This window comes from Leptodactylus fuscus, unplaced genomic scaffold, assembly GCF_031893055.1.
Source record: "Leptodactylus fuscus isolate aLepFus1 unplaced genomic scaffold, aLepFus1.hap2 HAP2_SCAFFOLD_166, whole genome shotgun sequence".
Lineage (NCBI taxonomy): Eukaryota > Metazoa > Chordata > Amphibia > Anura > Leptodactylidae > Leptodactylus > Leptodactylus fuscus.
Window position 1 is genome coordinate 28,889 of NW_027440188.1, and position 71,637 is coordinate 100,525.

The 71,637-nt window shown below is 46.2% G+C and overlaps 12 non-coding genes across 12 annotated transcripts; 4 read left to right on the forward strand and 8 right to left on the reverse strand.

Annotated features, from left to right (window-relative positions):
* Positions 1 to 27,813: 27,813 nt before the first annotated feature.
* On the reverse strand, positions 27,814 to 27,885 carry TRNAA-UGC (transfer RNA alanine (anticodon UGC)). Its single transcript has one exon. It is a non-coding gene; the product is annotated as a tRNA-Ala (tRNA).
* A 337-nt stretch (positions 27,886 to 28,222) lies between these two features.
* Positions 28,223 to 28,294, forward strand: TRNAA-UGC (transfer RNA alanine (anticodon UGC)). Its single transcript has one exon. It is a non-coding gene; the product is annotated as a tRNA-Ala (tRNA).
* Positions 28,295 to 28,744: 450 nt separating this feature from the next.
* TRNAA-CGC (transfer RNA alanine (anticodon CGC)) lies at positions 28,745 to 28,816 on the reverse strand. Its single transcript has one exon. It is a non-coding gene; the product is annotated as a tRNA-Ala (tRNA).
* Positions 28,817 to 29,382: 566 nt separating this feature from the next.
* On the reverse strand, positions 29,383 to 29,454 carry TRNAA-UGC (transfer RNA alanine (anticodon UGC)). The gene has a single exon. It is a non-coding gene; the product is annotated as a tRNA-Ala (tRNA).
* Positions 29,455 to 29,789: 335 nt separating this feature from the next.
* On the forward strand, positions 29,790 to 29,861 carry TRNAA-UGC (transfer RNA alanine (anticodon UGC)). The gene has a single exon. It is a non-coding gene; the product is annotated as a tRNA-Ala (tRNA).
* A 567-nt stretch (positions 29,862 to 30,428) lies between these two features.
* Positions 30,429 to 30,500, reverse strand: TRNAA-CGC (transfer RNA alanine (anticodon CGC)). Its single transcript has one exon. It is a non-coding gene; the product is annotated as a tRNA-Ala (tRNA).
* A 4,569-nt stretch (positions 30,501 to 35,069) lies between these two features.
* On the reverse strand, positions 35,070 to 35,141 carry TRNAA-CGC (transfer RNA alanine (anticodon CGC)). The gene has a single exon. It is a non-coding gene; the product is annotated as a tRNA-Ala (tRNA).
* Positions 35,142 to 40,592: 5,451 nt separating this feature from the next.
* TRNAA-UGC (transfer RNA alanine (anticodon UGC)) lies at positions 40,593 to 40,664 on the forward strand. The gene has a single exon. It is a non-coding gene; the product is annotated as a tRNA-Ala (tRNA).
* Positions 40,665 to 42,273: 1,609 nt separating this feature from the next.
* On the reverse strand, positions 42,274 to 42,345 carry TRNAA-UGC (transfer RNA alanine (anticodon UGC)). Its single transcript has one exon. It is a non-coding gene; the product is annotated as a tRNA-Ala (tRNA).
* Positions 42,346 to 42,985: 640 nt separating this feature from the next.
* TRNAA-UGC (transfer RNA alanine (anticodon UGC)) lies at positions 42,986 to 43,057 on the forward strand. The gene has a single exon. It is a non-coding gene; the product is annotated as a tRNA-Ala (tRNA).
* A 23,837-nt stretch (positions 43,058 to 66,894) lies between these two features.
* TRNAA-UGC (transfer RNA alanine (anticodon UGC)) lies at positions 66,895 to 66,966 on the reverse strand. Its single transcript has one exon. It is a non-coding gene; the product is annotated as a tRNA-Ala (tRNA).
* A 263-nt stretch (positions 66,967 to 67,229) lies between these two features.
* TRNAA-CGC (transfer RNA alanine (anticodon CGC)) lies at positions 67,230 to 67,301 on the reverse strand. The gene has a single exon. It is a non-coding gene; the product is annotated as a tRNA-Ala (tRNA).
* Between the last annotated feature and the right edge of the window lie 4,336 nt (positions 67,302 to 71,637).

Consider the following 71,637-nt stretch of genomic DNA (forward strand, 5'->3'; position numbering starts at 1 on the left):
CTGCTTTCGCCCCTAAACATCACCCCAGTCTATGCCTCTGCTTCTAGCCACCTTTTTTTGTTGATTAGCTTGCCTCCACATCTACACTGCTTTCGCCCCTAGACATACATCACCCCAGTCTATGCCTCTTCTTCTAGCCACTTTTTTTGTTGATTAGCTAGCCTCCACATCTACACTGCTTTTGCCCCTAAACATCACCCCAGTCTATGCCTCTGCTTTTAGCCACCTTTTTTGTTGATTAGCTTGCCTCCACATCTACACTGCTTTCGCCCCTAGACATACATCACCCCAGTCTATGCCTCTTCTTCTAGCCACTTTTTTGTTGATTAGCTTGCCTCGACATCTACACTGCTTTACCCGCTAGACATCACCCCTGTCCATGTCGAGTCGGTGGCCTCGTTGTCCACCAACTCCTCTTACAATTGCTCAATGTCCCCTTACTGCAAACCGCACATAACCACAGCTCGGGCTTGGTCTGCGTTGTACCCTACACCCTGCTTAACGCAGCTGCCATATCCAGAGTTGTGATGAGCGCATGCTAATGTTTTGTGTCCAGTGGAAAGGATGGGAAAGGATTTCACATAAGTCTGCCACCCATGGAAACTCATGGTGCAGAAACTGGGGGAGCTGACTCTGAGGAACCTTTGGGTTTTGGACATGGTACTCCATCAAAGGTCTCTGCTGCTCACACACTCTATTCTGGCAGATGGAGGCGTTGCTGGAGGCTTTGGAGGCTAGCAGAAGCTCCTGTACACTTGCGAAAGTGGACGCACCAGCGCTGCACTTTCACCAGTAGCTCGTGTACATTTGGGTATGTTTTCAAAAAACGTTGCACCACTAAGTTAGACGTGGGCCAGGCATGGAACGTGTTGGAGGCTGGCAAGCTCCATAGCCGCTACCAGGTTCCTGCCGTTATCACACATGACAAACATGCCTGGCCCCAGGTGCAGCAGGGAAAAAGACATTTCCATCTCAGCCAGGATGGCATCCCTGACCTTGGAGGCAGTGTGCTGTCTGTCCCCCAAGCTGATGATCTTCAGCGCGGCCTGCTGACGTCTCCCCACGTCAGTAGCTGAGGTCGATTCAACGGCGGAGGAGGAGGAGAGTGGTGTTTCAGCAGTCCTGCCAGGAACATTGGGCGGGGAGACAAAGCAGGCTGCCAAAGAATCTTGTGTTTTGCTTGAAGAAGAGACCATCTTAGTCTGACTGCTGGTTGCTTTTGCTGCAGCATGTGGAGTTGTGTCTGTCAGCCTTGTGATATACTCCTCATTCTGGATCCCATTACTTTCAACAGTCTCTAAAGTCTTTGGACACTTTGAGTTTTGTTCAGTTCCAAAGGACTCTGTGTTTAGATTTGGCTCAGTTGCAGCTCCAGGACATGCCTTTGAAGGCAAGGGTTCGTTTAGTGGCTCCATCTCAGCAGGATGATGATGGTGAACTTACTCCCCCCTGGTGTCCACTTACCTCCAGAGATGGCTGGTCCGGTGCCTTCCTTGTTCCTTGCCTCGCTGCCGCTCCACGCTGCTCTTCTCCCTTCGCTGCCCCTCCCTGCCAGGTTAGGAGAGTGTGGGCGGGTTAGGAGAGTGTGGGCGGGTACTGGGAGGGGAGACGTCACGTCTCCCCGCCCTGTACCCGCCCACACTCTCCTAGGCCGCAAGACCCGCCTACCTAGCGCTTTAAACACTAACCTGGGAGGCGGGGCAGCGAGGCAAGAAGAAGGAGGGCACCGGAGCAGCCATCTCTAGAGGTAAGAAGCTGCTAGAAATGTTTAGTTTAGCCTCCCATTCGAATGAATGGAGGCAGCCGGCGCGCAGGGGGTTAAGGCTATGTGCCGGCTGCTTCCATTCATTCCTATGGAACTGTAGCGGAGCCTTCACACTGAGTATACAGCGGATACTCAGTGTGAAGGCTAAGCAAAGCATTGTCGGAAAAGATCACCGATCTCGATCCCACATAAATAGATCGTGTTCGGAATTCCAATGGTGAAATTTTCTCGATCGCCGATCGGAATCAGATCTTTCCGAACATGATCGCTCAACCCTACCTGTTAGCTAATTTGGAAGGGCTCATGTTAAGGGCTAGAAAAGTGAATTTTGAAAGGTCTTACCACATCTCACACACACACACACACACACACGGGTGAACCTGCTCCTTTCGCCGCCCGAGGCGAAGTACAGAAAGCCGCCCCCCCCCGCACCGGGAGGAGGGGCAGACCGGGGGCGTGGCTTAGCGGAGGGGGCGTGGTGTCTCGAAAGGGGTCAGGGCTTAGCGCCGTTCGCCGGCAGAGAGCAGGCCCGGAGACTTCCTGCGCTCTGCCTGAGCATGAGGGGAGGCTGCTGAAGCAGCGCTGCTCCAGTGGCCTCCCCAAACCACCGCTCTGTGCTAAGCCAGTCCAGGACAGCTTGTCCTGGACTGGCTTGGGTTAGCAAAAATGCCACCCTCCCTGAGGCCCTGGCATAGTGCCGCCTGAAGCGCTCGCTTCAGGTCGCCTCATGGGAGGTGCGACACTGCACACACACACATCCACAATGACAGTTGAGGGTGGGTACTGTTGGATTTCCCATTGCTTATTCCATCTGTGATTGTAATGGGCAATGTGATTTAAAGGGGTGCTTGTTAATGTTTTTTTAGCTTAAATTTGGGTTTGTGTCCATCCATTTGGGGAGTAAAGAAGGTTTCCAGATATTTTCCCACTTTGGTAGAGGTTTTTTTGAATGTGCAAAGTGTGTAGTTGTTAGGCTGTGATAGTGGGGTAATAGAGGGACATTGGTGTGTTAGATGTCCCCAGACATGCTTCCCCTGCTGTCCCAGTTGCATTGCAGACGTGTTGGCATCGAATGGTGGGATCCCCTGAAACGAAGCATTTTCTCCCATAGACTATAATGGGGTTCGATATTCGTTCGAATAGTCAAATATTGAGATGCTATTCGTAACGAATAACGAATAGAGATGAGCGAACAGTGTTCTATCGAACTCATGTTCGATCGGATATTAGGCTGTTCGGCATGTTCGAATCGAACAGCCACCTTCCCTGGCGCCTTTTTTGCTCCAATAACAGCGCAGGGTAGGTGGGACAGGAACTACGACACCGGTGACGTTGAAAAAAGTAAGAAAAACCCATTGGCTGCCGAAAACATGTGACCTCTAATTTAAAAGAACAGCGCCGCCCAGGTTCGCGTCATTCTGAGCTTGCAATTCACCGGGGACGGAGGTTTCCGTCCAGTTAGCTAGGGCTTAGATTCTGGGTAGGCAGGGACAGGCTAGGATAGGAAGGAGAAGACAACCAACAGCTCTTATAAGAGCTAAATTCCAGGGAGAAGCTTGTCAGTGTAACGTGGCACTGACGGGCTCAATCGCCGCAACCCAGCTTTCCGTGGATCCTGAATGGAATACACTGACAGTGTATTCCCGTATACCCGATATATACCCCCGATACCCGTTCCAACGGTGTGCCCCCCCACCTTCACCTCAGAAATACCCTGCAAGTCCCCTAGCAATAGAATTGGGGCTATATACACCCACAATTTTTGCTACTGGTATATAGTGCCATTGTCTGACTGGGAATTCAAAGAATATATTGGGGTTACGTGCACCCACAATTTTTGCTACTGGTATATAGTGCCATTTAGAGATGAGCGAACAGTGTTCTATCGAACTCATGTTCGATCGGATATTAGGCTGTTCGGCATGTTCGAATCGAATCGAACACCGCGTGGTAAAGTGCGCCATTACTCGATTCCCCTCCCACCTTCCCTGGCGCCTTTTTTGCTCCAATAACAGCGCAGGGTAGGTGGGACAGGAACTACGACACCGGTGACGTTGAGAAAAGTAGGCAAAACCCATTGGCTGCCGAAAACATGTGACCTCTAATTTAAAAGAACAGCGCCGCCCAGGTTCGCGTCATTCTGAGCTTGCAATTCACCGAGGACGGAGGTTTCCGTCCAGCTAGCTAGGGCTTAGATTCTGGGTAGGCAGGGACAGGCTAGGATAGGAAGGAGAAGACAACCACAACAGCTCTTGTAAGAGCTAAATTCCAGGGAGAAGCTTGTCAGTGTAACGTGGCACTGACGGGCTCAATCGCCGCAACCCAGCTTTCCCAGGATCCTGAATGGAATACACTGTCAGTGTATTCCCGTATACCCGATATATACCCCCGATACCCGTTCCAACGGTGTGCCCCCCCACCTTCACCCCAGAAATACCCTGCAAGTCCCCTAGCAATAGAATTGGGGCTATATACACCCACAATTTTTACTACTGGTATATAGTGCCATTGTCTCACTGGGAATTCAAAGAATATATTGGGAATACAAATACCCTCATTTCTTGCTACTGCCATATAGTGCCATTGTCTGACTGGGAATTCAAAGAATATATTGGGGTTACGTGCACCCACAATTTTTACTACTGGTATATAGTGCCATTGTCTGACTGGGAATTCAAAGAATATATTGGGGTTATAAATACCCTCATTTCTTGCTACTGGTATATAGTGCCATTGTCTGACTGGGAATTCAAAGAATATATTGGGGTTACGTGCACCCACAATTTTTACTACTGGTATACAGTGCCAGTTTCTGACTGGGAATTCAAAGAATATATTGGGGTTACAAATACCCTCATTTCTTGCTACTGCCATATAGTGCCAGTTTCTGACTGGTAATTCAAAGAATATATTGGGGTTACGTGCACCCACAATTTTTACTACTGGTATACAGTGCCATTGTCTGACTGGGAATTCAAAGAATATATTGGGGTTATAAATACCCTCATTTCTTGCTACTGGTATATAGTGCCATTGTCTGACTGGGAATTCAAAGAATATATTGGGGTTACGTGCACCCACAATTTTTACTACTGGTATACAGTGCCAGTTTCTGACTGGAAATTCAAAGAATATATTGGGGTTACAAATACCCTCATTTCTTGCTACTGGTATATAGTGCCATTGTCTGACTGGGAATTCAAAGAATATATTGGGGTTACGTGCACCCACAATTTTTACTACTGGTATATAGTGCCATTGTCTGACTGGGAATTCAAAGAATATATTGGGGTTATAAATACCCTCATTTCTTGCTACTGGTATATAGTGCCATTGTCTGACTGGGAATTCAAAGAATATATTGGGGTTACGTGCACCCACAATTTTTACTACTGGTATACAGTGCCAGTTTCTGACTGGAAATTCAAAGAATATATTGGGGTTACAAATACCCTCATTTCTTGCTACTGGTATATAGTGCCATTGTCTGACTGGGAATTCAAAGAATATATTGGGGTTACGTGCACCCACAATTTTTGCTACTGGTATATAGTGCCAATTTCTAACTGGGAATTCAAAATGCGCAAGGCTCCCGGAAAGGGACGTGGACGAGGCCGTGGGCGAGGTCGGGGGAATGGTTCTGGGGAGCAAGGTAGCAGTGAAGCCACAGGGCGTCCCGTGCCTACTCCTGTGGGGCAGCAAGCATTGCGCCACTCCACAGTGCCAGGGTTGCTTGCCACATTAACTAAACTGCAGGGTACAAACCTTAGTAGGCCCGAGAACCAGGAACAGGTCTTGCAATGGCTGTCAGAGAACGCTTACAGCACATTGTCCAGCAGCCAGTCAGACTCTGCCTCCTCTCCTCCTATTACCCAACAGTCTTGTCCTCCTTCCTTCCAAAATTCCCAAGCTTCACAGAACAATAACCCCAACTGTCCCTGCTCCCCAGAGCTGTTCTCCGCTCCTTTCATTGTCCCTCAACCTGCCTCTCCACGTCACGATTCCACGAACCTAACAGAGGAGCATCTGTGTCCAGATGCTCAAACACTAGAGTCTCCTCCATCTCCGTTCGATTTGGTGGTGGATGACCAGCAACCCACCCTCATCGACGATGATGTGACGCAGTTGCCGTCAGGGCATCCAGTTGACCGGCGCATTGTGCGGGAGGAGGAGATGAGACAGGAGTTGGAAGAGGAAGTGGTGGATGATGAGGACACTGACCCGACCTGGACAGGGGGGATGTCAAGCGGGGAAAGTAGTGTGGATGTTGAGGCAAGTGCAGCACCAAAAAGGGTAGCTAGAGGCAGAGGCAGAGGTCAGCAGCTTAGGCGAAGCCAGGCCACACCCGGAATCTCCCAAGATGTTCCAGTTCGTACCCAGCCCCGAAAAACTCCCACCTCGAGGGCACGTTTCTCGAAGGTGTGGAGTTTTTTCAAGGAATGCGCCGAGGACAGATATAGTGTTGTCTGCACAATTTGCCTCTCGAAATTGATTAGGGGCTCTGAGAAGAGCAACCTGTCCACCACTTCAATGCGCCGTCATTTGGAATCCAAGCACTGGAATCAGTGGCAGGCAGCAACGGCAGGACAAAGGCCGCCTGCCGTTCACGCCACTGCCACTGCCTCTGCCACTGCCTCTGCCTCTGCCACTGCCACTGCTGACTGTGCTGGCGATGCACTCCAGAGGACGAGCCAGGACACCACTTCATCTGCCTCCGCCACTTTGTTGACTTCTCCCTCATCCTCCCCTGTTCCTGTCTTATCTCCTTCTCCTGCACCATCAAAGGCACCATCAGGCGCTTCTTTACAACAACCCACCATCTCTCAGACATTGGAGCGGCGGCAGAAATACACTGCTAACCACCCACACGCGCAAGCCTTGAACACCAACATCGCTAAACTGCTGGCCCAGGAGATGTTGGCGTTCCGGCTTGTTGAAACTCCCGCCTTCCTGGACCTGATGGCAACTGCGGCACCTCGCTATGCCGTCCCTAGCCGTCACTACTTCTCCCGGTGTGCCGTCCCCGCCTTGCACCAGCACGTGTCACTCAACATCAGGCGGGCCCTTAGTTCCGCGCTTTGCACAAAGGTCCACTTGACCACCGACGCGTGGACAAGTGCATGCGGACAGGGACGCTACATTTCACTGACGGCACACTGGGTGAATGTAGTTGAGGCTGGGACTGCTTCCCAAACTGGCCCGGTGTACCTCGTCTCCCCGCCTAACATTCCTGGCAGGGACACGAGAAGAACACCCCCCTCCTCCTCCTCCTCTACCGCCTCCTCCTCCGCCACCGCCTCCTCCTCCGCCACCGCCTCCTCCTCCGCTGTTAGATTGACCCCAGCTACGAGTTGGAAACGTTGCAGCACTGGCGTTGGTAGACGTCAGCAGGATGTGCTGAAGCTGATCAGCTTGGGGGACAGACAGTACACTGCCTCCGAGGTGAGGGATGCCCTCCTCGATGAGACGGCAATATGGTTTGAGCCGCTGCACCTGGGCCCAGGCATGGTCGTTTGTGATAACGGCCGGAACCTGGTAGCAGCTCTGGAGCTTGCCGGACTCCAACATGTTCCATGCCTGGCCCACGTCTTCAACCTAGTGGTGCAACGTTTCCTAAAGAGCTACCCCAATGTTCCAGAGCTACTGGTGAAAGTGCGGCGCATGTGCGCCCACTTTCGCAAGTCGACAGTAGCCGCTGCTAGCTTAAAATCTCTCCAGCAACGCCTGCATGTGCCACAACACCGGCTTTTGTGCGACGTCCCCACACGCTGGAACTCAACGTTTCAGATGTTGAATAGAGTGGTTGAGCAGCAGAGACCTTTGATGGAATACCAGCTACAAAACCCTAGGGTGCCACAAAGTCAGCTGCCTCAGTTTCTCATCCATGAGTGGCCATGGATGAGAGACCTTTGTGACATCCTACGGGTGTTTGAGGAGTCCACAAGGAGGGTGAGCTCTGAGGATGCGATGGTGAGCCTTACAATCCCGCTCTTGTGTGTTCTGAGAGAATCCCTGATTGACATCAGGGATAACTCAGATCACACAGAGGAGTCAGGGATAGCATCCGATCCGTCACAGCTGGAGAGTAGGTCCACACATCTGTCCGCTTCATCGCGTTTAATGGAGGAGGAGGAGGAGGAGGAGGAAGAAGAGTTGTCCGATGATGTGATGGTGATACAGGAGGCTTCCGGGCAACTTCGAATCGTCCCATTGTTGCAGCGCGGATGGGTAGACATGGAGGATGAGGAGGAAATGGAGATTGAACTTTCCGGTGGGGCCAGAGGAGTCATGCCAACTAACACTGTGGCAGACATGGCTGAGTTCATGTTGGGGTGCTTTACAACCGACAAGCGTATTGTCAAAATCATGGAGGACAACCAGTACTGGATCTTTGCTATCCTTGACCCCCGATATAAAAACAACATCTCGTCTTTTATTCCGGTAGAGGGGAGGGCCAATCGCATCAATGCTTGCCACAGGCAATTGGTGCAGAATATGATGGAGATGTTTCCAGCATGTGACGTTGGCGTCAGGGAGGACAGTTCCTCCAGTAGGCGACCAAGTTCTCACCGGTCCACACAAACGAGGGGCACACTGTCTAAGGTCTGGGACACCTTGATGGCACCCCCTCGCCAAAGTGCCGCCACAGAGGGTCCTAGTGTCACCAGGCGTGAGAAGTATAGGCGCATGTTGCGGGAATACCTTTCCGACCACAGCCCTGTCCTCTCCGACCCCTCTGCGCCCTACACGTTTTGGGTGTCGAAGTTGGACCTGTGGCTTGAACTTGCCCTATATGCCTTGGAGGTGCTGTCCTGTCCTGCCGCCAGCGTCCTATCTGAGAGGGTGTTCAGTGCAGCCGGTGGCATCATCACTGACAAGCGCACCCGTCTGTCAGCTGAGAGTGCCGACCGGCTCACTTTGATAAAAATGAACCACCACTGGATAGAGCCTTCATTTTTGTGCCCACCTGTGTAAAGCACCCCAACATGAAACTCCATGTCTGTACTCAACCTCTCCAATTCCTCCGCATCCTCATACTCATCCACCATAAGCGTTGCACAATTCTGCTAATACTAGGCTCCCTCCAACATGATTTCCCCCAACTCTGCTGGTTAGAGGCTCCCTCCACCCTGCTTTCCCACAACTCTGCTGGTTAGAGGCTCCCTCCACCCTGATTTCCCCCAACTCTGCTGGTTAGAGGCTCCCTCCACCCTGATTTCCACCAACTCTGCTGGTTAGAGGCTCCCTCCACCCTGATTTCCCCCAACTCTGCTGGTTAGAGTCTCCGTCCACCCTGCTTTCCCACAACTCTGCTGGTTAGAGGCTCCCTCCACCCTGATTTCCCACAACTCTCCTGGTTAGAGGCTCCCTCCACCCTGATTTCCCCCAACTCTGCTGGTTAGAGGCTCCCTCCACCATGAATTGGTCCAAACTGGGGTTTTTAGAGGCTCCCTCCACCATGAATTGGTCCAAAATGGGTTTTTTAGAGGCTCCCTCCACCATGAATTTGCCCAAACTGGTGTTTTTAGAGGCTCCCTCCACCATGAATTTGCCCAAACTGGGCTGTTTAGAGGCTCCCTCCACCATGAATTGGTCCAAACTGGGGTTTTTAGAGGCTCCCTCCACCATGAATTGGTCCAAACTGGGGTTTTTAGAGGCTCCCTCCACCATGAATTGGTCCAAACTGGGCTGGTTAGAGGCTCCCTCCACCATAAATTGGTCCAAACTGGGTTTTTTAGAGGCTCCCTCCACCATGAATTGGTCCAAACTGGGCTGGTTAGAGGCTCCCTCCACCATGAATTAGTCCAAACTGGGGTTTTTAGAGGCTCCCTCCACCATGAATTGGTCCAAACTGGGGTTTTTAGAGGCTCCCTCCACCATGAATTGGTCCAAACTGGGTTTTTTAGAGGCTCCCTCCACCATGAATTGGTCCAAACTGGGCTGGTTAGAGGCTCCCTCCACCATGAATTGGTCCAACCTGGGGTTTTTAATGGCTCCATCCACCATGAATTGGTCCAAACTGGGCTGGTTAGAGGCTCCCTCCACCATGAATTGGTCCAAACTGGGTTTTTAGAGGCTCCCTCCACCATGAATTGGTCCAAACTGGGCTGGTTAGAGGCTCCCTCCACCATGAATTGGTCCAAACTGGGTTTTTTAGAGGCTCCCTCCACCATGAATTGGTCCAAACTGGGGTTTTTAGAGGCTCCCTCCACCATGAATTGGTCCAAACTGGGGTTTTTAGAGGCTCCCTCCACCATGAATTGGTCCAAACTGGGGTTTTTAGAGGCTCCCTCCACCATGAATTTGCCCAAACTGGGCTGTTTAGAGGCTCCCTCCACCATGAATTGATCCAAACTGGGGTTTTTAGAGGCTCCCTCCACCATGAATTGGTCCAAACTGGGGTTTTTAGAGGCTCCCTCCACCATGAATTGGTCCAAACTGGGCTGGTTAGAGGCTCCCTCCACCATAAATTGGTCCAAACTGGGTTTTTTAGAGGCTCCCTCCACCATGAATTGGTCCAAACTGGGGTTTTTAGAGGCTCCCTCCACCATGAATTGGTCCAAACTGGGTTTTTTAGAGGCTCCCTCCACCATGAATTGGTCCAAACTGGGCTGGTTAGCGGCTCCCTCCACCATGAATTTGCCCAAACTGGGCTGTTTAGAGGCTCCCTCCACCATGAATTGGTCCAAACTGGGGTTTTTAGAGGCTCCCTCCACCATGAATTGGTCCAAACTGGGGTTTTTAGAGGCTCCCTCCACCATGAATTGGTCCAAACTGGGCTGGTTAGAGGCTCCCTCCACCATGAATTGGTCCAAACTGGGTTTTTTAGAGGTTCCCTCCACCATGAATTGGTCCAAACTGGGCTGGTTAGAGGCTCCCTCCACCATGAATTGGTCCAAACTGGGTTTTTTAGAGGCTCCCTCCACCATGAATTGGTCCAAACTGGGGTTTTAGAGGCTCCCTCCACCATGAATTGGTCCAAACTGGGGTTTTTAGAGGCTCCCTCCACCATGAATTGGTCCAAACTGGGGTTTTTAGAGGCTCCCTCCACCATGAATTTGCCCAAACTTGGCTGTTTAGAGGCTCCCTCCACCATGAATTGGTCCAAACTGGGGTTTTTAGAGGCTCCCTCCACCATGAATTGGTCCAAACTGGGCTGGTTAGAGGCTCCCTCCACCATGAATTGGTCCAAACTGGGGTTTTTAGAGGCTCCCTCCACCATGAATTGGTCCAAACTGGGTTTTTTAGAGGCTCCCTCCACCATGAATTGGTCCAAACTGGGCTGGTTAGCGGCTCCCTCCACCATGAATTTGCCCAAACTGGGCTGGTTAGAGGCTCCCTCCACCATGAATTTGCCCAAACTGGGGTTTTTAGAGGCTCCCTCCACCATGAATTGGTCCAAACTGGGGGTTTTAGAGGCTCCCTCCACCATGAATTGGTCCAAACTGGGGTTTTTAGAGGCTCCCTCCACCATGAATTTGCCCAAACTGGGCTGTTTAGAGGCTCCCTCCACCATGAATTGGTCCAAACTGGGGTTTTTAGAGGCTCCCTCCACCATGAATTGGTCCAAACTGGGGTTTTTAGAGGCTCCCTCCACCATGAATTGGTCCAAACTGGGTTTTTTAGAGGCTCCCTCCACCATGAATTGGTCCAAACTGGGCTGGTTAGAGGCTCCCTCCACCATGAATTGGTCCAAACTGGGTTTTTTAGAGGCTCCCTCCACCATGAATTGGTCCAAACTGGGCTGGTTAGAGGCTCCCTCCACCATGAATTGGTCCAAACTGGGGTTTTAGAGGCTCCCTCCACCATGAATTGGTCCAAACTGGGGTTTTTAGAGGCTCCCTCCACCATAAATTGGTCCAAACTGGGGTTTTTAGAGGCTCCCTCCACCATGAATTGGTCCAAACTGGGGTTTTTAGAGGCTCCCTCCACCATGAATTGGTCCAAACTGGGGTTTTTAGAGGCTCCCTCCACCATGAATTTGCCCCAACTCTGCTGGTTAGAGGCTCAATCCACCCTGATTTTCAAAACAAATGTTGGTGCCAACCTCAACTTACTACAAGGGCCAAATTCACTGCTGGTGACAAGCTCTCCTCACTGCAAGTGCCAAATACACATGTTTCAAGGTGTTTTCCTACTGTCAGAGAGGTGGTATTGAGTGTGTAAAGTGTGTAGTTGTTAGGCTGTGATGTTGGGATAATAGAGGGTCTTTGGTGTGTTAGATGCCCCCAGACATGCTTCCCCTGCTGTCCCAGTGTCATTCCAGAGGTGTTGGCATCATTTCCTGGGGTGTCATAGTGGACTTGGTGACCCTCCAGACACGGATCTGGGTTTCCCCCTTAACGAGTATCTGTTCCCCATAGACTATAATGGGGTTCGAAACCCGTTCGAACACACGAACATTGAGCGGCTGTTCGAATCGAATTTCGAACCTCGAACATTTTAGTGTTCGCTCGTCTCTATTACATAATAATCACTAAAAAAAGATAGGAGTGCACCGTATGCCCTATATTTAATGCGGCCCTGTATTCCCTGCTCATATAATACCGCCAGACAGTTCACCTATACCACCGTATCATATCCAGGGGCCCCTCCCAGATGTTTTGAGAGAGTTGGAGAATAACAGAGGGGCCTTGAGCCTCCTTGTGCACTTAGGCCCATGTATATCTGCCCTCCCCGCAGCCCCTGGAGCTATGATCTCCTCATTACACAATATACACATTTACATATATCTGCCATATATTGGAGCATTTGTTGGTGCGGTCATGCATTTGGTGTAACTGCTACCTCTGTCTTACTTATCATTATAGGCTCCTAGATCACAAAATATTATTATATACAGTAAAAAAAAGAAAAACAATTTACACAATCTTTTTTTTTTTATTTACATTTTTTTTTTTTTTAGGAAGAATTTGCCATGGAATAAAGTATATGGCACCATCCGGGTCTGGAGCTGCCGTGTCCTGTAACGGATTGTAGTTCAGGCTGTTCTTTTTCCAGGCTTGGATATTCTTTCTGGATAGAAAAAGATAAAATGTTATTATTTCTATGTTACATGTCACATACATCTGATAGGGCGGAGGGAAAAGATGAAATATAGATGGCTTACCTTCCATTATTTTGGGATGTCTCTGTTCATAGCCCTTCATGGGGCTTCATTGGAAGCAGTGGTTACGGCACAGGGGGCACTGAGAGTGAGAGCGGAGCCAGGTCGAGATGCAACCCTGATGAAAGTTATGAGTACAGGGAAGCTCTGTGACTCGCTCTCCAATCTCATATTCAGTCATACAGATTACACATGACTGGGCCTCCTCCTGAGATATTACCTCTCTAGTGGGTAAGTTCTGAATCTGCAGAGTTCTTCTGCTGGGCGGACGCCGCCGTCTCTCCTGCCAGAGTAGATATTGTGCATGTGGTTCAAGTGGTTGCCCCTGTGGCATTGCCGGTGACGTTGGGGTCATCCCACCCATGTCCAGCAGCTGAATGAATCTACTGAATGCACGGGTTGCAGGGTAGGAGTATACAGGAGATCTGCTTGGAATTGGATCCTCAGGGGGTGGAACCGGATTTGGCCGTTGAAATTCAGTGGTGTCAGCTGTGGATCCACTTGCTGGACGGCTGCTATCACTGCTACTCTCTCCTATTATTCTGGAGGGCTCTGCAGGGGCGGGTCTTAATGGAGAGCGGCTTCTTTCCCTGCTCTCTTCTAGTCCTCTGTGCTGTGGAGGAGCTCTGTCGCGTCTCCCTGTCCTCGCAGTGATAGGATTCCTGCTTCTTTGATGTCCAGTAGAAGGTTCTCCATGATGTCCTAGGGATGACCTCAGTCTATGGACAATTGCTGCCTGACCTGTAAATATATAAAGGTAACACATTTAGCCCATAGGAATGGATCCTGTTATTGCTAAGGGTTTTGAGGAGAAGAGACCCCAGTATAGTTAAGTTCAACAGTAACCTGAATAAAGATATATATCATTCACTGGATGAAGGGACGCCATCAACTAATATTGGACAAACTGGGCCCCATAATCACAAAACAATAAGTCGTCTGAATTTTTTTTTTTATTCCCAATAAATAAATAAAAGAACTCCCAGCAATGTTAAATCTCCAATGCTAAGGGCTAGTTCACACGTAAAAACTGCCTGGCTTATTTTGGTCCCGAAAAAAAACGCTTCCTAATTAGGAAGCGGTTTTTTTTACCTTGAGGCGTTTTTTGGAGCGTTTTCTGGAGCAGTTTTTTCAGAAAATGACAGGTGGTTTTCCCCTCCCCTAAAGTGAATAATGAAAGCTAGCAGTCTCCATAGACCACCATTGTATGGAGGCAGGTTTTGAGGTGAAATCTGCTGTCAAAATCTGCCTCATTGCCCCCCGTGTGAACTAGCCCTAACGGTTCCGCTGCTCATAGTGTATAGTAATCATACAGGGACCAAAACAATAATAATCTAATGGGGATTTATAGAGATTAGAAGCCTAATCTAATGCCAAACAAAGATCTTTGGGAGATATAATTGCCCAACCTGATAATCGCGGGGATTAATGCATGTCCATAGCATATGCCATTAAGAACAACAGGGAGGCATAGAAGGCACTCTCCCCAGTAAACACTAACCCCAATGGGCTGTTAGTTCCCTAAATTAACTGGAAACACAAGCAACAGCCTCTCCCTGTCATAGACTTATATGTGCGCTGGCCACCAAGGATTAAAGCCCATAAGTTCCCTCTCCACACAGGTGAGCGCTAGCTTTCCCCCAACCAGGGCCGCACCTCTGAGGCGAGGTCACGCAGCCGCCTCAGGCAGCACTTTCAAAGGGGCGGTAATTTTACCAGTTTATTTTTTTCCTTATTTTTTCTCTTAACCAGCCCAAGACAGGATGCCCTGAAAACAGATCTGAGCAGTAATGTCCCAGAAGTCACGTGGGGATGTCACGTCTGGGACATTGCCATAAAGTCCTGAAGCCTGTGCTAGGAGTAACAATGGATCCCGGAGAGGTGAGTTACACTGTTTATTATGCTTCTTCACCTCCCCTGAGTCTCTGATTATTATACTCCAGGGTCTGAAAAGACCCCAGGGTATAATAATAGCGGCAGTTTCTCTCGGGGTTAGCCTTGTTTGTTCCGCTGCCCGTTCAAAGAGGGTAACCTCTCGCCAGAAATCTATTCAGCAAAATCTCACTTTGCTGATCATATTGATATGTGAATTCCATGGCTTGACCATTTATTCGGGCCTACACAGGAGTGGGTTGCCGCGATAGAAAGCTGATGCTGCATCGGCATTTCGTCGCGGAATGTTCAAATGGAATGTTCCGTGAAAAAGATATGAAGGTCACAGCTCTTAATATAGAAAAAATGATAATAATTTAGAAGTGCACTACTCACGTGTCAGAGCCGTCAGCGTTGTAGCAGGATTCCAAAAGATCGGTGCACGGATAATGGCTCTCTCGGCTAAGCCAAAATGCAGCAACAGGAAAAGGCAAAAGGATATATCCAGCACTCGGAATCCGGCCTAATAAAAATAAAACTTAACTTTTATTAAGAAATGGTCATTCTTCCATTAAAAAATTATGATCATACACGGGACATTAGCTTACCCCTCGTATGATCAAAAAAATTTTAATGGAAGAATGACCAATTCTTAATAAAAGTTAAGTTTATTTTTATTAGGCCGGATTCCGAGTGCTGGATATATCCTTTTGTCTTTTCCTGTTGCGGAATGTTCCGTGACCTTTTCCTCCGTGTGAACATACCCTTAGAGTGGGGGGTTTAACGTTGTTGGGATTTCTTTTATTGATTTATTGGGAATAACAGTTATGTTTTAGACGGGTTATTGTTTTGTGATTATGGGGCCCAGTTTGTCAAATTGCCTGAATAAAGAACTTCTGTTTTCTATCATGGGCAGGGGTGGAATTCGGAGGAAAGTAAAACCCACCCCAAACGACTAGGAATGGAAAATGTGCTGTTTACCCTGAAACATTGCTCAGCAGAGCCCAGGGATAACTCCTCCCAGGAAATCTCCTCTAGGGTGGGGGGAATATTGTCTCTCTCTTCCTGAACAATTCACTTACCTTGATTCTCCGGTCGGCGCAGCCATGTATCATTGTCAGCTATCAGCTGACGCAGCTCTCGGGCGCTCATGGCTTAGTTACCAAGGCGGATCTGATGAAATATTAGAGAACTAAGTTCTCAGGTGGCTCCGATATTACTGGGCCCTGATCAAAGATCAGTAAGAATGAATGGAAGTAATCACTAGATATGTAGTACAAACTAGTTCGCTCTTCCAGAACCAAAGTGAAGTGTCAGCAAAAGCATCAACTCAAGAAATGGCTGTGATGTCACAGCGCTCAGGGTTTATATCCCCTCAGGGTTCCGTTATGACATCATCATATGCAAATATGTGCATTATGACATCATCATATGCAAATATGTGCATTATGACATCATCATATGCAAATGTGAACAGAACCTCACATAATAGGTAAGCAGATCCTAGTTTTATGACATCACAGAAGTAAGGTCATGTGACTGTGTGTGTGTGTGCAAAAATAAAAAATAATAATAATAATAATAATAATAATAATAATAATAATAATAATAATAATTTGAATTAAAATCTGGATGTGGCTATTTCTAGGTACCGTACCTATGAACTCCTGGCTATTTTTAGGTACCATCCGTGTACCGTGCCTATAAACTTAAATGAACTGCAGATGTATCATATTTATCCCAGTAAATTTTCACTTTATTAAGACATTTATGTTACAATGGCTAATCTTCCTCGCACTGCGGACATCCATCCACTCTATAACAATCTTCATGTAGTGTGGAACAACAAGAAAAACAAGTTGTCAATTTTTTAGACTTTTTCCCCAAATCAAAGTGGCAAATCAGACATTTCTCTATTTCCTTGCAATTTTTTTGTGTTTTCGTTGTTTCCCTTTTTCTCCTCTTTGTGGATACCTTCAGCCTGAAAATGTACAACTACCTGCGGACGCGCAGATGAAGATTTGCAGCTTGTAGAAGGTGGTGTATTTCCATCAACTATATCCGGAACATTTGAAGTCTCAGCACCTGCAACATCTTGATGTACAGACTGGTTATATGACAAGCTGGGTTGTAATAACGAAGAACCTCATCTGGCATTGTTTTGGATAACCTTGATTTCTTCCAAGTAGTTTAGAAAGGTTGAAGTTCCGTGATTAGATAAAATATCCGCCAACTGAGTTAGGGATTGGAACGCCAGATTGTACTTAGCAGTACTACTGAGTGGTTCTTCGTCAATAGTCTCTTGTTCTTCCACAGCACAATATAAATCAAATTCTGTGTCTTCAAAACTAGGCTCAATTTGCAAATTTTCCCAGTATTTTTTGTGGAAGCAGTTCCTATCATACAAAGGGATTGATTCGGTTTCTCTCATTAACCACATGAGGACCGCCGTACGTAAATTTACAGCCTCATGTGCTGGGATCCGCCGACAATTGAAGGTGATGGGCATCCCCCGCGGCGAGATCGGGGGGTGCCGATGTCAGTAAAAGGTAGTCTGGGGTCTGGCCAGTGACCCCAGACTACCGGAGCCCCCACATACCTGGTGATCCTGCCAGGCGATGGAGGAAGTGAGCGATGTGTCTCACTTCCTCTGTAGCTTACAGGATACGAGCAGGCTCATGTCCTGCTCGTGTCCTGTCTGCTATTGTGCAGAATCAGTTGATGCTTTCATCAAAGCATCAACTGATTCAAGTGTCCTAAAGGGATACATGAAAAAGTAAAAAAAAAAGTAAAAAAACAAAAAAATAAAGTGTATGAAAAAAGTAATAAAGTTATAAAGACCAAAAATCTCTTTTTTTCTATACAAAATGAATTATATAAATAAGCACTAAAAATAAAAAAAGCAAAGCATATTTGGTATCGCCGCGTGCGTAACAACCTGTACAATAAAACTGAAATAATATTTAATGTACACAATGAACGTCGGGAAAAAAAACATGGAAAAAACTTTCCGGAAGTAATGATTTCTTGCCATCTCATCCTACAAAATATGCTATAAAAAGTGATCAAAAAGTCATAGGCACCCCACAACAGTGCCAATAAAAAGCGCACATTGTCCCGCAAAAAATAAGCCCTCAACCAGCACTGTCAATTGAAAAATAAAAATGTTACGCCTCTCAGAAGATGGCGATGCAAAAAACATTGATTTATGTCCCCAAATGTGTTTTTATTCTACAGAATTAGTATCGCATAAAAAAATAACATAAATGAGGTATCGCCGTAAACGTACCGACCCGCAGAATAAAGGTCACATGTCGCTTATACTGTACGCTGCATGACGCAAAATTTAAAATGTGAAACTCAATGCCAGGATTGATTTTTTTTTTTTTTTTTTTAATCCAGCAAGAAAGAGTTAATAAAATGTATTCAGTAAGTTGTAGGCACCCAAAGATGGTGTCATTACAAAATGCATCTCATCCCACAAACAACAAGCCCTTATATGGCCGTGTCACCAGAAAAATAAAGAAAATATAGCATCTAATAATGTGAAGACAAAAACCCGCAAAAATCGCCAAATCATTAGAACACGACTGGCTGCGGCAGGTAGGGAATATATAAGCTGTGCGAGCGAATATCAGGGGACACCCCAGATTTACAGCTTATGAGGGAAAAGACACCAGAAGTGACCCCCAAAGTGACCCCCAGAGCAACTCCCCCAATCATAGGAGCTACTGGGACATATTAGGGAATTTGGTGTCTGCAATGTCCTCCGCACCTCTTATATATTCCCTCTTCGCCATCCGCTGTGCAGTCACGTCCGGGATACTAATACTCACTACACCCCCTGAGAAATTCTTTGAGGGGTGCAGTTTTCAAAATTAGGTCACTCCTTTGGGGAATCCACTTTTCTGGTACCTTACAGGCTCTACAAACATGACATGGCGTTCAGATACCAAACATCTGAATCTGTGCTGCAAAAGCCGCATCGCGCTCCTTCCCTTCTGCGCCCTGCTGTGCGCCCAAACTGCAGTGTATGCCACATGTATGACACATGTATGACACTGCTGTACCCCGGATAACGTATGTAATGTCATTTGTGGGTATAAACTGATATTAGGGCACAGCTGGACACAGAAGGGAAGAAGGGTTATTGGGTTTTTGGAGCGCAGACGGTTTGGTTTTTGGATGCCATGACACTTTTGCAGAGCTGAAACACCAGTAAAGTGGAATCCCCTGATATGTGACCTTATTTTGGAAACTACACCCCTGAAGGATTTATCCAGGGGTACAGAGAGCATTTTTAACCCCCAAGTGTTGCTATAACTTATTATCCATAAATGAATATGAAGCGAGGTGAGAGGTGAAAATAACAATTTTTCCAGGAATCTGTCATTTCAGTGCCTAACATGTTGTGCCCGCCTTGTATCAGAGATGAACGCTCTAAAAGCTGTTGTGCCCGGGATACCCGCTTACCAGTTTTTGGAGTGTGTATCTCTGCTGACATAAGTTGGGCACAACATATCGGGCACTAAAATGGCGAATCTCTGGAAAAATTTCATTTTTAACTTCTCTATCAGTTGCGATTTCATTTCTGGAAACTAAATAAATGCAACACTCAAGGGTTAAAAATTCTCGCTACGCCACTTGATAGATCCCATCAGTGGGGTAGTGTCCAAAATAGGGTGACATGTCTGCGGATTCCACTTTATTGACAATTCAGGGGCTTTGCAAAAGTGGCATGATGTCCAAAAACCAAACTGTGCTCCAAAAACCAAAATAGCGCTCCTTCCCTTCTGTGTCCGGCTGTGCCCAAACAGCCATTTCTACCCACATATGGCATTAAGTCCGTTATCCGGGGTACACCAGTGTCATACATGTCGGCATACACCGCTATTTGGGTACCCAGCAGGGTGCAGATGTGAAGGAACGCTATGTGCTTTTGGAGTGCAGATTTAGATTCTTCGTTTTTGGACACCATGTCACATTTGCAGAGACCCTAAAATTGCCCCTACAAAATGGGGTCACTTCTTGGTGAATTCCAGTTTACTGGCACCTCCAGGGCTCTGCAAAAACAACATGGTGCCCAGAGGGTCCCTCTAAATATGTACCCCAAAAGCTAAAACACACAGTGGTCGTTCCCTTCTGAGCCCTACTGTGTGCCCAAGCAGCAGTTTACACCCACATATATAATTTTTTAACCCCCGGGATGGCCCCTTAATAGTTTTAGGAGTGCAGGTCTCTGACAACACAAAGTGGGTGCAACGTGTTGGGCACTGAAATGGCATATTTTAAAAAATTTCAATTTTCATTTTGTACATTAATTTTTGGGAAGCATTTTAGGCTCAAAATGATAATACCCCTTGATACATTCCTTGACAGGTGTAGTTTCTAAAATGGGGTCACTTTTGAGGGGTTTCCATTGTATTGGTACTTTAGGGGCTCAGCAAATGCGATATGGCACCAGAAAACTATTCCAGCAAAATCTGCCCTCCAAAATCCAAATAGCGCTCTTTCCATTCTGAGCCCCACCATGTACCCATACAGCAGATTATGGCCACATATGGGGTATTGCCGTGTTCAGAAAAAATTGTGTAACAAACTGTGGAAGGCTTTTAATTCTTAAACTACTTGCAAAATTAAAACTATGGCGCTAAATGGACGATTTATTGGGAAAAAAAAGTAATTTTTCATTTTCATGTCCCAATGTTAATAAAATCTGTGAAACACCTGTGAGGCCAAAATACTCACTCTACCCCTAGATAAATTCTATGAGGGGTGTAGTTTCCAAAATGGGGTCACTTTTAGGGGGTTTCCACTGTATTGGTACTTTAGGGGCTCTACAAATGCGACATGGGACCTGAAAACTATTCCAGCAAAATCTGCCCTTCAAAAGCCAAATAGCCCTCTTTCCATTCTGAGCCCCGCCATGTTCCCATACAGCAGATTATGGCCACATATGGGGTATTGCCGTGTTCAGGAGAAATTGTGTAACGAACTTTAGGGAGCTTTTTCTCCTTTATCCTCTTGTGAAAATTAAAAATTTGGGGCTAAATTGACAGTTTATTGGAAAAAAAGTAATTTTTCATTTTCATGGCCCAATGTTAATAAAATCTGTGAAACAGCTGTAGGGTCAAAATGCTCACTCTACCCTTTGATATGTTCTGTGGGGGGTGTAGTTTCCCAAATGGGGTCACTTTTAGGGGGTTTCCACTGTATTGGTTCTCTAGGGGCTCTGCTAATGCGACATGGCACCTAAAAATAATTCCAGCAAAATCTGCCATCCAAAAGCCAAATAGCGCTCCTTCCATTCTGAGTCCTGCCATGTACCCATACAGCATACTATGGCCACATATGGGGTATTTCCGTGTTCAGGAGAAATTGTTTAACAAACTGTGGGGGGCTTTTACTCCTTTAACCCCTTGTGAAAATGAAAACTTTGGAGATAAAGTGACATTTTAGTAATGTTTCATTTACACATCCCAATGGTAGTAAAATCTGTGAAACAACTGTAGGGTGAAAATGCTGACTATACCCCTTGATGAATTCTGTGAGGGGTGTGGATTCTAAAATGGGGTCACTTTTGGGGGTTTCCATTGTTTTGGTATTCTAGGGTCTCTGCAAATGAGGCATGGTGCCTGAAAATTATTCCAGCAAAATCTGCTGTTTAAACACCCAGTGTCGCTTCTTCCCTTCCATGCACTGCCGTGTGCCCAAAAATCAGTTTACACCCACATGTGGGGTATTTCTGTGTACGGGAGAAATTGCACAATAAACTGTCAGATGCATTTTCTCCTTTAACCCTTTTTGAATGTGTTAATTTTAGGTCTAAATGAATGTATTAATGAAAAAAAATGAAATGTCTAAATTTCACTGCCATATTATTTCTATTCTTATGAAATGCTTAAAGAGTTAAAAAAACATCCCAAATGCTGTTTTGAATAATTTGAGGGGTGCAGTTTTGAAAATGGGGTGATTTATGGGGGTTTCTATTATACAGGCCTTTATAATTACTTTCAGAACTGAAGTGGTCCCTAAAAAATTGGTTTGGAGAATTTTCTTGTAAATCTGGAAAATCGCTGTTACACTTGGAAGCCTTGTGACGTCCAAAATAAATTAAAAGACAATCAAAAGATGATGCCGATATAAACCAGAGATATGGGAGATAATATTTATTCATGTATTTGGATGGTATAACTATCTGCCTGAAAAGTAGAAAATTTCACATTTTGAAAATTGCAATTTTTTTCAAATTTCCATCAAATTTCCTAGTTTTTTTTATAAATAAATACAAAAATATTGATTAGTGTTTACAACTAACATGAAGTATAATGTGTTACGAAAAAAACAATCTCAAAATCACTTGTGTAAGTTAAAGCGTCTCAAAGTTATTGCCATTTAAAGTGATACATGTCAGTTTTGAAAAAAAAGGCCTGGTCTTTAACATACTTTTGGGCCCGGTCCTTAACCGGTTAAAAGCATGTGTCTGCATGGAACACAATATTGTAGCCGGAAACTGCAGTTACACAAGTTAACAGAACTGTCGTAAGCTTTTGAGTGATCGCCATTGCATGTTTCGATTACGGAATTCTACAAAATTTGCAAATTTGGCTTCATCGTTTGAAAACTCTTTAGAACTTTGCAAAAGAACCGTACACCAACTTCTGTAATTTCCTGCGATGCTGAATCAAGGTGAGTTTGCAATGGCGGATCGATTATTCTAAATGCTTTAAGCGACTGTTGAATCTGTTTATGCTGTAATCAGTTATCTATGAACGTTATGAGTTCTTTCATGCAAATAGTCACTGTTGGTAAGCTTCGAAACTTTTCCTGAAGATTAGAGATGAGCAAACGGCGTTCGATCGAATAAGTATTCAATCGAATATCATGGCGTTCGATGTATTCGTTCACAATCGAATACCAGGCCGCATACACAGTAAAAATTCGTATCCCCTCCCACTTTCCCTGGTGTGTTTTTTGCACCAATAACTGTGCAGGGGAGGTGGGACAGAAATTACGACAATGGAGGCAGTGAAAAAAATAGAAAAAAACCATTGTCTGCCGAAAACATGTGCCCTCCCATTCATAAGAACGGCCGCTGCCCTATTCGACATTTTTGCCGTCAGACATATGGAGAGAAACATATCTGCTGAGGGCTAGATAGAAATTAGCTTCATATAGGCAGGTAAGAAGTAATGAAGAAAGCCACCAGCTCTTCTCAGAGCTATACACTGTAGGGACATCAGTCCAGCTTTCCCCGGACGGTGGAAAACAGGGACACACAACAGATACAACTTCATATATAGCGGAGAAACAGCTTTCATTTTTAGCTGTCCGCACACAGAATAGCCGGAATCCATAGCAGTGACTAATTCATATAGAGATGAAAAAAGCCCTGAATTTATTTTTATTTATTTTTTTTATTTTTTTTTTTGGGGGGGGGGCTGAAAAATAGCAGCAATCCACAGAAATTACAAGTTCATAAAGCTGGAAAAAGCCTTGAATTTTGGGGGGCCTGAAACATAGCAGCAATCCACAGCAGTTACTTCTTGCTACATACGTGCTAAGCAGCTTTTCAGGCTGTGTAACCCCAAAACAAGGATACAGAGCAATTAGTTCAGGCTATGTACGCTCAATCCAGATATTCAGGGTGTGTACCCCCAAAACCTAGGTGGGAGACCCAGAAATTCAGTCACGCTATATCAGCTCAATCCAATTTTTAAGGGTCTACCCCCAAAAGCTAAGTGTGATACACAGCAATTCAGTCAGGCTGTATCAGCTCAATCCAATTTTTTTTTTCAATCCAATATTGTTTGCTCTCCATGATGTGAACTATGCCTTTGTCTCTTGAAAAGCAACCCAACATGAAGTCAGCCATGTGTGCCAGTGTGTTACTTGGCATGACTTTGCTACCCCCAACTGTAAGGGTCACTCTCCATTTCCTCCATTTTTCACTCCCCTTCACACCATCCATGCTGAAGCAATGGGATGCACTAAAATGCACTCTCAAGCCTCGTGTGGGACAGTGACATGAAATGCCACTTCATCCCCCTCATCTTCCTCCACCAGCCAACGGTGCGAAGATGTCAGGAGTGCGCTATGAATGTTTTCTGCCTAGTAGAGGCTACTTCTCACTTACGAAAATGGCCGCACTTTGACCAGTATATCAGGCACAATGGTGTAGGTTTCAAAGAACCTTTGCACCAACAAGTTGAAAATGTGGGCCATGTGTGGACCGTGTTTGAGTCTGGCAAGCTCCAGATCTGCTACAAGGTTCCGGCCATTATCACATATGCAAAAATGCCTGGCCCCAGGTGCAGCAGGGAAAAACACATTGCCATCTCAGCCAGGATGGCATCCCTGACCTCGGAGGCAGTGTGCTGTCTGTCCCCCAAGCTGATGAGCTTCAGCACGTCCTGCTGACATCTCCCCACGCCAGTGTTACAGCGTTTCCAGTTTGTAGCTGGGGTGGAGGTTGCAGCGCAGTAGGCTTTCAGATAACCCGTGGTATGAATTTTGGGCTGGGAGAGGAGATAGGCCACCCCAGTTTGCACACCCGGCCCAGACTCCCCTACATTCATCCTGCCTGTCATTAAAGATAAGCAGCATCCCTGACCACAGGCGCTTGTCCATGCGTCGGTGGTCAAGTGGACCTTGCAGCAAAGCGCGGAGCTCTGGGCCCGACTGATGTAATGGGACACGTGCAGGCGCAAGGCAGGGACAGCAATCCAAGAGAAGTGGTAACGGCTAGGCCCAGCATAGGGAGGTGCCCCAGCTGCCATCTGGTGACGGAAGGCCTGTGTATGCAGAAGCATAAACGTCAACATCTCCAGGGCCAGCAGTTTTTCGATGATGCAATTAAAGCCTTGGGCATGTGGGTGGCTTGCGCTGTACTTCTGCCTGCAATGAAACGCCTGGGAGATGGGGAGTGGCTGGGAAGAAGCGCATGATGGTGCAGGCCAAAAGGGTGGATCAGCGTGAAGTCCCCAATGTGTCAGAGACAAATGTGTAGGTGGCTGTGTATATGGGTCAATTGAAATGTATAAGTCTGTACTCTTATCCAAAGTTGTGGATAAAAAGTCCAGTCATGTACATTACAGCTTAGTAACTCAATGTGCCTCATATTAATAGCAGTTAACCCCATCATGTTCCGCACATTAACCCCTGTGTGCTTTACATAAGGGACACTGATATGTGAGAGACATGGAGGTAATAAGTGAACATCTTCATTATATAGGTCCCTTATTAGTACCTCCATATGTCTCACACATCAGTAACCCTTATGTGAGCCACATAGGGGTTAATGTGAGGGACATGATGGGGTTAACTGCTATTAATGTGAGCCACATGGAGTTACTAAAACTAAAGTAATAACCCCAAATGCCTGACATTAATAAGAATAGTTAGTAACACACGTACCTGGTGTTGTGTTTGCTTTCACTTTGCTCCCCGGAGCTTCCTCTCCTCCTCAGGGCTGCAGACGGCAGGAGCTCCTCCTCACGTGTAGCAGCAGGTCCAGGGAGCCCTTATCCTGTACAGTGAGAGGCTCACCTCTGATTGGTGGCAGGGAGAGAAGGGGGCGTGTCCTACACCTCAGCTCTAGCAGAGTACTGAAGGGACGCTCTCTCTTAAATTAGTGCATGAAGGTTGTGGGCTGGCTGGCGTGCCGACAAAATATGCCTCGTGTGCCAGGGGTTGCCGATCCCTGCTCTAGTGGGTAACTGCCACTATTTACTTACTGATCCCCGCCGTATCCACAGCCACCACCGTCTCCACTTCCACTTCAGCCCTCCAGGGGGCCTCCTCTGTCCCACATGATGTCGTCGCTGATGCTATTCACTAATGGGGGCAGAGACTGTGGTATTGGTGATGGGGAAGGAAATAGATTGACGGCCGTTACCTGCTGGAGTATTCCAGGAGGTAGTGGCCAAAAGTCACTATGGGTGGCCTTTACTTTCAGGGCACCTGTACATGGGGGCATATACTGTGTGGGGGGGTCAGTAACTGAGGCATTTACTATGTGGAGGGCAGTAAAGGAGGTAGAAAATTGTCCAATAACAAGGCAATATACCACTTGGGGGCCAGTAAATGGGGCGTTATAGTGTGTGGGGATATTAAAGGGAGAGTTATACTGTGTGGGAGTCACGAGACGGGCACTATACCCCATAGGTGCTGTTGGGGCCCAGGCAATTTTTGCTATGGAGCCCGTTCTTTGCTAATCGTTGCTAATCAGCAACCGCTAATAATAAACCTGAAATGTAGACAGAATTTTTTTTGTATTTGTAGATCTTGGATCTGTGTATGTAGATATATCTGAAGACGGATACTGAGTGTGACATCTATAAAATAATACCGCCAATATAATAGAATAAAAGAGCCGAAAGTTACAGGAGGAGACGTAACAAGTAGAGATGAGCGAACACTAAAATGTTCAAGGTTCGAAATTCGATTCGAACAGCCGCTCACTGTTCGAGTGGGTTTCGAACCCCATTATAGTCTATGGGGAACATATACTCGTTAAGGGGGAAACCCAAATCCGTGTCTGGAGGGTCACCAAGTCCACTATGACACCCCAGGAAATGATACCAACACCCTGGAATGACACTGGGACAGCAGGGGAAGCATGTCTGGGGGCATAAAAGTCACTTTATTTCATGGAAATCCCTGTCAGCTTTCGATTTTCGCAAGCTAACTTTTCCCCATAGGAATGCATTGGCCAGCACTGATTGGCCAGAGTACGGAATTCGACCAATCAGCGCTGGCTCTGCTGGAGGAGGCGGAGTCTAAGATCGCTGCACACCAGTCTCCATTCAGGTCCAACCTTAGACTCCGCCTCCTCCGGCAGAGCCAGCGCTGATTGGCCGAAGGCTGGCCAATGCATTCCTATTGGTAGCAGTGCTGAGCCAGTTCTGCTCAACTACACCGTGTGCCGGTCAGCCCATCTGATATAGCAGAGCCGAGTGTGCACTCCTATATCAGATGCATTCCTATATCAGATGGGCTGACCGGCACACTCGGCTCTGCTACATCTGATGTAGCAGAGCTGAGTGTACACACTCGGCTCTGCTATATCAGAGGGGCTGACCGGCACACGATGTAGTTGAGCAGAACTGGCTCAGCACTGCTACCAATAGGAATGCATTGACCAGCCTTCGGCCAATCAGCGCTGGCTCTGCCGGAGGAGGCAGAGTCTAAGGTCGGACCTGAATGGAGACTGGTGTGGAGCGATCTTAGACTCCGCCTCCTCCAGCAGAGCCAGCCCTGATTGGTCGAATTCTGTACTCTGGCCAATCAGCGCTGGCCAATACATACCTATGGGAAAATGTTTATGTCACAAAAATCACAATTACACACCCGATAGAGCCCCAAAAAGTTATTTTTAATAACATTCCTACCTAAATAAAGGTTATCCCTAGCTATCCCTGCCTGTACAGCTATCCCTGTCTCAGTCACAAAGTTCACATTCTCATATGACCCGTATTTGAAATCCACTATTCGTCTAAAATGGAGGTCACCTGATTTCGGCAGCCAATGACTTTTTCCGATTTTTTTCGATGTCTCCGGTGTCGTAGTTCCTGTCCCACCTCCCTTGCGTTGTTATTGGTGCAAAAAAAGCGCCAGGGAAGGTGGGAGGGGAATCAAATTTTTTTGGAGTTTGCCACGTGATGTTCGATTCGAATCGAACACATCGAACAGCCTGATATCCGATCGAACATGTGTTCGATAGAACACTGTTCGCTCATCTCTAGTAACAAGGAAATCCAGTATAAATTGTCATGTGCCCAACATCTTGCTCCTCCTGTCACTGTGGAGCTGAGCCCTGGTCTACAAGGATCCATATCCAATATGTCCTTAAAAGATGAAGTGCATACATGGATGTTTTTGTGTTTGAGTTGACTGCCCCCTACTGTCCGCCATGCGCTTATGTTTCCACATTATATGATGGTGAACGATACGATCTTTTTATTTTTAAGCTTATTTTTGACAGAATCCAGTTGTTTGAGGAACATCCAGACACCTGAGCTCTGAAATTTAGCATCTTTATTGTATTTAGATAAACCTGTACAAAACATGGAGATGCCGGGGATTGAACCCGGGGCCTCATACATGCAAAGCATGCGCTCTACCACTGAGCTACATCCCCTATATAAGAATTACATTAATGTTCTCAATTCTGAGATGAAACAACACGTTCCATTGAGCCCCTGTACTGAGGGGAAATAAGCCCAGCAGGTATTAGGCCCTATATAGTTACCGATCCCTGCCGCTGCCCCCAGCCACCTTTGCTTACATTTCAGTCCTCTAGGGGGCCCCATACGTCTCATATCATGTAGCTGAGGCTGAACAGTGTCAGGATGTTGTTGACAGCAACGTGATCCGCATCGTACAGGGCCCCCTGGAGGGCTGAAGTGTAAGCGAATGATAGCTATCAAGACTATTTTTCTCAGATGTGTTGGGGGCATTAGTATGGATAGCCTATAGGGGATGTAGCTCAGTGGTAGAGCGCATGCTTTGCATGTATGAGGCCCCGGGTTCAATCCCCGGCATCTCCAATTTTTGAGAAAAACAACTACAAAACATCAAAGGTCAGTAAAACTGATATACAGGCAGGAAGTCACACGAAATATGTTGGGGGATAATACAAAGACGGAATTTAATGTAAAAGAGCTTAACCTTTTGTCTGTAGAGAAAATGATGGACACTAGGGGGCAGTCTAGTCCACACAATACATGTACAGGAATACATTGCCGGTGACACAATGACATAGGATGGCGCTATAGAAATAAGGAGGACTATTTATTACATCACTGGCCATGTGTTTCTATACATGTATTGTGTTAGCTACACCGCCCCCTAGTGGTCACTATCGACATAGGATTCTAAAATGGTGAACAGATAATATTCAGCCTTTATAATACAGACGGGCAGATGTTTCCTGAATTCCTGCACATTTATCAGTTTTCTGGATCTTTGATGTTTTTGTAGTTGTTTGTCACATAACATGGAGATGCCGGGGATTGAACCCAGGGCCTCATACATGCGAAGCATGCGCTCTACCACTGAGCTACATCCCCTACAGAAAACCACTACAAATACTCCAATTCCTGAGACAATATACTACGTGTAGCCCTATTGTGCTGATACTACTGGATATCATTATGTGATTAGTAAAGTGGAAATATATAATAATAATACCGCTATATAGATAAAATGTCGCCATACAGCGCCCACATACAGTACACCTAAATAACACTGTCCTACAAATAAATACTAAAAACATAGAGTGCATATAAATGATACTGCCAGACTGTGCAAAACAATAATACCACCATATAGTGCACACGGATAATACTATATATACTATACACATTAGTAGTGCTACCACGCAGTACACGTAAAAAACCCCACTTTTGTGTTTCAACAATTTGAAGTGCGTACATGGATGTTTTTGTGTTTGAGTTGACTGCCCCCTACTGTCCACCATGCGCTTATGTTTCCACATTATATGATGGTGAACGATACAATCTTTTTTATTTTTAAGCTTATTTTTTGACTAAATCCAGTTGTTTGAGGATCATCCAGACACCTGAGCTCTGAAATTTGGCATCTTTATTGTATTTAGATAAACCTGTACAAAGCATGGAGATGCCGGGGATCGAACCCGGGGCCTCATACATGCAAAGCATGCGCTCTACCACTGAGCTACATCCCCTATATAACAATTCCTATAACTATTCCACTAACGTTCCCAATTCTGAGATGAAACAACACGTTCCATTGCGCCCCTGTACTGAGGGGAAATAACCCCAGCAGGTATTAGGCCCTATATAGTTACCGATCCCTGCCGCTGCCCACAGCCACCTTTGCTTACATTTCAGTCCTCTAGAGGGCCCCATGCGTCTCATATCATGTAGCTGAGGCTGAACAGTGTCAGGATGTTGTTAATAGCAATGTGGTATGCAACGCACAGGGCCCCCTGGAGGGCTGAAGTGTAAGCATGACTATTTTTCTCGGATGCATTGGAAGCATAAGTAGGAGCATTGTGTAGGGGATGTAGCTCAGTGGTAGAGCGCATGCTTTGCATGTATGAGGCCCCGGGTTCAATCCCCGGCATCTCCATCTTTTGAGACAAAGAACTACAAAACATCAAAGGTCAGTAAAACTGATATACAGGCAGGAAGTCACAGGAAATATGTTCGGGGATAATACGAAGACGGAATTTAATGTAAAAGAGCTTAACCTTTTGTCTGTAGAGAAAATGATAGACGCTAGAGGGCAGACTAGTCCACACAATACATGTACAGGAATACATTGCCGGTGATCCTGCAGCATCTGGTGACTTCACATCCTACCACCAACATGGTATGCCAGAAATCCAGTATAAATTATCATGTGCCCAACATCTTGCACCTCCTGTCATTGTGGAGCCAAGCCCTGGTCTACAAGGATCCGTATCCAATATGTCCTTACAAGTTGAAGTACGTACATGGATGTTTTTGTATTTGAGTTGACTGCCCCCTACTGTCCACCACGCGCTTATGTTTCCACATTATATGATGTGAACGATACAATCTTTTTATTTTTAAGCTTATTTTTTGACAAAATCCAGTCATTTGAGGAACATCCAGACGTCCGAGATCTGAAATTTGTCATCTTTATTGTACTTAGATAAACCTGTACAAGACATGGAGATGCCGGGGATTGAACCCGGGGCCTCATACATGCGAAGCATGCGCTCTACCACTGAGCTACATCTCCTATAGGAAACCTCTGAAAATACTCCAATTCCTGAGACAATATACTACATGCAGCCATATTGTGCTGATACTACTGGATATCATTATGTGATTAGTAAAGTGGAAATATATAATAATAATACCGCTATATAGATAAAATGTCGCCATACAGCGCCCACATACAGGTCATCAGATCGTTCCTATCTGCATAAAAACTGTCCTTACCTGTGTAAAGTGAGGAGCCCAGTGTCACTAAGCACTTCCACCACATTCACTTACACTAACAGAATAACATTTATACACGTACATACCCCTTTTTAAAATTCTAAGCACCTTACCCCTGTCCCTGATATACGACCCCACTCCCCTTCTATTATCCAAACCCCCTATTTCCTATAACGTCTTTAAGTTAAGGGATTCTTCTTTAAACTTAAGCAATTATAGACTGTTACAAGTTAGTATTGCTTAGTGCACAAAGAACTCAGCTCTGACACTTTTCTGTATATATAGTTCAAACTGTCTCAGAGATTTTATCTCAAAGCTGAACTTTTGTGTAATTTTTGCAAAAAATCAATGTTTGATAAAAAGTTGCATGAAGGTGGCTGTGAATATAATAAGCTAGATGGTATTTTTTTTTATCATCACCAGGGTGTCTGCTGTTTGGAAATATATTGGTTTATGGGGTTTAGTCATTGATTGTAATGTCTATGGCATGTTTTAGTCATGCTACTATTTTTTTCACATTTAAGGCCAAAATCAAGATTTTGAGGTGCACTTTTTTTGGGTCTTAAAGGGAGTTTAGTCACATATATGTAGTATTGATGAATTAAAGGCACCTTAGAATTTAGTATACTAAAGAAATTATGAAATAAATTTTTTGAGAGAAGTCCTCAGTAGATACCTTTTTTAATGGCTAACTTAAAAAGCTTTTTGACAGTGGCGGATCCAGGGTTTGCGGGGCCCTGGGCAATTGACTTTGTCGGGGCCCTACTTACTGGGGGTCTCGCACTTCTAACCTGTACTTCCCAACTGTTGAAGACTAGAAAGAGGGAACAAAACGTGTGGTAAATTTGGCCCTGCCCACTTTTATGTTGACTCCACCCATTCTCATTCTATTTTCATGTGATTCCACACAGTATAATCCTCCTACAGTCACCCGTAAATTATATCTCCCCCCATTTTCATATACACCCTTCATCTACCCCTAGTTTCATGTCACCCCCCCCCTCTATCTCTGTCCCCAGTTTCATGCCATTCTCCCCCTTTATCTGTCCACAGTTTCATTTCCCCCCGTCTCTACCCCAGTGTCATGCCGTTCTCCCCCCTTCATCTGCCCCAATGTCATGCCATTCCCCCCCTTCATCTGCCCTAGTGTCATGCCGTTCTCCCCCTCCATCTGCCCCAGTGTCATGCTGTTCTCCCCCCCTTCATCTGCCCCAGTATCATGCTGTTCTCCCCCCTCCATCTGCCCCAGTGTCATGCCATTCTCCCCCCTCCATCTGCCCCAGTGTCATGCCGTTCTCCCCCCTCCATCTGCCCCAGTGTCATGCTGTTCTCTCCCCCTCTATCTGCCCCAGTGTCATGCCTTTCTCCCCCCTCCATCTGCCCCAGTGTCATGCTGTTCTTCCCCCTCCATCTGCCCTATTGTCATTCTGTTCTTCCCCCTTCATCTGCCCCAGTGTCATGCCATTCTCCCCTCTCCATCTGCCCCAGTGTCATGCCATTCTCCCCCTCCATCTGCCCCAGTGTCATGCCATTCTCCCCCCTCCATCTGCCCCAGTGTCATGCTGTTCTTCCCCCCTTCATCTGCCCCAGTGCCATGCCATTCTCCCCCCTCCATCTGCCCCAGTGTCATTCTGTTCTTCCCCCCTTCATCTGCCCCAGTTCCATGCCATTCTCCCCCCTCCATCTGTCCCAGTGTCATGCCATTCTCCCCCCTCCATCTGCCCCAGTGTCATGCTGTTCTTCCCCCCTTCATCTGCCCCAGTGCCATGCCATTCTCCCCCCTTCATGTGCCCTAGTGTCATGCCTTTCTCCCCCTCCATCTGCCCCAGTGTCATGCCGTTCTCACGTTCTCTCACACACACACACACACTCACCATTCCTCGTTCCCTTGCAGCTCTCTCCCTCATACACATATTGTAGCCGCGATGTGATGACGTCATCACATCGCGGCTACAAATGCCGGAGCTCAGCGTTAAAGCAGGAGCTGAGCTGTGACAGCTCCGGCTTTAAACGCCTATGCATTCAGCTCATCGGCGTCCTACCGCCGATGAGCTGAAATACATAGGCGTTTAAAGCAGGAGCTGTGAGCTCAGCTCCTGCTTTAACGCTGAGCTCAGTTGGAGTCGGGACATGCCGACCGGGACCATTTTGTTAGGTCCCGGCCGCGCCGCGGGGCCCCAGGCGGTTGCCCGGCTCGCCCGGCCCTGGATCCGCCCCTGTTTTTTGATGACATATTTCGAGCTTTCGAGACTATAGAGGTCTCTTCATCAGGATGGTATAACACAATTTCTGAAGGTAGGCATATATATACACAGAGAAATGGATTGTTAGATGCAAAATAGATGGAGAACAGAACACAATGTAAATAAACAGTAAAAAACCATATATATCAGTTCACAGGAAAGTTCTCTGGGGTTGTAGCATCTTTGTAGCTGATCTAAGAAGCTACAAACCCAGAGATGAAACAACACGTTCCATTGAGCCCCTGTACTGAGGGGAAATAATCCCAGCAGGTATTAGGCCCTATATAGTTACCGGTCCCTGCCGCTGCCCACAGCCACCTTTGCTTACATCTCAGTCCTCTAGGGGGCCCCATGCGTCTCATATCATGTAGCTGAGGCTGAATAGTGTCAGGACGTTGTTGATCGCAACGTGGTATGCAATGCACAGGGCCCCCTGGAGGGCTGAAGTGTAAGCGAATGATAGATAGCACAACTATTTTTCTCAGATGAATTGGGAGCATTATTTGGAATGTTCTATAGGGGATGTAGCTCAGTGCTAAAGCGCATGCATTGCATGTATGAGGCCCCGGGTTCAATCCCCAGCATCTCCATCTTTTGAGACAAACAACTACAAAACATGGGCTCTACCCATCAACCAGAAGAAGACCAAAGTCATGGTATTTCAGAAGAAGGGCCACAATAAAGTCTCCACCCCACAATTCACACTGAATGGCTCCACACTGGAGAAAACCTACAGCTAGACCTACATGGGGCTGGAGCTCAGCCAATCAGGAAGCTTCAAAGCAGCAATAGAAACCCTGAAAGCAAAAGCCTGCAGAACCTTCTACGCCAGGGGTAGGGAACGTACAGCTCTCCAGCTGTTGCAAAACTACAACTCCCAGCATGCATACTGGCTCTGCTGTTCTGGGAACTCCCATGGAAGTGAATGGAGCATGCTGGGAGTTGTAGTTTCACAGCAGCTGGAGAGCCAAAGGTTCCCTACCCCTGTTCTACGCCATCAGAAGACAGCTGTACCACCTCAAACCACCGGTGAGGGTCTGGCTGAAGATATTTGACGCAGTCATCTCCCCGATCCTTCTCTATGGCAGCGAGGTTTGGGGCCCAGCCACCTACCCAGACCAGTCAAAGTGGGATTCCAGCCCAACAGAGACCTTCCACCTGGAGTTCTGCAAATACCTGCTCCATGTCCATCGCAACACCACCAACATGGCCTGCAGGGCTGAGCTAGGCAGACTCCCCCTATGGCTCACCATACAGAAGAGGGCGCTAGCTTTCCAGGCACACATCCAGGGGAGCAAGCCCGACTCCTACCACCACCAAGCATGGCTAAGCCACCTGAGCAAACCAGACACTCACCAACCAAACAACAGCCAACCACCAAACCAAAAACACCAACAGATGATAACCAAGGCCGAAATAAAGGCGACCACAGAGGCAAACAGAGAGCGGTACATTGAAGAATGGAGAAACAAAATAAATAACTCCAAGAAACTCACCGTGTATCCCCTCAGTGAATACCATCAGCGATGACATCATGTGGGACAGACGGGGCCCCCTGGAGGGCTGAAGCAGGGAAGAATAAAGAGCCAATAATGACACCTGTCAGCTTTCCGGCAGTATATAGAACTGCCTGTGGGCAAAATGGTGAAAGGTCCTCTTTAACACACAAAAAAACACTTATAATTACCATCCAACGCTCCCCCGCCGCGCTCTGCAGTTTCACTAATAGACCTGTAGGCGCGATGTGATGATGTGACGTCATCACATCGCGCCTATATGTCCACTAGCCGGAACGTAGCGGCTAGTGGATATAATCATCTCGCAATGTATTCAACTCGGATCCGGTGTCCCTAGGCTTGTGCGGGCCGTACAAAATTTTTCGGGGGGGGGGGGGGGCGCGAGTTTGAGACCCCTGATTTATTACATCACTGGCCATGTATTTCTATAGATGTATTGTGTTAGGTACACCGCCCCCTAGTGGTCACCATCGACTTAGGATTCTAAAATGGTGAACAGATGATATTCAGCCTTTATAATACAGACGGGCAGATGTTTCCTGAATTCCTGCACATTTATCAGTTTTCTGGATCTTTGATGTTTTTATAGTTGTTTATCACAAAACATGGAGATGCCGGGGATTGAACCCAGGGCCTCATACATGCGAAGCATGCGCTATACCACTGAGCTACATCCCCTATAGGAAACCTCTATAAAACCTCTGAAAATACTCCAATTCCTGAGACAATATACTACATGCAGCCATATTGTGCTGATACTACTGGATATCATTATGTGATTAGTAAAGTGGAAATATATAATAATAATAATACCGCTATATGGATATAATGTCGCCATACAGCGCCCACATACAGCACACCGACAGCGCCCACATACAGGTCATCAGATCATTCCTATCTGCATAGAAACTGTCCTTACCTGTGTAAAGTGAGGAGCCCAGTGTCACTAAGCACTTCCACCACATTCACTTACACTAACAGAATAACATTTATACACGTACATACCCCTTTTTAAAATTCTAAGCACCTTACCCCTGTCCCTGATATACGACCCCACTCCCCTTCTATTATCCAAACCCCCTATTTCCTATAACGTCTTTAAGTTAAGGGATTCTTCTTTAAACTTAAGCAATTATATACTGTTACAAGTTAGTATTGCTTAGTGCACAAAGAACTCAGCTCTGACACTTTTCTGTATATATAGTTCAAACTGTCTCAGAGATTTTGTCTCAAAGCTGAACTTTTGTGTAATTTTTGCAAAAAATCAATGTTTGATAAAAAGTTGCATGAAGGTGGCTGTGAGTATAATAAGCTAGATGGTATTTTTATGATCGTCAGGGTGTCTGCTGTTTGGAAATATATTGGTTTATGGGGTTTAGTCATTGATTGTAATGTCTATGCCATGTTTTATCCATGCTGCTATTTTTTTCACATTTAAGGCCAAAATCAAGATTTTGAGGTGCAGTTTTTTAGGGTCTTAAAGGACGTTTAGTCACATATATGTAGTATTGATGAATTAAAGGCACCTTAGACTTAGTATTCTAATGTGTAGTTGATTTGTAAACGTGTCATGTGCCACTGCTTCTGCCAATCACGACGCTTGTTACAAAAACCTCATTCAGTTAACTAACTGGCTGTTAATTACCTGTACACGACTTTGGTGAAACTCCTAGACACTAACAGAAGTTAGTTAGTTTTAACTTCGGTTAGCTAACTGGAAATTTAACATGCGTTGGTGAAACTGGCCATAAAGAAATTATGTCAGTACTAGCAGTTACCCGCGACTTCGTCTGCAGGTTGGCGGTGGCGCTGAACCGCTTATATTTTTTGTCCCCCATCTCTGCCCCCAGTTTCTTGTCCCCCCATCTCTGCCTCCAGTTTCTTGTCCTCCCCATCTCTGCCTCCAGTTTCTTGTCCCTCCATCTCTGCCCCAGTTTCTTGTCCCCCCATCTCTGCCCCCAGTTTCATGTCCCCCCTTCATCTGCCCCCACTTTCTTGTCCCCCCATCTCTGCCCCCAGTTTTTTGTCCCCCCCATCTCTGCCCCGTTTCTTGTGCCCCCCTTCATCTGCCCCCAGTTTCTTGTCCTCCCATCTCTGCCCCAGTTTCTTGTCCCCCATCTCTTCCCCCAGTTTCTTGTCCCCCCCTTCATCTGCCCCCAGATTCTTGTCTTCCCATCTCTGCCCCAGTTTCTTGTCTTCCATCTATGCCCCCAGTTTCTTGTCCCCCCTTCATCTGCCCCCAGTTTCTTGTCCCCCCATCTCTGCCCCCAGTTTCTTGTCCCCCCCATCTCTGCCCCCAGTTTCTTGTCCCTCCATCTCTGCCCCCAGTTTCTTGTCCCCCCATCTCTGCCCCCAGTTTCTTGTCCTCCATCTCTGCCCCCAGTTTCTTGTCCCCTCATCTCTGCCCCCAGTTTCTTGTCCCCCCATCTCTTCCCCCAGTTTCTTGTCCCCCCCATCTCTGCCCCCAGTTTCTTGTCTCTCCATCTTTGCCCCCAGTTTCTTGTCCCCCCATCTCTGCCCCCAGTTTCTTGTCCCCCCATCTCTGCCCCCAGTTTCTTGTCCCCCCATCTCTGCCCCCAGTTTCTTGTCTCTCCATCTCTGCCCCCAGTTTCTTGTCCCATCTCTGCCCCCAGTTTCTTGTCCCCCTATCTCTGCCCCCAGTTTCTTGTCCCTCCATCTCTGCCCCCAGTTTCTTGTCCCCCCATCTCTGCCCCCAGTTTCTTGTCCCTCCATCTCTGCCCCCAGTTTCTTGTCCCCCCATTTCTGCCCCCAGTTTCATGTCCCTCCATCTTTGCCCCCAGTTTCTTGTCCCCCCATCTCTGCCCCCAGTTTCTTGTCCCCCCATCTCTGCCACCAGTTTCTTGTCTCTCCATCTCTGCCCCCAGTTTCTTGTCCCTCCATCTCTGCCCCCAGTTTCTTGTCCCCCCATCTCTGCCCCCAGTTTCTTGTCTCTCCATCTCTGCCCCAGTTTCTTGTCCCCCCATCTCTGCCCCCAGTTTCTTGTCCCCCATCTCTGCCCCCAGTTTCTTGTCCCCTCATCTCTGCCCCAGTTTCTTGTCCCCCCATCTCTTCCCCCAGTTTCTTGTCCCCCCCATCTCCCCCCAGTTTCTTGCCCCCCATCTCTGCTCCCAGCTTCATGTCCCCCCCCCCTACATCGGCCCCAGTGTAGTTGGACTCACCTTGCCACGCTCCCCCGCCGCTCTCTCCGCTCGCTCACTGCACATAGTTGTCGGGCGTCTGGCTGCGTGTGGCATATATGAGGCAGAGCGGAGGCCGGCGTCAAGGTTGTATGGAAGTTTACATTGTCCATATCAGGTTCACAAGGACACTAACAGCTCAGTGACATGTACCGCAGTTCTGTTTTGCACATTTCCGGTCTGGATGAAACCACCGGGAGATCTCATGAGACAAATCTCGCCAGGTTCCCCCAACAAATGCTCTCAGTGCTGCCCCCTCCTGGACTCAGCAATCTGCCTCCTAAGGCCTGACAGCAGATGTAAACTGGGACTGTCCTGGATATCATTATGTGATTAGTAAAGTGGAAATATATAATAATAATACCGCTATATAGATATAATGTAGCCATACAGCGCCCACATACAGCACACCGAAATAACACTGTCGTACAAACAAATACTAAATACATAGAGTGAATATAAATGATACTGTCACACTGTGCAAAACAATAATACCACCATATAGTGCACACGGATAATACTCCCATACTATACACATTAGTAGTGCTACCTGAGCTACATCCCCTATAGAAGGTGCAGAAGTCTATATTGGGTTCACAAGGACACTAACAGCTCAGTGACATGTACCGCAGTTCCGTTTTGCACATTTCCGGTCTGGACGAAACCACCGGGAGATCTCATGAGACAAATCTCGCCAGGTTCCCCCAACAAATGCTCTCAGTGCTGCCCCCTCCTGGATTCAGCAAACTGCCTCACAGCAGATGCAAACTGGGACTGTCCTGGTGTCCCAAGAGGCCCCCGCTACCATAGGGCCCAGTAGGAGTGCACCATATGCCCTACTAACAGTTACCCGTGACTTCGTCTGCGGGTTGGCGGTGGCGCTGAACCGCTTATATTTCTTGTCCCCCCATCTCTGCCTCCAGTTTCTTGTTCCCCCATCTCTGCCCCCAGGATCTTGTTCCCCCCTTCATCTGCCCCCAGTTTCTTGTCCGCCCAGTTTCTTGTCCCCCCCATAGCTGCCCCCAGTTTCTTGTCCCCCCCTTCATGTGCCCCCAGTTTCTTGTCCCCCCATCTCTGCCTCCAGTTTCTTGTCCCCCCATCTCTGCTCCAAGCTTATGTTCCCCCCCCCTACATCGGCCCCAGTGTAGTTGGACTCACCTTGCCACGCTCCCCCGCCGCTCTCTCCGCTCGCTCACTGCACATAGTTGTCGGGCGGCTGGTTGCCTGTGGCATATATGAGGCAGAGCAGGGGCCTTGCGCTGCTTTCCTGGCTTGTCAGTCTTTCGCTTCACTGTGGAGCCGAGCCCTGGTCTACAAGGATCCGTATCCAATATGTCCTTACAAGTTGAAGTGGGTACATGAATGTTTTTGTGTTTGAGTTGATTACATCCTAGGCAGATAGACTGCAATAGAGGCGCCGGTATTATACAGTGCATTGCAGAATACCGGCGCCTCTATTGCAGCCTACCTGCCATACGCAGCCAGCCGCCCGACACCTATGTGCAGTGCGCAAGTGGAGAGAGCGGACGGGGAGCGTGGCAAGGTGAGACCACCTACACTGGGGCCGATGTGGGGGGGGGACATGAAGCTGGGGAATGTGGTTGATCCCAGGGGACAACGACCCAGGGACACCCCCCCGGGACAGCCCTTCTCCAACCCCCTGTACCCGCTGCACTGACCTGTTATGTGGTGTGTCGGGTGCAGCAGCCTCCTCCTTAGCTGTCCGCGAAGTGTGTAGGTTGCCTGGGATAGCTGCGGTGCCGGGACCATGTGGGCTGCCGCCATCTTGCCCACCTTCAGCCCCCAACCTATGGTGCCGCAGCCCTGGCTCCAGAGCTCGCCCACAGCCTGCCATGCACCAATGGGAGGAGCGTGCACAGACCAGTGCTGGCGGAGGGTCCTTTGGAGGGTCACGGAGGCGATTTCAGGTGAGCGACCCACATTTAAAGTAGCCTATTACCTTTTTCTGGGCAGTGTGTGTGTGTGTGTGTGTGTGTGTGTGTGTGTCTGTGTGTGTGTGTGTGTGTGTGAAATTACCCCAAAATCCATTCAGCCATTTGGCTGTGATTGAGGAACAAACATCCAAACTCACAAACATCCAAACTCACAAACTTTCACCTTTATAATATTAATAGGATATCCCTGCATGTGGTAGAGTTTAGGTCAGAAATTTGGAATTTTGGATTTTTTTATAATAAAATTTTTTAACTCAAATGTATACAAGTATAATGTAACATCCCACAATAGAACTGTTCAAGCTATATTCCCCTGGCTCCCTGCTTTCAGAAAATATATTGGTATGGGGGACTCTCACAAACATTTAATTTAGAAATATGCGTTTTATTTACATGTCAAAACTGTGAAAATTGCTCTGGTTACTGGAGATGCAAAATTTCCAGAGACCTTTGGCAGCGAAAAGGTTAAGCTTATTTTTTGACAGAATCCAGTTGTTTGAGGATCATCCAGACACCCGAGCTCTGAAATTTATCATATTTATTGTATTTAGATAAACCTGCACAAAACATGGAGATGCCGGGGATTGAACCCAGGGCCTCATACATGAAAGCATGCGCTCTACCACTGAGCTACATCCCCTATATAGCTATTCTATTAATGTTCCCAATTCTGAGATGAAACAACACGTTCCATTGAGCCCCTGTACTGAGGGGAAATAATCCCAGCAGGTATTAGGTCCTATTTAGTTACCGGTCCCTGCCGCTGCTCACAGCCACCTTTGCTTACATCTCAGTCCTCTAGGGGGCCCCATGCATCTCATATCATGTAGCTGAGGCTGAACAGTGTCAGTACGTGGTTGACAGCAATGTGATATGCAACGCACAGGGCCCCCTGGAGGGCTGAAGTGTAAGCGAATGATAGGTACCACGACTATTTTTCTCAGATGCATTGGGAGCATTAATAGAAACATGGTATAGGGGATGTAGCTCAGTGGTAGAGCGCATGCTTTGCATGTATGAGGCCCCGGGTTCAATCCCCGGCATCTCCAATTTTTGAGACAAAGAACTACAAAACATCAAAGGTCAGTAAAACTGATATACAGGCAGGAAGTCACACGAAATATGATCGGGGATAATACGAAGACGGAATTTAATGTAAAAGAGCTTAACCTTTTGTCTGTAGAGAAAATGATGGACACTAGGGGCAGGGCCGGCGTCAGCGCACGGCATAGTCGGGCAAGTGCCGGGGCCCACAGAGCCTCTGGGGGCCCCCCGGCACTTGCCTGTCACAATTTCAGCTCATCGGCGTCCGTCCGCCGATGAGCTGAATACATACGCGATGCAGGAGCTGCGAGATCAGCTCCTGCTTTAAAGCTCCGGCCCGGCTTGCGTGTGTAGGCGCGATGACGTCATCACATCACGCCTACACACGCAAGCCGGGCCGGAGCTAAGCAGGAGCTGATCTCACAGCTCCTGCATCGCGTATGTGATTGGAGGGAGAGAGAGAGGAGCGTCGGGGGAACGAGGGAAGGTGAGTGATAGAAGGTGAGTTAAGTGTTTGTTTTGTATTACATATTAAGGTGAAACATAATGAAGGGGGCCCATGAAACTGGGGGGCAAAGGGAGGGGGAGAACGGCATGACACTGGAGAACATGAAGGAAGTGGGGAGAGAACGGCATGAAACTGGGGACAGAGATGGAGGGGGCCCAAAGAAACTGGGGGGCAAATGAAGGGGAGGGGGGAACAGCATGACACTGGGGCAGATGGAGGGGGGGGGAGAACAGCATGACACTGGGGCAGATGGAGGGGGTGGGGAGAGAACGGCATGGAACTGGGGACAGAGATGGAGGGGGCCCAATGAAACTGAAGGGGCAAATGAAGGGGAGGGGGGGGGAACGGCATGACACTGGGGCAGAGACGGGGGACATGAAACTGTGGGCAGATGAAGGGGGAGAACGTGATGAAACTGGGGACAGAGATGGAGGGGGGACATGAAACTGGGGGCAGAGGAAGGGTGTATATGAAACTGGGGGAGAGATGGAGGGGGGCATATAATTTACAGGTGACTGTAGGAGGATTATACTGTGTGGGAGCACATAATGAATGAGTGGGTGGAATCAACATAAAAGTGGGTGGAGCTAAATTTGCAGCGGCGCGCAGAGCGCGCCGCACATTTTGCCCCTCTTTCTGCTCTTTAAAAGATTGGGAGGTATGGTGTTGGTGACGCCACACTCCTGCATGACGTCACTCGCTTCATCTGCAACGCACAGTGTCTCCACTCCCCCACCTCCTTTACAAGGGGGCCCACTGAGGCTCTGTCGCCCAAGGGCCCATAAAAACCTGGAGCCGGCCCTGACTAGGGGGCAGACTAGTCCACACAATACATGTACAGGAATACATTGCCGGTGACACAATGACATAGGATGGCGCTATAGAGATAAGGAGCACTATTTATTACATCACTGGCCATGTATTTCTATACACGAATTGTGTTAGTTAAACCGCCTCCTAGTGGTCACTATCGGCATAGGATTCTAAAATGGTGAACAGATAATATTCAGCCTTTATAATACAGACGGGCAGATGTTTCCTGAATTCCTGCACATTTATCAGTTTTCTGGATCTTTGATGTTTTTGTCGTTGTTTATCACAAAACATGGAGATGGCGGGGATTGAACCCGGGGCCTCATACATGCAAAGCATGTGCTCTACCACTGAGCTACATCCCCTATAGGAAACCTCTAAAAATCCTCCAATTCCTGAGACAATATACTACGTGTAGCCCTATTGTGCTGATACTACTGGATATCATTATGTGATTAGATATAATGTAGCCATACAGCGCCCACATACAGTACACCTAAATAACACTGTCCTACAAATAAATACTAAAAACATAGAGTGCATATAAATGATACTGTCACACTGTGCAATACAATAATACCACCATATAGTGCACACGGATAATACTCCCATACTATACACATTAGTAGTGCTACCACGCAGTACACGTAAAAAAACACTTTCATGTCATTTTTTCAGAGACTATAATATTGATGTTCTGTCCTAAGAAAAGATCATGAATATACAATGTTGTGGGGTCTGAGACCCTTTTTAGCCCCTTATATGTTCTATGTGCACTATACCCTGTAGGTGCTGTGGGGGCCCAGTCAGTGTTTACTATGGGGCCCGGTCTTTGCTAGTTACAACCCCTGATAACAGACCTGAAATGTAGACAGAATAGTACCAACATATACCATGCCCATATAGTGCCATATACCTGCCCATAATAATAACAATACCAATGTAATACTGCCATATAGGTGGCATGTAGTCTCAGAAACAGGAGCGTTTTCACACTGTGTATGAGGGGATGTGGCTCAGTGGTAGAGCCCATGCTTTGCATGTATGAGTCCCCGGGTTCAATCCCCGGCATCTCCATGTTTCGTGTTACATAATAATCACTAAAAAAAGATAGGAGTGCACTATATGCCCTATATTTAATGCGGCCCTGTATTCCCTGCTCATATAATACCGCCAGACAGTTCACCTATACCACCGTATCATATCCAGGGGCCCCTCACAGATGTTTTGAGAGAGTTGGAGAATAACAGAGGGGCCTTGAGCAGGGGTGAACCTGCCCCTTTCGCCGCCCAAGGCGAACGACAGAAAGCCGCCCCCCTCCCCCGGGAGGAGGGGTCGGGGCGAAGCGGCGTTCGCAGGCAGAGAGCAGGCATGGAGAGGACCTGCTCTCTGCCTGAATGGGAGGGGAGGCCGTTGGATCAGCGCTGCTCCAGCGGCCTCCCCAATCCACCGCTTGGTGCTAAGCCATTCTAGGACAGCTTGTCCTGGACTGGGTTAGGTAAGCAAAAATACTGCGCTCCCTGGGGCCCTGGCATAGCGCCGCCTGAAGCGCTCGCTTCAGGTCGCCTCATGGGAGGTGCGGCGCTGGCCTTGAGCCTCCTTGTGCACTTAGGCCCATGTAATTCTGTTGGTGCGGTCGTGTATTTGGTGTAACTGCTACCTCTGTCTTACTTATCATTATAGGCTCCTAGATCACAAAATATTATTATATACAGTAAAAAAAGAAAAACAATTTACACAATCTTTTTTTTTTTTTTTTTTTTTTTTTTATTTACATTTTTTTTTTTTTTTTTTAGGAAGATTTTGCCATGGAATAAAGTATATGGCACCATCCGGGTCTGGAGCTGCCGTGTCCTGTAACGGATTGTAGTTCAGGCTGTTCTTTTTCCAGGCTTGGATATTCTTTCTGGATAGAAAAAGATAAAATGTTATTATTTCTATGTTACATGTCACATACATCTGATAGGGCGGAGGGAAAAGATGAAATATAGATGGCTTACCTTCCATTATTTTGGGATGTCTCTGTTCATAGCCCTTCATGGCGCTTCATTGGAAGCAGTGGTTACGGCACAGGGGGCACTGAGAGTGAGAGCGGAGCCAGGTCGAGATGCAACCCTGATGAAAGTTATGAGTACAGGGAAGCTCTGTGACTCGCTCTCCGATCTCATATTCAGTCATGCAGATTACACATGACTGGGCCTCCTCCTGAGGTATTACCTCTCTAGTGGGTAAGTTCTGAATCTGCAGAGTTCTCCTGCTGGGCGGACGCCGCCGTCTCTCCTGCCAAAGTAGATATTGTGCATGTGGTTCAAGTGGTTGCCCCTGTGGCATTGCCAGTGACGTTGGGGTCATCCCACCCATGTCCAGCAGCTGAATGAATCTACTGAATGCACGGGTTGCAGGGTAGGAGTATACAGGAGATCTGCTTGGAATTGGATCCTCAGGGGGTGGAACCGGATTTAGCCGTTGAAATTCAGTGGTGTCAGCTGTGGATCCACTTGCTGGACGGTTGTTATCACTGCTACTCTCTCCTATTATTCTGGAGGGCTCTGCAGGGGCGGGTCTTAATGGAGAGCGGCTTCTTTCCCTGCTCTCTTCTAGTCCTCTGTGCTGTGGAGGAGCTCTGTCGCGTCTCCCTCTCCTCGCAGTGATAGGATTCCTGCTTCTTTGATGTCCAGTAGAAGGTTCTCCACGATGTCCTAGGGATGACCTCAGTCTATGGACAATTGCTGCCTGACCTGTAAATATATAAAGGTAACACATTTAGCCCATAGGAATGGATCCTGTTATTGCTAAGGGTTTTGAGGAGAAGAGACCCCAGTATAGTTAAGTTCAACAGTAACCTGAATAAAGATATATATCATTCACTGGATGAAGGGACGCCATCAACTAATATTGGACAAACTGGGCCCCATAATCACAAAACAATAAGTCGTCTGAAATTTTTTTTTTTTTATTCCCAATAAATAAATAAAAGAACTCCCAGCAATGTTAAATCCCCAATGCTAAGGGCTAGTTCACACGTAAAAACCGCCTGGCTTATTTTGGTCCCGAAAAAAAACACTTCCTAATTAGAAAGCGTTGTTTTTTACCTTGAGGCGTTCTTTGGAGCGTTTTCTGGAGCAGTTTTTTCAGAAAATGACAGGCGGTTTTCCCCTCCCCTAAAGTGAATAGAGGGGAGGGAAAACTGCTAGCGGAAAAATGAAAGCTAGCAGTCTCCATAGACCACCATTGTACGGAGGCAGGTTTTGAGGTGAAATCTGCTGTCAAAATCTGCCTCATTGCCCCCGTGTGAACTAGCCCTAATGGTTCCGCTGCTCATAGTGTATAGTAATCATACAGGGACCAAAACAATAATAATCTAATGGGGATTTATAGAGATTAGAAGCCTAATCTAATGCCAAACAAAGATCTTTGGGAGATATAATTGCCCAACCTGATAATCGCGGGGATTAATGCATGTCCATAGCATATGCCATTAAGAACAACAGGGAGGCATAGAAGGCACTCTCCCCAGTAAACACTAACCCCAATGGGCTGTTAGTTCCCTAAATTAACTGGAAACACAAGCAACAGCCTCTCCCTGTCATAGACTTGTATGTGCGCTGGCCACCAAGGATTAAAGCCCATAAGTTCCCTCTCCACACAGGTGAGCGCTAGCTTTCCCCCAACCAGGGCCGCACCTCTGAGGCGAGGTCACGCAGCCGCCTAAGGCAGCACTTTCAAAGGGGCGGCAATTTTACCAGTTTATTTTTTTCCTTATTTTTTCTCTTAACCAGCCCAAGACAGGATGCCCTGAAAACAGATCTGAGCAGTAATGTCCCAGAAGTCACGTGGGGACGTCACGTCTGGGACATTGCCATAAAGTCCTGAAGCCTGTGCTAGGAGTAACAATGGATCCCGGAGAGGTGAGTTACACTGTTTATTATGCTTCTTCACCTCCCCTGAGTCTCTGATTATTATACCTCAAGGTCTGAAAAGACCCCAGGGTATAATAATAGCGGCAGTTTCTCTCGGGGTTAGCCTTGTTTGTTCCGCTCTCCGTTCAAAGAGGGTAACCTCTCGCCAGAAATCTATTCAGCAAAAACTCACTTTGCTGATCATATTGATGTATGCTTGATCAGTTACTCTGTACTGCTGGAAAGCTGACAGTGCTTGTCCATAGACAAATATTATCTGGAGGGAGGGGGCGTTCCTCCCAGCTCACCCAGTACAGCGCAATAGGCACTGCTGTGGAGAAGGATGTACCTGAGTGACTGTCAGGAACGCCCTTCTGACTGTAAAGAGCTACGGTACCAGGGCCGATAGTTCTTTACCCGGGGCACAGATTGGGAAAGCCGACAGTGCGCTGAATTCAGATCATTGTCAGCGTTCCAGCAGTATATAGAATTGCCTACGCCGAAATCGGTGAAAGGTCCTCTTTAAGGGTCTGGGGGGTGGCAGTTTCTTTTCTGAACAAGGTAGTGATGGGAGATATGAAGAAACTGGATTGAACGCTAGCTAGTAGCGAAAAAAAGAAGCAACATGCCCTATCTGCGCAGAATCAGCCGTGAATTCCATGGTTTGACCATTTATTCGGGCCTACACAGGAGTGGGTTGCCGCGATAGAAAGCTGATGCTGCATCGGCATTTCGTCGCGGAATGTTCAAATGGAATGTTCCGTGAAAAAGATATGAAGGTCACAGCTCTTAATATAGAAAAAATGATAATAATTTAGAAGTGCTCTACTCACGTGTCAGAGCCGTCAGCGTTGTAGCAGGATTCCAAAAGATCGGTGCACGGATAATGGCTCTCTCGGCTAAGCCAAAATGCAGCAACAGGAAAAGACAAAAGGATATATCCAGCACTCGGAATCCGGCCTAATAAAAAAAAAACGTAACTTTTATTAAGAAATGGTCATTCTTCCATTAAAAAATTATGATCATACAAGGGACATTAGCTTACCCCTCGTATGATCAAACAATTTTAATGGAAGAATGACCAATTCTTAATAAAAGTTAAGTTTATTTTTATTAGGCCGGATTCCGAGTGCTGGATATATCCTTTTGTCTTTTCCTGTTGCGGAATGTTCCGTGACCTTTTCCTCCGTGTGAACATACCCTTAGAGTGGGGGGTTTAACGTTGTTGGGATTTCTTTTATTGATTTATTGGGAATAACAGTTATGTTTTAGACGGGTTATTGTTTTGTGATTATGGGGCCCAGTTTGTCAAATTGCCTGAATAAAGAACTTCTGTTTTCTATCATGGGCAGGGGTGGAATTCGGAGGAAAGTAAAACCCACCCCAAACGACTAGGAATGGAAAATGTGCTGTTTACCCTGAAACATTGCTCAGCAGAGCCCAGGGATAACTCCTCCCAGGAAATCTCCTCTAGGGTGGGGGGAATATTGTCTCTCTCTTCCTGAACAATTCACTTACCTTGATTCTCCGGTCGGCGCAGCCATGTATCATTGTCAGCTATCAGCTGACGCAGCTCTCGGGCGCTCATGGCTTAGTTACCAAGGCGGATCTGATGAAATATTAGAGAACTAAGTTCTCAGGTGGCTCCGATATTACTGGGCCCTGATCACAGATCAGTAAGAATGAATGGAAGTAATCACTAGATATGTAGTACAAACTAGTTCGCTCTTCCAGAACCAAAGTGAAGTGTCAGCAAAAGCATCAACTCAAGAAATGGCTGTGATGTCACAGCGCTCAGGGTTTATATACCCTCAGGGTTCCGTTATGACATCATCATATGCAAATATCTGCATTATGACATCATCATATGCAAATTTGAACAGAACCTCACATAATAGGTAAGCAGATCCTAGTTTTATGACATCACAGAAGTAAGGTCATGTGACTGTGTGTGTGAAAAAAAAAAAAAAATAATAATAATAATTTGAATTAAAATCTGGATGTGGCTATTTCTAGGTACCGTACCTATGAACTCCTGGCTATTTTTAGGTACCATCCGTGTACCGTGCCTATAAACTTAACCCCTTCCCGCCGATGGCATTTTTTGATTTTCGTTTTTCGTTTTTGACTCCCCTCCTTCTAAACCCCATAACTTTTTTATTTCTCCGCTCCCAGAGCCATATGAGGTCTTAATTTTTGCGGGACAAATTTTTCTCCATGATGCTACCATTAATTATTCTATATAATGTACTGGGAAGCAGGAAAAAAATTCAGAATGGGGTGGATTTGAAGAAAAAATGCATTTCTGCGACTTTCTTACGGGCTTTGGTTTTACGGCGTTCACTGTGCAGCCAAAATGACATGTCCCCTATATTCTGTGTTTCGGTACAGTTCCAGGGATACCAATTTTATATGGTTTTATTTACATTTTGACCCCTAAAAAAAATTCCAAAACTGTGTTAAAAAATTTTTTTTCTAAAAGTCGCCATATTCCGACGGCCGTAACTTTTTTATACGTAAGTGTACGGGGATGCATAGGGCGTATTTTTTTGTGGGGCCAGGTGTAATTTTTAATTTTACCATTTTTGGGAAATGTTCTTGCTTTGATCACTTTTTATTAAAATTTTTATCAGAATCAAAACAGTGAAAAAAATGGCGGTTTGGCACTTTCGACTATTTTTCCCGCTACGGTGTTTACCAAACAGGAAAAATATTTTTATAGATTTGTAGAGCGGGCGATTTCGGACGCGGGGATACCTAACATGTATATGTTTCACAGTTTTTAACTACTTTTATATGTGTTCTAGGCAAAGGGGGGTGATTTGAACTTTTAATTCTTTTTATATTTTTCTATATTTTTTTTACTTTTTTTTACTTTTTTTTTTTTTGCATTTATTAGACCCCCTAGGGGTGTTGAACCCCAGGGGGTCTGATCACTAATGCAATGCATTACAATGCTAATGCATTGCAATGCATTGCAAAAAAGCATCATCTCTTTTGTAGGCTGCATAGACCAGCCTGCAAAAGAGAGGATTTGCAGACAAGCCTGGAAGCCTTGTATAAGGCTCCCGGCTGTCATGGCATCGGGACGTCAGCCCGGGAGCATGCTCCAGGAGCCGGCAATCCAGGCCTTTGACCGCGGTGCCGGAGGGGTTAATGCCTCCGATCAGTCCGGGGACCGATTGGAGGCATGAGAGCCTGTTGTCTACTGCTTAAAGCAGTAGACAACCGGCGGCTATGGCGGCCGCCCAGCTCCCGGGCGGTCGCCATAGTTACAGACCCGACATGCGCCGTACTATTACGGCGCATGTCGGGAAGGGGTTAAATGAACTGCAGATGTATCATATTTATCCCAGTAAATTTTCACTTTATTAAGACATTTATGTTACAATGGCTAATCTTCCTGGCACTGCGGACATCCATCCACTCTATAACAATCTTCATGTAGTGTGGAACAACAAGAAAAACAAGTTGTCAATTTTTTAGACTTTTTCCCCAAATCAAAGTGGCAAATCAGACATTTCTCTATTTCCTTGCAATTTTTTAGTGTTTTGGTTGTTTCCCTTTTTCTCCTCTTTGTGGATACCTTCAGCCTGAAAAGGTACAACTACCTGCGGACGCGCAGATGAAGATTTGCAGCTTGTAGAAGGTGGTGTATTTCCATCAACTATATCCGAAACATTTGAAGTCTCAGCACCTGCAACATCTTGATGTACAGACTGGTTATATGACAAGCTGGGTTGTAATAACGAAGAACCTCGTCTGGCATTGTTTTGGATAACCTTGATTTCTTCCAAGTAGTTTAGAAAGGTTGAAGTTCCGTGATTAGATAAAATATCCGCCAACTGAGTTAGGGATTGGAACGCCAGATTGTACTTAGCAGTACTACTGAGTGGTTCTTCATCAATAGTCTCTTGTTCTTCCACAGCACAATATAAATCAAATTCTGTGTCTTCAAAACTAGGCTCAGTTTGCAAATTTTCCCAGTATTTTTTGTGGAAGCAGTTCCTATCATACAAAGGGATTGATTTGGTTTCTCTCATTAAAAGCATGTGTCTGCATGGAACACAATATTGTAGCCGGAAACTGCAGTTACACAAGTTAACAGAACTGTCGTAAGCTTTTGAGTGATCGCCATTGCATGTTTCGTTTACGGAATTCTACAAAATTTGCTAATTTGGCTTCATTATTTGAAAACTCTTTAGAACTTTGCAAAAGAACCGTACACCAACTTCTGTAATTTCCTGCGATGCTGAATCAAGGTGAGTTTGCAATGGCGGATCGATTATTCTAAATGTTTTAAGCGACTGTTGAATCTGTTTATGCTGTAATCAGTTATCTATGAACGTTATGAGTTCTTTCATGCAAATAGTCACTGTTGGTAAGCTTCAAAACTTTTCCTGAAGATTAGAGATGAGCAAACGCCGTTCGCCGTAAGTATTCGATATACATATAAGTCCATGCATCGGTGGTCAAGTGGACCTTGCAGCAAAGCGCGGAGCTCTGGGCCCGATTGATGTTATGGGACACGTGCAGGCGCAGGCAGGGACAGCAAACAAAGAGAAGTAGTAACGGCTAGGCCCAGCATAGGGAGGTGCCCCAGCTGCCATCTGGTGACGGAAGGCCTGGGTATCCAGAAGCATAAACGCGAACATCTCCAGGGCCAGCAGTTTTTCGATGATGCCATTAAAGGCTTGGGCATGTGGGTGGCTTGCATTGTACTTCTGCCTGCAATGAAACGCCTGGGAGATGGGGAATGGCTGGGAAGAAGCGCATGATGGTGCAGGCCAAAAGGGCGGATCAGCGTGAACTCCCCAATGTGTCAGAGACAGATGTGTAGGTGTCCTTGCATCATATCCTTGCACCATACTTGGCTTGATTGGACTTTCATTTTGTGCCAAAAAGTGGTCAAGACAGCGATCCCTCAGCTAATCCCGTTACACCGTCCATTGCCAACTGCAGCACTGAAGTTACCATCACTGGAAGTGGTACAACGTCTTTCTCTGCATTTAGCCATGCTGGATGCTATGCTAGCTGACTACACTTGGTTGCTTCACGGTTCTCTTAATGCATATTGCTAAGGGGACTCAGATGTGTTTCTCGGCACTGAGGCCACCACCTCTGAGATCCCAAAGGAAGTTGACAAGAGATGTGTAGTACAGAAAAACAGATGAGAAAATACAGTCCTATGAAAAAGTTTGGGCACCCCTATTAATCTTAATCATTTTAGTTCTAAATATTTTAGTGTTTGCAACAGCCATTTCAGTTTGATATATCTAATAACTGATGGACACAGTAATATTTCTGGATTGAAATGAGGTTTATTTTACTAACAGAAAATGTGCAATATGCATTAAACCAAAATTTGACTGGTGCAAAAGTATGGGCACCTCAACAGAAAAGTGCCATTAATATTTAGTAGATCCTCATTTTGCAAAGATAACAGTCTCTAGTCGCTTCCTGTAGCTTTTAATCAGTTCCTGGATCCTGGATGAAGGGATTTTGGACCATTCCTCTTTACAAAACAATTCAAGTTCAGTTAAGTTTGATGGTCACCGAGCATGGACAGCCCGCTCTCAAATGATCTGAAATCAAAGATTGTTCAACATAGCTGTTCAGGGGAAGGATACAAAAAGTTGTCTCAGAGATTTAACCTGTCAGTTTCCACTATGAAGAACATAGTAAGGAAATGGAAGACCACAGGGACAGCTCTTGTTAAGCCCAGAAGTGGCAGGCCAAGAAAAATATCAGAAAGGCAGAGAAGAAGAATGGTGAGAAGAGTCAAGGACAATCCACAGATCACCTCCAAAGAGCTGCAGCATCATCTTGCTGCAGATGGTGTCACTGTGTATCAGTCAACAATACAGCACACTTTGCACAAGGAGAAGCTGTATGGGAGAGTAATGAGAGAGAAGCCGTTTCTGCAAGCACGCCACAAACAGAGTCATCTGAGGTATGCAAAAACACATTTGGACAAGCCAGCTTCATTTTGGAAGAAGGTCCTGTGGACTTATGAAACAAAGATTGAGTTGTTTGGTCATACAAAAAGGCATTATGCATGGCGTCCAAAAAAACAGCATTCCAAGAAAAACACTTGCTACCCACTGTAGAATTTGGTGGAGGTTCCATCATGCTTTGGGGCTGTGTGGCCAATGCCGGCACCGGGAATCTTGTTAAAGTTGAGAGTCGCACGGATTCCACTCAGTATCAGCAGATTCTTGAGAATAATGTTCAAGAATCAGTGATGAAGTTGAAGTTACGCCGGGGATGGATATTTCAGCAAGACAATGATCCAAAACACCGCTCCAAATCGACTCAGGCATTCATGCAGAGGAACAATTACAATGTTCTGGAATGGCCATCCCAGTCCCCAGACCTGAATATCATTGAACATCTGTGGGATGATTTGAAGCGGGCTGTCCATGCTCGGCCACCATCAAACTTAACTAAACTTGAATTGTTTTGTAAAGAGGAATGGTCCAAAATACCTTCATCCAGGATCCAGGAACTGATTAAAAGCTGCAGGAAGCGACTAGAGGCAAAAGGAGGAGCTACTAAATATTAATGTCACTGTAAGGATTGGAGTCAGGGTCAGGCAGTGCAAAGGGACACAGCTGGAAAGCAACACTGTGCAGCTAATGACAAAAAGGGGTCGTAGGCCCTGCGGCTATGACTATGCTGTAGTATCTGAGATGAGGCAGACCAATGCACTTCCTAATTGAAGTGCGCCTACCACGACTCCTACGCTTCTATCCCGGTGGCTAGGATAAGGGAAGAGGAGGCCCTGAAAGTGCTAGGGACTGGAGTCACGGGGTCACACCTAAACAGAAAGCACAGTGTAAATGCAATGCAAAACCAAAGACTAAACAGCATGGAACCAGGGAGGACCACAAGTCCCAGCAAGACACAGAAGAGAAGGCGAGGTCAGACGAGCAAGAGGTCGAGCCAGGAGATATAATAAAGGTACCAAATCAAAAGACAAGGGATAGTCAAAAATACAAGCCGGGTATACAAACCAAGAAACAGACCGAATACAAACAGACAGGGAATCAGACTGAGCAGGGGAACCAGGAAACACAAGTGAATGGCTGGCAAGGATCCATGCCTGGGTGGGGTTTAAATAGCAGCAGAGAACACACCTGATGGCTAATGACATGGAGACTGAAAGCAAGGAAAAGATTAACCTTTAATGACCTAAGCACACCCAATAGAACTCCTAACACGTCTCCCAGGAAGACGCCGCGCAGCAAGGAGACCGCGGCGACTCCGTATCCTGACAGTCACTTTTCTGTTGAGGTGCCCATACTTTTGCACCGGTCAAATTTTGGTTTAATGCATATTGCACATTTTCTGTTAGTACAATAAACCTCATTTCACTCCTGAAATATTACTGTGTCCATCAGTTATTAGATATATCAAACTGAAATGGCTGCTGCAAACACCAAAATATTTAGAGCTAAAAATGATTAAGATTAATAGGAGTGCCCAAACGTTTTCATAGGACTGTAAGTGTAGGCTGTAGAGCACAGAGGGATCGGAGAGAACAGAGCTGGGGCCGGCCAGGTATTCCCATAACATGCGCCTATACTTGTCCCTCCTGGTGACACTAGGCCCCTCAGTAGTGGTAATTTGGCCAGGGGGGCCATTAACGCGTCCCAGACCTAGGAATAAGTCTTGCAACAGGGAAGAGTTTTGTATGCCTTTGCCTGTAGCCACCGTTTTTGCTGCTTAGCTTGCCTCTACATCTACACTGCTTTCACCCCTACACATCACCCCAGTCTATGCCTCTGCTTCTAGCCACCTGTTTTGTTGATTAGCTAGCCTCCACATCTACACTGCTTTCGCCCCTAGACATCACCCCAGTCTATGCCTCTGCTTCTAGCCACCTTTTTTGTTGATTAGCTTGCCTCCACATCTACACTGCTTTCGCCCCTAGACATCACCCCAGTCTATGCCTCTTCTAGCCACTTTTTTTGTTGATTAGCTTGCCTCGACATCTACACTGCTTTACCCGCTAGACATCACCCCTGTCCATGTCGGGTCGGTGGCCTCGTTGTCCACCAACTCCTCTTACAATTGCTCAATGTCCCCTTACTGCAAACCGCACATAACCACAGCTCGGGCCTGGTCTGCGTTGTACCCTACAACCTGCTTAACACAGCTGCCATATCCGGAGTTGTGATGAGCGCATGCTAATGTTTTGTGTCCAGTGGAAAGGATGGGAAAGGATTTCACATAAGTCTGCCACCCATGGAAACTCATGGTGCAGAAACTGGGGGAGCTGACTCTGAGGAACCTTTGGGTTTTGGACATGGTACTCCATCAAAGGTCTCTGCTGCTCACACACTCTATTCTGGCAGATGGATGCGTTGCTGGAGGCTTCGGAGGCTAGCAGCGGCTCCTGTACACTTGCAAAAGTGGGCGCACAAAGTTTCACCAGTAGCTCGTGTACATTTGGGTATGTTTTCAAAAAATGTTGCACCACTAAGTTAGACATGGGCCAGGCATGGAACGTGTTGGAGGCTGGCAAGCTCAAGAGCCGCTACCAGGTTCCTGCCGTTATCACACATGACAAACATGCCTGGCCCCAGGTGCAGCAGTGAAAAACACATTTCCATCTCAGCTAGGATGGCATCCCTGACCTTGGAGGCAGTGTGCTGTCTGTCCCCCAAGCTGATGATCTTCAGCGCAGCCTGCTGACGTCTCCCCACGACAGTAGCTGAGGTCGATTCAACGGCGGAGGAGGAGGAGAGTGGTGTTTCAGCACTCCTGCCAGGAATATTGGGCGGGGAGACAAAGCAGGCTGCCAAAGAATCTTGTGTTTTGCTCGATGAAGAGACCATCTTAGTCTGACTGCCGGTTGCTTGTGCTGCAGCATGTGGAGTTGGGTCTGTCAGCCTTGAATTTTGTTCAGTTCCAAAGGACTCTGTGTTTAGATTTGGCTCAGTCGCAGCTCCAAGACATGCCTTTGAAGGCAAGGGTTCGTTTAGTGGCTCCATCTCAGCAGGATGATGATGGTGAACTTACTCCCCCCTGGTGTCCACTTACCTCCAGAGATGGCTGGTCTGGTGCCTTCCTTGTTCCTTGCCTCGCTGCCGCTCCACGCTGCTCTTCTCCGTTCGCTGCCCCCTCCCTGCCAGGTTAGGAGAGTGTGGGTGGGTTAGGAGAGTGTGGGCGGGTACTGGGAGGGGAGACGTCACGTCTCCCCGCCTTGTACCCGCCCACACTCTCCTAAGCCGCAAGCCCCGCCTACCTAGCGCTTTAAACACTAACCTGGGAGGCGGGGCAGCGAGGCAAGAAGAAGGAGGGCACCGGAGCAGCCATCTCTAGAGGTAAGTAGCTGCTAGGAATGTTTAGTTTAGCCTCCCATTCGAATGAATGGAGGCAGCCGGCGCGCAGGGGGTTAAAGCTGTGTGCCGGCTGCTTCCATTCATTCCTATAGAACTGTAGCGGAGCCTTCACACTGAGTATACAGCATATACTCAGTGTGAAGGCTAAGCAAAGCATTGTGGGAAAAGATCACCGATCTCGATCCCACATAAATAGATCGTGTTCGGACTTCCGATGGCGATCGTGAAATTTTCTCGATCGCTGATCGGAATCAGATCTTTCCGAACATGATCACTCAACCCTACCTGTAACCTAATTTGGAAGGGCTCATGTTAAGGGCTAGAAAAGTGAATTTTGAAAGGTCTTACCACATCTCACACACACATCCACAATGACAGTTGAGGGTGGGTACTGTTGGATTTCCCATTGCCTATTCCATCTGTGATTGTAATGGGCAACGTGATTTAAAGGGGTGCTTGTTAATGTTTATTTAGCTTAAATTTGGGTTTGTGTCCATCCATATGGGGAGTAAAGAAGGTTTCCAGATATTTTCCCACTTTGGTAGAGGTTTTTTTGAATGTGCAAAGTGTGTAGTTGTTAGGCTGTGATAGTGGGGTAATAGAGGGACTTTGGTGTGTTAGATGTCCCCAGACATGCTTCCCCTGCTGTCCCAGTTGCATTGCAGACATGTTGGCATCGAATGGTGGGATCCCCTGTAACGAAGCATTTTCTCCCATAGACTATAATGGGGTTCGATATTCCTTCGAATAGTCAAATATTGAGATGCTATTCGTAACAAATAACGAACATCGAATACTTTAACTGTTTGCTCATCTCTAGCAGTGACAAATAATCTGCTCTTGGACTGGCTTATCTGCCATCTTCCAATTTGATGAAACTCCCCCTTAAACATGCTGGAGCATCTGTATGAGCAGCAGAAGGGGGTGAACGATTGTAACAGATTTTTAGGAGTCCAGAATTGTGTAGGTCTGTAGTGTCTGAATGTGAATGTGTTCTAGTCCCCTCTTCACCATCATACAGGCAGTTTTTGGGACCAGTTTCAAAATCTGAAACAGGGCCCCACCTACCATGTGCCATTTATTATACTTGTGTCTACATATACAAACACTTGCTAAATTTGACATATTGGCCTCTGGGAGACCTGGTGCACAAAGCGTTTTGTAAAAATTGTCCGGCGGCCCAAACCCTTTTGGGAGAACACCCCCTTTTTGCAGATCACTCCCCATTTTTGTGACATTAATGCTAAATGTGTCAGTCACATTGCTTTTCTGATATGACTGGCACATAGAGTGCTCATGTTATGTTATTCTGCTGGGCTGAGGACACTTGTCCACCCTGGGAGTCCAGGCAGTCAACCTTTCTGAGGGCCCCTCCCAGATGTTTTGAGAGAGTTGGAGAATAACAGAGGGGCCTTGAGCCTCCTTGTGTACTTAGGCCCATGTATATCTGTTGGTGCGGTCGTGTATTTGGTGTAACTGCTACCTCTGTCTTACTTATCATTATAGGCTCCTAGATCACAAAATATTATTATATACAGTAAAAAAAGTAAAAACAATTTACACAATCTTTTTTTTTTTTTTTTTTTTTTTTTATTTACATTTTTTTTTTTTTTTTTTTAAAGGAAGAATTTGCCATGGAATAAAGTATATGGCACCATCCGGGTCTGGAGCTGCCGTGTCCTGTAACGGATTGTAGTTCAGGCTGTTCTTTTTCCAGGCTTGGATATTCTTTCTGGATAGAAAAAGATAAAATGTTATTATTTCTATGTTACATGTCACATACATCTGATAGGGCGGAGGGAAAAGATGAAATATAGATAGCTTACCTTCCATTATTTTGGGATGTCTCTGTTCATAGCCCTTCATGGGGCTTCATTGGAAGCAGTGGGTACGGCACAGGGGGCACTGAGAGTGAGAGCGGAGCCAGGTCGAGATGCAACCCTGATGAAAGTTATGAGTACAGGGAAGCTCTGTGACTCGCTCTCCAATCTCATATTCAGTCATGCAGATTACACATGACTGTGCCTCCTCCTGAGATATTACCTCTCTAGTGGGTAAGTTCTGAATCTGCAGAGTTCTCCTGCTGGGCGGACGCCGCCGTCTCTCCTGCCAAAGTAGATATTGTGCATGTGGTTCAAGTGGTTGCCCCTGTGGCATTGCCGGTGACGTTGGGGTCATCCCACCCATGTCCAGCAGCTGAATGAATCTATTGAATGCACGGGTTGCAGGATAGGAGTATACAGGAGATCTGCTTGGAACTGGATCCTCAGGGGGTGGAACCGGATTTGGCCGTTGAAATTCAGTGGTGTCAGCTGTGGATCCACTTGCTGGACGGCTGCTATCACTGCTACTCTCTCCTATTATTCTGGAGGGCTCTGCAGGGGCGGGTCTTAATGGAGAGCGGCTTCTTTCCCTGCTCTCTTCTAGTCCTCTGTGCTGTGGAGGAGCTCTGTCGCGTCTCCCTGTCCTCGCAGTGATAGGATTCCTGCTTCTTTGATGTCCAGTAGAAGGTTCTCCACGATGTCCTAGGGATGACCTCAGTCTATGGACAATTGCTGCCTGACCTGTAAATATATAAAGGTAACACATTTAGCCCATAGGAATGGATCCTGTTATTGCTAAGGGTTTTGAGGAGAAGAGACCCCAGTATAGTTAAGTTCAACAGTAACCTGAATAAAGATATATATCATTCACTGGATGAAGGGACGCCATCAACTAATATTGGACAAACTGGGCCCCATAATCACAAAACAATAAGTCGTCTGAATTTTTTTTTTATTCCCAATAAATAAATAAAAGAACTCCCAGCAATGTTAAATCCCCAATGCTAAGGGCTAGTTCACATGTAAAAACCACCTGGCTTATTTTGGTCCCGAAAAAAAACGCTTCCTAATTAGGAAGCGTTGTTTTTTACCTTGAGGCGTTCTTTTCTGGAGCAGTTTTTTTCAGAAAATGACAGGCGGTTTTCCCCTCCCCTAAAGTGAATAGAGGGGAGGGAAAACTGCTAGCGGAAAAATGAAAGCTAGCAGTCTCCATAGACCACCATTGTATGGAGGCAGGTTTTGAGGTGAAATCTGCTGTCAAAATCTGCCTCATTGCCCCCCATGTGAACTAGCCCTAACGGTCCCGCTGCTCATAGTGTATAGTAATCATACAGGGACCAAAACAATAATAATCTAATGGGGATTTATAGAGATTAGAAGCCTAATGTAATGCCAAACAAAGATCTTTGGGAGATATATTTGTCCAACCTGATAATCGCGGGGATTAATGCATGTCCATAGCATATGCCATTAAGAACAACAGGGAGGCATAGAAGGCACTCTCCCCAGTAAACACTAACCCCAATGGGCTGTTAGTTCCCTAAATTAACTGGAAACACAAGCAACAGCCTCTCCCTGTCATAGACTTGTATGTGCGCTGGCCACCAAGGATTAAAGCCCATAAGTTCCCTCTCCACACAGGTGAGCGCTAGCTTTCCCCCAACCAGGGCCGCGCCTCTGAGGCGAGGTCACGCAGCCGCCTCAGGCAGCACTTTCAAAGGGGAGGCAATTTTACCAGTTTATTTTTTTCCTTATTTTTTCTCTTAACCAGCCCAAGACAGGATGCCCTGAAAACAGATCTGAGCAGTAATGTCCCAGATGTCACGTGGGGATGTCACGTCTGGGACATTGCCATAAATTCCTGAAGCCTGTGCTAGGAGTAACAATGGATCCCGGAGAGGTGAGTTACACTGTTTATTATGCTTCTTCACCTCCCCTGAGTCTCTGATTATTATACTCCAGGGTCTGAAAAGACCCCAGGGTATAATAATAGCGGCAGTTTCTCTCGGGGTTAGCCTTGTTTGTTCCGCTGCCCGTTCAAAGAGGGTAACCTCTCGCCAGAAATCTATTCAGCAAAATCTCACTTTGCTGATCATATTGATGTATGCTTGAACAGTTACTCTGTACTGCTGGAAAGCTGACAGTGCTTGTCCATAGACAAATATTATCAGGAGGGAGGGGGCGTTCCTCCCAGCTCACCCAGTACAGCGCAATAGGCACTGCTGTGGAGAAGGATGTACCTGAGTGACTGTCAGGAACGCCCTTCTGACTGTAAAGAGCTACGGTACCAGGGCCGATAGTTCTTTACCCGGGGCACAGATTGGGAAAGCCGACAGTGCGCTGAATTCAGATCATTGTCAGTGTTCCAGCAGTATATAGAATTGCCTACGCCCAAATCGGTGAAAGGTCCTCTTTAAGGGTCTGGGGGGTGGCAGTTTCTTTTCTGAACAAGGTAGTGATGGGAGATATGAAAAAACTGGACCGAACGCTAGCTAGTAGCGTAAAAAAGAAGCGACATGCCCTATATCTGCGGCAGAATCAGCCGTGAATTCCATGGCTTGACCATTTATTCGGGCCTACACAGGAATGGGTTGCCGCGATAGAAAACTGATGCTGCATCGGCATTTCGTCGCGGAATGTTCAAATGGAATGTTCCGTGAAAAAGATATGAAGGTCACAGCTCTTAATATAGAAAAAATGATAATAATTTAGAAGTGCACTACTCACGTGTCAGAGCCGTCAGCGTTGTAGCAGGATTCCAAAAGATCGGTGCACGGATAATGGCTCTCTCGGCTAAGCCAAAATGCAGCAACAGGAACAGACAAAAGGATATATCCAGCACTCGGAATCCGGCCTAATAAAGATAAAACTTAACTTTTATTAAGAAATGGTCATTCTTCCATTAAAAAATTATGATCATACAAGGGACATTAGCTTACCCCTCGTATGATCAAAAATTTTTAATGGAAGAATGACCAATTCTTAATAAAAGTTAAGTTTATTTTTATTAGGCCGGATTCCGAGTGCTGGATATATCCTTTTGTCTTTTCCTGTTGCGGAATGTTCCATGACCTTTTCCTCCGTGTGAACATACCCTTAGAGTGGGGGGTTTAACGTTGTTGGGATTTCTTTTATTGATTTATTGGGAATAACAGTTATGTATTAGACGGGTTATTGTTTTGTGATTATGGGGCCCAGTTTGTCAAATTGCCTGAATAAAGAACTTCTGTTTTCTATCATGGGCAGGGGTGGAATTCGGAGGAAAGTAAAACCCACCCCAAACGACTAGGAATGGAAAATGTGCTGTTTACCCTGAAACATTGCTCAGCAGACCCCAGGGATAACTCCTCCCAGGAAATCTCCTCTAGGGTGGGGGGAATATTGTCTCTCTCTTCCTGAACAATTCACTTACCTTGATTCTCCGGTCGGCGCAGCCATGTATCATTGTCAGCTATCAGCTGACGCAGCTCTCGGGCGCTCATGGCTTAGTTACCAAGGCGGATCTGATGAAATATTAGAGAACTAAGTTCTCAGGTGGCTCCGATATTACTGGGCCCTGATCAAAGATCAGTAAGAATGAATGGAAGTAATCACTAGATATGTAGTACAAACTAGTTCGCTCTTCCAGAACCAAAGTGAAGTGTCAGCAAAAGCATCAACTCAAGAAATGGCTGTGATGTCACAGCGCTCAGGGTTTATATACCCTCAGGGTTCCGTTATGACATCATCATATGCAAATATGTGCATTATGACATCATCATATGCAAATATGTGCATTATGACATCATCATATGCAAATATGAACAGAACCTCACATAATAGGTAAGCAGATCCTAGTTTTATGACATCACAGAAGTAAGGTCATGTGACTGTGTGTGAAAAAAAAAATAATAATAATAATTTGAATTAAAATCTGGATGTGGCTATTTCTAGGTACCGTACCTATGAACTCCTTGCTATTTTTAGGTACCATCCGTGTACCGTGCCTATAAACTTAAATGAACTGCAGATGTATCATATTTATCCCAGTATATTTTCACTTTATTAAGACATTTATGTTACAATGGCTAATCTTCCTGGCACTGCGGACATCCATCCACTCTATAACAATCTTCATGTAGTGTGGAACAACAAGAAAAACAAGTTGTCAATTTTTTAGACTTTTTCCCCAAATCAAAGTGGCAAATCAGACATTTCTCTATTTCCTTGCAATTTTTTTGTGTTTTGGTTGTTTCCCTTTTTCTCCTCTTTGTGGATACCTTCAGCCTGAAAAGGTACAACTACCTGCGGACGCGCAGATGAAGATTTGCAGCTTGTAGAAGGTGGTGTATTTCCATCAACTATATCCGGAACATTTGAAGTCTCAGCACCTGCAACATCTTGATGTACAGACTGGTTCTATGACAAGCTGGGTTGTAATAACGAAGAACCTCGTCTGGCATTGTTTTGGATAACCTTGATTTCTTCCAAGTAGTTTAGAAAGGTTGAAGTTCCGTGATTAGATAAAATATCCGCCAACTGAGTTAGGGATTGGAACGCCAGATTGTACTTAGCAGTACTACTGAGTGGTTCTTCGTCAATAGTCTCTTGTTCTTCCACAGCACAATATAAATCAAATTCTGTGTCTTCAAAACTAGGCTCAATTTGCAAATTTTCCCAGTATTTTTTGTGGAAGCAGTTCCTATCATACAAAGGGATTGATTCGGTTTCTCTCATTAACCACATGAGGACCGCCGTACGTAAATTTACAGCCTCATGTGCTTGGATCCGACGACAATTGAAGGTGATGGGCACCCCCCGCGGCGAGATCGGGGGGTGCCAATGTCAGTAAAAGGTAGTCTGGGGTCTGGCCAGTGACCCCAGACTACCGGAGCCCCCACATACCTGGTGATCCTGCCAGGCGATGGAGGAAGTGAGCGATGTGTCTCACTTCCTCTGTAGCTTACAGGATACGAGCAGGCTCATGTCCTGCTCGTGTCCTGTCTGCTATTGTGCTGAATCAGTTGATGCTTTCATCAAAGCATCAACTGATTCAAGTGTCCTAAAGGGATACATGAAAAAGTTAAAAAAAAGTTAAAAAAAAAAAAAAAAAGTGTATGAAAAAAGTAATAAAGTTATAAAGACCAAAAATCTCTTTTTTTCTATACAAAATGAATTATATAAAAAAAGCACTAAAAATAAAAAAAGTAATGCGTATTTGGTATAGCCGCGTGCGTAACAACCTGTACAATAAAACTAAAATAATATTTAATGTACACAATGAACGTCGGGAAAAAAAACACGGAAAAAACTCGCCAGAAGTAATGATTTCTTGCCATCTCATCCTACAAAATATGCTATAAAAAGTGATCAAAAAGTTATAGGCACCCCACAACAGTGCCAATAAAAAGCGCACATTGTCCCGCAAAAAATAAGCCCTCAACCAGCACTGTCAATTGAAAAATAAAAATGTTACGCCTCTCAGAAGATGGCGATGCAAAAAACATTGATTTATGTCCCCAAATGTGTTTTTATTCTACAGAATTAGTATCGCATAAAAAAATAACATAAATGAGGTATTGCCGTAACCGTACCGACCCGCAGAATAAAGGTCACATGTCGCTTATACTGTACGCTGCATGGCGCAAAATTTAAAATGTAAAACTCAATGCCAGGATTGATTTTTTTTTTTTTTTTAATCCAGCAAGAAAGAGTTAATAAAATGTATTCAGTATGTTGTAGGCACCCAAAGATGGTGTCATTACAAAATGCATCTCATCCCGCAAACAACAAGCCCTTATATGGCCGTGTCACCAGAAAAATAAAGAAAATATAACATCTAATAATGCCAAGGCAAAAACCACCAAAAATCGCCAAATCATTAGATCACAACTGGCTGCGGCAGGTAGGGAATATATAAGCTGTGCGAGCGAATATCAGGGGACACCCCAGATTTACAGCTTATGAGGGAAAAGACACCAGAAGTGACCCCCAAAGTGACCCCCAGAGCAACTCCCCCAATCATAGGAGCTACTGGGACATAGTAGGGAATTTGGTGTCTGCAATGTCCTCCGCACAGCTTATATATTCCCTCTTCGCCATCCGCTGTGCAGTCACGTCTGGGATACTAATACTCACTACACCCCCTGATAAATTCTTTGAGGGGTGCAGTTTTCAAAATTAGGTCACTCCTTTGGGGAATCCACTTTTCTGGTACCTTACTGGCTCTACAAACATGACATGGCGTCCAGATACCAAACATCTGAATCTGTGCTCCAAAAGCCGCATCGCGCTCCTTCCCTTCTGCGCCCTGCTGTGCGCCCAAACTGCAGTTTATGCCACATGTATGACACATGTATGACACTGGTGTACCCGGGATAACGGACGTAATGTCATATGTGGGTATAAACTGATATAGGGGCACAGCCGGACACAGAAGGGAAGAAGGGTTATTGGGTTTTTGGAGCGCAGACGGTTTGGTTTTTGGATGCCATGACACTTTTGCAGAGCTGAAACGCCAGTAAAGTGGAATCCCCTGATATGTGACCTTATTTTGGAAACTACACCCCTGAAGGATTTCTCCAGGGGTACAGACAGCATTTAACCCCCAAGTGTTGCTATAACTTATTATCCATAAATGAATATGAAGCGAGGTGAGAGGTGAAAATAACAATTTTTCCAGGAATCTGTCATTTCAGTGCCTAATATGTTGCGCCCGCCTCGTATCAGAGATGAACGCTCTAAAAGCTCTTGTGCCCGGGATACCCCCTTACCAGTTTTTGGAGTGTGTATCTCTGCTGACATAAGTTGGGCACAAAAATGGCGAATCTCTGGAACAATTTCATTTTTAACTTCTCTATCAGTTGCGATTTCATTTCTGGAAACTAAATAAATGCAACACTCAAGGGTTAAAAATTCTCGCTACGCCACTTGATAAATCCCATCAGTGGGGTAGTGTCCAAAATAGGGTGACATGTCTGCGGATTCCACTTTATTGACAATTCAGGGGCTTTGCAAAAGTGGCATGACGTCCAAAAACCAAACTGTGCTCCAAAAAACAAAATCGTGCTCCTTCCCTTCTGTCCCCGGCTGTGCCCAAACAGCCATTTCTACCCACATATGGCATTAAGTCCGTTATCCGGGGTACACTAGTGTCATACATGTCGGCATACACCGCCATTTGGGTACCCAGCAGGGTGCAGATGTGAAGGAACGCTATGTGCTTTTGGAGTGCAGATTTAGATTCTTCGTTTTTGGACACCATGTCACATTTGCAGAGACCCTAACCAGAAAACTATTCCAGCAAAATCTGCCCTCCAAAATCCAAATAGCGCTCTTTCCATTCTGAGCCCCACCATGTACCCATACAGCAGATTATGGCCACATATGGGGTATTGCCGTGTTCAGAAGAAATTGTGTAACAAACTGTGGGGGGGCTTTTAATTCTTAAACTATTTGCAAAATTAAAACTATGGCGCTAAATGGACGATTTATTGGGAAAAAAAGTAATTTTTCATTTTCATGTCCCAATGTTAATAAAATCTGTGAAACAGCTGTAGGGTCAAAATGCTCACTCTACCCTTTGATATGTTCTGTGGGGGGTGTAGTTTCCCAAATGGGGTCACTTTTAGGGGGTTTCCACTGTATTGGTACTCTAGGGGCTCTGCTAATGCGGCATGGCACCTAAAAATAATTCCAGCAAAATCTGCCATCCAAACGCCAAATAGCGCTCCTTCCATTCTGAGCCCCGCCATGTACCCATACAGCATACTATGGCCACATATGGGGTATTGCCGTGTTCAGGAGAAATTGTTTAACAAACTGTGGGGGGCTTTTACTCCTTTAACCCCTTGTGAAAATGAAAACTTTGGAGATAAAGTGACATTTTAGTAATTTTTCATTTACACATCCCAATGTTAGTAAAATCTGTGAAACAACTGTAGGGTCAAAATGCTGACTATACCCCTTGATGAATTCTGTGAGGGGTGTGGATTCTAAAATGGGGTCACTTTTGGGGGGTTTCCATTGTTTTGGTACTCTAGGGTCTCTGCAAATGAGGCATGGTGCCTGAAAATTATTCCAGCAAAATCTGCTGTTCAAACACCCAGTGTCGCTACTTCCCTTCCATGCACTGCTGTGTGCCCAAAAATCAGTTTACACCCACATGTGGGGTATTTCTGTGTACGGGAGAAATTGCACAATAAACTGTCAGATGCATTTTCTCCTTTAACACTTTTTGAATGTGTTAATTTTAGGTCTAAATGAATGTATTAGTGAAAAAAAATGAAATGTCTAAATTTCACTGCCATATTATTTTTATTCTTATGAAATGCTTAAAGGGTTAACAAACATCCCAAATGCTGTTTTGAATAATTTGAGGGGTGCAGTTTTGAAAATGGGGTGATTTATGGGGGTTTCTATTATACAGGCCTTTATAATTACTTTCAGAACTGAAGTGGTCCCTAAAAAATTGTTTTGGAGAATTTTCTTGTAAATCTGGAAAATCGCTGTTACACTTGGAAGCCTTGTGACGTCCAAAATAAATTAAAAGACAATCAAAAGATGATGCCGATATAAAGCAGAGATATGGGAGATAATATTTATTCATGTATTTGGATGGTATAACTATCTGCCTGAAAAGTAGAAAATTTCACATTTTGAAAATTGCAAATTTTTTCAAATTTCCATCAAATTTCCTAGTTTTTTTTATAAATAAATACAAAAATATTGATTAGTGTTTACAACTAACATGAAGTATAATGTGTTACGAAAAAAACAATCTAAAAATCACTTGTGTAAGTTAAAGCGTCTCAAAGTTATTGCCATTTAAAGTGACACATGTCAGTTTTGGAAAAAAAGGCCCGGTCTTTAACATACTTTTGGGCCCGGTCCTTAACCGGTTAACTGATAAACCAAGTATCAAAATATCCTTCACACCATACACTATATTGTAGAGATATAGGCATAAAGTGTCCAGTAGGTGGCAGTCTGCTCATACACAGAAACACACAAGGATGAGATCAGCTTCTGTATGGACATATTGGGCACAGATCCTTGTAGACCAGGGCTCGGTGCAAGATGTCTGACACGTGATATTTTATACTGGATTTCCTTGTTACGTCTCCTCCTGTAACTTTCGATTAATTTATTCTATTATATTGGCGGTATTATTTTATAGATGTCACACTCAGTATCCGTCTTCAGATATATCTATATCTACATACACAGATCCAGCATCTCCAAATACAAAAGGGCAGAAAAAAATTCTGTCTACATTTTAGGTCTGTAACCATGGACAGAACTGGTAAAGACTGGGCCCAATAGGAAACATTGACATCATGTGGGACAGACGGGGCTCCCTGGAGGGCTGAAGCAGAAGTGGAGGCAGCAGGGCTGTCAATGTTATATGGAGGAATATGATGGGCCCTATATAAATAAAAATGTCTGTTCATTATACCACAGGCAGTGTATTGTGCTGACTATACTGCCCCCTAGTGTCCAGCACTGACTGTACTGGGGATTCGTAAATGCAGGATGACATTTTGATAGTTGAATCCGTCCTTTGCGTTACGTCCAGACAGACATCTTGTGAATTCCGGCACATTTATCAGTTTTATGGATCTTTGATGTTTTTGTAGTTGTTTATCACATAACATGGAGATACCTGAATGTTTCTGTGTATGAGCGGACTGCCACCTACTGGCCACATTATGTATACATCTTTAGGAATACTGCACATGACAGTGAAGGATATTCTGATACTTGCTTTATCAGATATTACAGTTTCTTGGATCACATCTAGATATTTCTGCTTAAAGTTGAACAAATTCATGTTTTTAGTGATTGTTATGTAAGACAAAACATGGAGATGCCGGGGATTGAACCCGGGGCCTCATACATGCAAAGCATGCGCTTTACCACTGAGCTACATCCCCTATAGGAAACCTCTATAAATCCTCCAATTGCTGAGACAATATACTACGTGTAGCCCTATTGTGCTGATACTACTGGATATTTCTATACATGTATTGTGTTAGCTACACCGCCCCCTAGTGTTCACTATTGACATAGGCTTCTAAAATGGTGAACAGATAATATTTAGCCTTTATAATACAGACGGGCAGATGTTTCCTGAATTCCTGCACATTCCTCAGTTTTCTGGATCTTTGATGTTTTTGTAGTTGTTTATCACATAACATGGAGATGCCGGGGATTGAACCCGGGGCCTCATACATGCGAAGCATGCGCTCTTCCACTGAGCTACATCCCCTACGGGAAACCTCTACAAATACTCCAATTCCTGAGACAATATACTACGTGTAGCCCTATTGTGTTGATACTACTGGATATCATTATTAGAGATGAGCGAACACTAAAATGTTCGAGGTTCGAAATTCGATTCGAACAGCCGCTCAATGTTCGTGTGTTCGAACGGGTTTCGAACCCCATTATAGTCTATGGGGAACATATACTCGTTAAGGGGGAAACCCAAATCCGTGTCTGGAGGGTCACCAAGTCCACTATGACACCACAGGAAATGATGCCAACACCTCTGGAATGACACTGGGACAGCAGGGGAAGCATGTCTGGGGGCATCTAACACACCAAAGACCCTCTATTACCCCAACATCACAGCCTAACAACTACACACTTTACACACTCAATACCACCTCTCTGACAGTAGGAAAACACCTTGAAACATGTGTATTTGGCACTTGCAGTGAGGAGAGCTTGTCACCAGCAGTGAATTTGGCCCTTGTAGTAAGTTGAGGTTGGCACCAACATTTGTTTTGAAAATCAGGGTGGATTGAGCCTCTAACCAGCAGAGTTGGGGCAAATTCATGGTGGAGGGAGCCTCTAAAAACCCCAGTTTGGACCAATTCATGGTGGAGGGAGCCTCTAAAAAACCCAGTTTGGACCAATTCATGGTGGAGGGAGCCTCTAAACAGCTCAGTTTGGGCAAATTCATGGTGGAGGGAGCCTCTAAAAACCCCAGTTTGGACCAATTCATGGTGGAGGGAGCCTCTAAAAAACCCAGTTTGGACCAATTCATGGTGGAGGGAGCCTCTAAACAGCTCAGTTTGGGCAAATTCATGGTGGAGGGAGCCTCTAAAAACCCCAGTTTGGACCAATTCATGGTGGAGGGAGCCTCTAAAAACCCCAGTTTGGACCAATTCATGGTGGAGGGAGCCTCTAAAAACCCCAGTTTGGACCAATTCATGGTGGAGGGAGCCTCTAAACAGCCCAGTTTGGGCAAATTCATGGTGGAGGGAGCCTCTAAAAACCCCCAGTTTGGACCAATTCATGGTGGAGGGAGCCTCTAAAAACCCCAGTTTGGACCAATTCATGGTGGAGGGAGCCTCTAAACAGCCCAGTTTGGGCAAATTCATGGTGGAGGGAGCCTCTAAAAACCCCCAGTTTGGACCAATTCATGGTGGAGGGAGCCTCTAAAAACCCCAGTTTGGACCAATTCATGGTGGAGGGAGCCTCTAAACAGCCCAGTTTGGGCAAATTTATGGTGGAGGGAGCCTCTAACCAGCCCAGTTTGGGCAAATTCATGGTGGAGGGAGCCTCTAAAAACCCCCAGTTTGGACCAATTCATGGTGGAGGGAGCCTCTAAAAACCCCAGTTTGGACCAATTCATGGTGGAGGGAGCCTCTAAACAGCCCAGTTTGGGCAAATTCATGGTGGAGGGAGCCTCTAAAAACCCCAGTTTGGACCAATTCATGGTGGAGGGAGCCTCTAAAAACCCCAGTTTGGACCAATTCATGGTGGAGGGAGCCTCTAAACAGCCCAGTTTGGACCAATTCATGGTGGAGGGAGACTCTAAAAACCCCAGTTTGGACCAATTCATGGTGGAGGGAGCCTCTAAACAGCCCAGTTTGGACCAATTCATGGTGGAGGGAGCCTCTAAAAACCCCAGTTTGGACCAATTCATGGTGGAGGGAGCCTCTAAAAACCCCAGTTTGGACCAATTCATGGTGGAGGGAGCCTCTAAACAGCCCAGTTTGGGCAAATTCATGGTGGAGGGAGCCTCTAACCAGCCCAGTTTGGACCAATTCATGGTGGAGGGAGCCTCTAAAAACCCCAGTTTGGACCAATTCATGGTGGAGGGAGCCTCTAAACAGCCCAGTTTGGGCAAATTCATGGTGGAGGGAGCCTCTAAAACCCCCCAGTTTGGACCAATTCATGGTGGAGGGAGCCTCTAAAAACCCCAGTTTGGACCAATTCATGGTGGAGGGAGTCTCTAAACAGCTCAGTTTGGGCAAATTCATGATGGAGGGAGCCTCTAAAAACCCCAGTTTGGACCAATTCATGGTGGAGGGAGCCTCTAAAAACCCCAGTTTGGACCAATTCATGGTGGAGGGAGCCTCTAAACAGCTCAGTTTGGGCAAATTCATGGTGGAGGGAGCCTCTAAAAACCCCCAGTTTGGACCAATTCATGGTGGAGGGAGCCTCTAAAAACCCCCAGTTTGGATCAATTCATGGTGGAGGGAGCCTCTAAAAACCCCAGTTTGGACCAATTCATGGTGGAGGGAGCCTCTAAACAGCCCAGTTTGGGCAAATTCATGGTGGAGGGAGCCTCTAAACAGCCCAGTTTGGGCAAATTCATGGTGGAGGGAGCCTCTAACAACCCCAGTTTGGACCAATTCATGGTGGAGGGAGCCTCTAAAAACCCCAGTTTGGACCAATTCATGGTGGAGGGAGCCTCTAAAAACCCCAGTTTGGACCAATTCATGGTGGAGGGAGCCTCTAAAAAACCCAGTTTGGACCAATTCATGGTGGAGGGAGCCTCTAAACAGCTCAGTTTGGGCAAATTCATGGTGGAGGGAGCCTCTAAAAACCCCAGTTTGGACCAATTCATGGTGGAGGGAGCCTCTAAAAACCCCAGTTTGGACCAATTCATGGTGGAGGGAGCCTCTAAAAACCCCAGTTTGGACCAATTCATGGTGGAGGGAGCCTCTAAACAGCCCAGTTTGGGCAAATTCATGGTGGAGGGAGCCTCTAAAAACCCCCAGTTTGGACCAATTCATGGTGGAGGGAGCCTCTAAAAACCCCAGTTTGGACCAATTCATGGTGGAGGGAGCCTCTAAAAACCCCAGTTTGGACCAATTCATGGTGGAGGGAGTCTCTAAACAGCTCAGTTTGGGCAAATTCATGATGGAGGGAGCCTCTAAAAACCCCAGTTTGGACCAATTCATGGTGGAGGGAGCCTCTAAAAACCCCAGTTTGGACCAATTCATGGTGGAGGGAGCCTCTAAACAGCTCAGTTTGGGCAAATTCATGGTGGAGGGAGCCTCTAAAAACCCCCAGTTTGGACCAATTCATGGTGGAGGGAGCCTCTAAAAACCCCAGTTTGGACCAATTCATGGTGGAGGGAGCCTCTAAACAGCCCAGTTTGGGCAAATTCATGGTGGAGGGAGCCTCTAAAAACCCCAGTTTGGACCAATTCATGGTGGAGGGAGCCTCTAAAAACCCCAGTTTGGACCAATTCATGGTGGAGGGAGCCTCTAAACAGCCCAGTTTGGACCAATTCATGGTGGAGGGAGACTCTAAAAACCCCAGTTTGGACCAATTCATGGTGGAGGGAGCCTCTAAACAGCCCAGTTTGGACCAATTCATGGTGGAGGGAGCCTCTAAAAACCCCAGTTTGGACCAATTCATGGTGGAGGGAGCCTCTAAAAACCCCAGTTTGGACCAATTCATGGTGGAGGGAGCCTCTAAACAGCCCAGTTTGGGCAAATTCATGGTGGAGGGAGCCTCTAAACCACCCCAGTTTGGACCAATTCATGGTGGAGGGAGCCTCTAAAAACCCCAGTTTGGACCAATTCATGGTGGAGGGAGCTCTCTAAACAGCTCAGTTTGGGCAAATTCATGGTGGAGGGAGCCTCTAAAACCCCCCAGTTTGGACCAATTCATGGTGGAGGGAGCCTCTAAAAACCCCAGTTTGGACCAATTCATGGTGGAGGGAGCTCTAAACAGCTCAGTTTTGGGCAAATTCATGATGGAGGGAGCCTCTAAAAACCCCAGTTTGGACCAATTCATGGTGGAGGGAGCCTCTAAAAACCCCAGTTTGGACCAATTCATGGTGGAGGGAGCCTCTAAACAGCTCAGTTTGGGCAAATTCATGGTGGAGGGAGCCTCTAAAAACCCCCAGTTTGGACCAATTCATGGTGGAGGGAGCCTCTAAAAACCCCCAGTTTGGATCAATTCATGGTGGAGGGAGCCTCTAAAAACCCCAGTTTGGACCAATTCATGGTGGAGGGAGCCTCTAAACAGCCCAGTTTGGGCAAATTCATGGTGGAGGGAGCCTCTAAACAGCCCAGTTTGGGCAAATTCATGGTGGAGGGAGCCTCTAACAACCCCAGTTTGGACCAATTCATGGTGGAGGGAGCCTCTAAAAACCCCAGTTTGGACCAATTCATGGTGGAGGGAGCCTCTAAAAACCCCAGTTTGGACCAATTCATGGTGGAGGGAGCCTCTAAAAAACCCAGTTTGGACCAATTCATGGTGGAGGGAGCCTCTAAACAGCTCAGTTTGGGCAAATTCATGGTGGAGGGAGCCTCTAAAAACCCCAGTTTGGACCAATTCATGGTGGAGGGAGC